The following is a 57,846-nucleotide window of genomic DNA, read 5'->3' as shown; positions in this document are numbered from 1 at the left end:
AAAGATATAAGCGACATTTTATATCAGTATATCAGAGAATCAGATCAAAATGTTTTGACAACATTTTTGATTCGTATAATTAATACAAAACTGGCAAGAAATTATATATGAATTTCACAGCCAACACTATTTGTATATCCCTGTTTTCATATTCTTAGCAAAGAAAAAAGATTTTAATTTAGTGTTTAATACATAATGCATTTGACTCAAATCAGACTCTCTCAATCAGTCGCTCATTCAACTCATCACTCGCTCGCGAGTGAGTGATGAGTTGATGAGCGATGAGTGTGACGCGGATATAAAGATATAATTCAAAATCGTCGGAGTTGATGAGTGATTAGCTCTTTGGTGAAGATATATATCTTTTATATCACTCACTCGCGAGCTACTCAATTCTACTATAAATGTAAAAAATCCCACAAGCTATTAACGCCCGGATTAGTTAAAAAATGACGAAATTAATAGAACTACAAAATATAAAAAGTACTACAAGCTATCGGCTTTCAGTTTGTCTACAAACAGGACCGAACTAAAACACAGAGAACCTTGGGACATGTATTAATATGTTTTTCTTGTATTCACGCTTAAAATTGGATCCTATAAGTTAGTTATAAATATAATGCTTTGCTTATTCTCAAGGCACCCTGAGGCTACTCTAAGCCAAGTTGGTAATTATGGTGGTTATGTGAAACTTTAGACAATAAATAATTTAAATGTTAAATTCTGTTACGTTGTATACATATGTAAGTAGCGCAAATATGTTTTTAAAATATTTATGACACAATATGTATTGTATTTTGTTGCTAAATTTGAAAATTGACGGATAATAAAATTCCTGTCAAGTAAAACATCAAATGCCAATATTTTTGGAAATGTGTCCCCTCAGGGACTGTAAAACAGGTTAAATTTTTAGTAACGTGTGTTGTACACAATATTAAGCAGCTATAATTTATAATACAGAATATAATTCAATAAGGATACTTTTCATCATGTTTCTCGCTCTTATAGAAGCTTATAGCTCGTTCTTTGTTAAGAATAATTTAGATAACATAAATATATTATTCTACTAACATGGTAGTAGATATATGTTTTATGAGGACTGCTAATGTTAATGTTGTGTGTCTTAAGGAAAAGAGAAAAAAAATTGAAAATGTTATAATTATAATAGTAGTTGTTACCTTGCTCTGTTATAAACCCCTTAGGAGTCAAGATTCTTAAAAACAAATTATTTCCATTGATGTACACATGATGTGTAAGAACACAAAGATACACAGATATATAGAAAATTGGGTATTATCGATAATGTTCACGCTTAAATATCGATGCAGAACCGTAGGATATTATGATATCAGAAAAACCAATATCGAAGTAGTATATTTGAGGAAGTCCTCATATTTGATTTGAATGTTTGGGGAAGATATTGAATTATATTTTCGCTTCACGTTTTCGATATAAATATCGATATTTTATCAATTGCACTTGCAACCCTTCTTACATGCTTTAAGCCTCTTAGGGGTCGGCAAGGCTAAATAGTTATCTACTAATAAATAGATAAAAATATGCACTCCATTTTAATTTAGTTGTAATCTACAAATATTTTACTGATCAATTCTGAATGTATTATTGAAATGCTTGTTATATTTATTGCAATAAATGTATTTAATGTTCCTTAAACTGTGTTTTTATTTAATACTATAATAGACCAGTGCCGATACCTTTAAAAATGGTAAAAAATGAAAAAAAATTACAGTAGGATGAAACCCATTAGAAAAGGAGGGAAATATGATCAAAATGAAAGGAAAAATAAATTACAGACGATCCGAGTTCGGGAAGTGGAGGGGGTGAGTTTTTAAGGGTAAAAAATGGTTTATCTTGATTTCCGGCAAAACTACAAGTCCTATGGAAAAAAGTTAAATGGCAAAGTTGTAGGTAATAAAAAGATCTACAACTTTTGTATTTGCAATTTTTTCACATAACCTCAAAATTTTGGTGAAAAATTCAAAAAACCAAGTTTTTGGTTTTTTATTTATATCTTTTTCAAAAAAATTTTTTTTTCTACGAAATTTGGTGAAAACTTACCTTATTATGTCCCAAATACACTGTAATTTATTTGATTAAAAATATTTATTTTTTCGCCTTATTTTAACTTTATATCAAAAATGCACCCTAATTTTCAATCGAAAATTCTGACGTCAAAATATCAGCTTTTTTCAAAAAGTTTGGCGGCTTTTTGTTCGTTGAAATATCTACTTTCTGATGGTGTAAAAAAAAATATACATTACTATAGGAAATGTTCTCAGAAAATGCAAAAAATTGAAAAAAACTCAAATTCGAAAATTTTTTTTTAAATAATATTTGTAGATGCCTATTTATTGCTGTTTTAAGATAATTTATATACCTGAGTGACCTTCGGTAAATTTTAGCCCATTGTCAGTTATTTCATAGAGAAGTGGGGACGGACCTAGGAGGGTCTGGGCCTTACTACATACCTGCTATTTCGTAGCAGCTGTAAAAACCGTTAGCCAGTATTCGAGATACAGAGCAGTGTACAACATCGTTTTTAAAAATACACGTGCAGGCTGAGTTATTCTAAGTGAATTGTGAGAAATTTACTTTATTCAAAAAATCGTTTGGAATCTACATAGCAAGGTAAATAATATCTGTATTTTTATCTATATTAATCAACTTTAAAATAAAAATAGTAATATTTTCTTTCATAAATAGTATGTGTTCAGTATTTCGGACTGAACTGGCCGAAACACTGTTACAGAGCATATTATCAGCTTCAAACTTGGTTGGGTAACGAATTGACAGCAACAGATTGGGGCTGGAAGCAGCATCAGCGTGGCATTATGCCCAAATTTACAGAAAAGGATTTAATTCCGGAAGTATTGCTCAAAACTATTTGCTGCAGCTGTGAAACTGGATGTAACAGTTTAAAATGTGGCTGCCGAAAACATGGTTTAAAATGCACAAATTTATGCACTAATTGTCAGGGTTCTGAAAGTTGCTCCAATATGGAAGAAAAAATCTACGAGGAAGTAAATGATTCAGATGAAATTGTGGATGAAGAACCAATGCAGACTGGTAATAACATTCGAGACGAAGATGATGGTCTTGAAGATTTCGACGATCAACTAGAGTTGGAAAGGTTTGTCGAATCTAACGATGAAGAAATGCCTTCAAAGAGACAAAAACTAATGAATAACTGATTAGAAGTTCAGATAAGGTATTATAAATAACAAGATTAACGTTTTTGAAAAAAAAAATATAATGAATAACGTAATCAGAATTAAGTATCTAAATTCAATAGTACGATTTACATGTATATTTATATTGTATGAGATTTTCTATGACATGAATGTAATTCGAATGAAATTAATTAACTTTTTAACTTAAAAAAAATTGCAGCAATCACATTTTTTTGATGAAATTGTACATAATGATTAAAAAAATTTTTCGAATTTGAGTTTTTTTCAATTTTTTGCATTTTCTGAGAACATTTCCTATAGTAATGTATATTTTTTTTTACACCATCAGAAAGTAGATATTTCAACGAACAAAAAGCCGCCAAACTTTTTGAAAAAAGCTGATATTTTGACGTCAGAATTTTCGATTGAAAATTAGGGTGCATTTTTGATATAAAGTTAAAATAAGGCGAAAAAATAAATATTTTTAATCAAATAAATTACAGTGTATTTGGGACATAATAAGGTAAGTTTTCACCAAATTTCGTAGAAAAAAAAATTTTTTTGAAAAAGATATAAATAAAAAACCAAAAACTTGGTTTTTTGAATTTTTCACCAAAATTTTGAGGTTATGTGAAAAAATTGCAAATACAAAAGTTGTAGATCTTTTTATTACCTACAACTTTGCCATTTAACTTTTTTCCATAGGACTTGTAGTTTTGCCGGAAATCAAGATAAACCATTTTTTACCCTTAAAAACTCACCCCCTCCACTTCCCGAACTCGGATCGTCTGTAATTTATTTTTCCTTTCATTTTGATCATATTCCCCTCCTTTTCTAATGGGTTTCATCCTACTGTAATTTTTTTTGGTTTCAAAAATTATCGGCACTGGTCTATAAATGATAGAGGGTTTTCTTTATTATATATTCTTTATCCCTCGGGAATGGTACTTTTTTCGGGTTAAAAGGAATCCTTTGACCTATTCGAACCCCTGACGTGTTTGTACCCCTGATAACCCTAAAGACCCCCTGGTAAGTGGCTTCTGCCGAATGGACTTCTGCAATCAACCTCAGATAAGATTAGATTCCTACCCGAGGTCGGCCACAGATGCATCGCCACCCCTGAGGACTAAGTTGGAATGCGTCTTTACCACACTTCAAACCAGAACACAGCAGCGCTACACTGCTGTTATAACAGACATAGGTGTGGCGGTGGTGCCGCCGGAGTCGAACCATAAAGGGTTTTACGACCATCCAAAGTTCAAATAAAACAAAGTTTTGGTACAAATGGGCAGTATATTTAGCATCTTTATACATGATACATCATTTCTCATACTACTAAAGTTACAATATTTCGCTTTTACATTTTATAATTAGCTGCAAAACTATACAGATGTATTATACACTAAAGATACCTTTTTAATATTGTATTATAACTCCCATTATCAATAATCGATCTATGTAATATTGTGTTTACTAAAGATCGTCATTTGACACTTATTTTATGAAATTACGATCTTTCGTAGGTAAAAATTGAAAGATTGATTATTAATAAAGGGCGATAGGGATCATTTACTCCTACAGACATAGAGCGTGTCAGACACGTGTCGACTGTCGTGAAAGACAAAGAGTATACTCCTATAGAATGTGTAGTGTTGTATTTAAAACTACACACAACACAACACAGACACGAGCTGTGCCTGTCAAAATATTGTGTAGATTAATAAGCTTTTGTCTGAAACGGCCCGTGTCTGAGACGGTCACTGTCTGTTACAAAAGGGACATCCATTATATCAAATATTCAAGAGGTAAAGTTTAAATTATTTTATTTGAAACATTGTAATTATGAAATTTTTTTTCAATCACTTTGACTTAATTCAATCCGTATAAAGTTCTGTAAAAAATGTATTATGAAACTCTATTAATTCTTATTTTAACATCTCTTAATTCTTTATCAAGAGTATTTTTATCAATTTCCTACACAAAGCTCTGTCTAATAATACAATTATGTGTAATCAAAAGCTTTATATTTTTTATTAACTTGTAAAGAGTAAGAATTCTCTTAATTCGTGTCTATATTTTATTTGAGGGTTGGATCACTTCCCCTAAGGGTATATGGTATTAGAGTACGCCTCTGACATAAGAGGAGCCCCGAAAAGCTACGAATATTCGCTTACACAAGACTCTATAGCCCGATCCACATTCTCGCGAGAATCTCGCAAGAATCTCGCGAGAACGTGAGAACAACCCGATTCGTATCGGCTCCACATTGTCGTTTCTCATGCTTTTCTCGCGTTCTCGCGAGAATGAGGAGCGGGCTTAAGACACGTTCAACGTTTCTAAATTAAAATCTTGATCATTTTCTGTTTAGATTTTATTCTGTATTATTTCAATGCCCCTAATTATTATATAATTATTTTTTGTGTAATGACGGCCCTACTTTCTTTCTTGTTTCACGTTCAATTCATTTTTATTTTTCTTTCTGGATTCAACATAGATAAGTATAGATATCTCACCGCCTTGTAATTGAAGGAAGCCATTTAATGGTAAATGGCTGTCATGCCGACATGCGCAGTTAAGACGTGCAAAAACACGAAATCGAAAAAAGGTGTGGAGAAATATCGTTTCATTTGTAAATGATTTCAAAACTACATTTTTTAAATATTTTTCAAACACGAAATTAGACGACAGTGACAATTTCAATTGTCAAAACTGATTACATTTTCTTGTTAGTAGTGAGTAATCTTTACTAATCTATGGGATGCAATTTGCTTTTCGTCTCCTTCCTGACATCATCAGAGTACACAGAACTGATAAAGTTTTATCAGTCTTATACTTTAGCTTCTATTCTCCTTTCATTTCTTTGTTCTCTTGTTTCTCACTTTTCTCTTTACTTTCCCTCCTTCCGTCCTTCTTTTATGTTTTGTCCTTTGCATTTTACTTATTTTTACATTTTTCCATTTATCCTTTCCTCCCTACCCCCTCGCCTAGGCCCCACCCTTTTCTATATATATATCTTCTTTGTTTCTTCCCCCATCTTCTACCTGGTTACTTATTTTCATATTTTTCCATTTATCCTTTCCTCCCTACCCTCCTCGCCTAGACCCCACTGTCTTCTTTGTTTCTTTCTCCGTCTTCTACATTAGTTCTTCATCCCCCACTCCCCCCTTCCCCCCCACCTCGCCCCCCCCCCTCACCTCCTCACCGGGCGAGCCGCCCTCAGATGCCGTAGCGCACACCTTGCCGCGGTGCCCTTCGCAATGCGGTAGTTGCGGCCCACGCCCTTGAAGGCGCCCCGCCCGAACACCTCCACGCACACACGCACGCGCCGCCCGTCCGCGAGGCGCTCCGGCTTGCTGCACACACACAAACACGTTGCATTAAGAGAGTGAAATTTTATTATAATAGTATAATGAATTTAATTGAGTTGAGAGACTCAAGTATTATTATAATAGTACTAGCTGACCCGGCAAACTTTGTACCGCCTCAAAATCTATTTATCAAATATATATCATATAAAATATAGCCTATGTTACTCGTGGATAATGTAGCTTTCGAATGGTGAAATATTTTTTATAATCGGTCCAGTAGTTTTTGAGCCTATTCATTACAACCAAACAAACAAACAAAGTTTTCCTCTTTATAATATTATAATAATGTAGATTGAAAACGATGGTAAAAGTAAAAACTTTAATTGTCAAATGCGGGTATTAATTAAAAGTGGTCGTATAAAAGGGCATTGCAGATCGTCTACTGGGTAGTTATTTTCCGATCTTTGTAAAAAACGTAACTCTGCCAGTTTTGTTGCTCATTTGCATTTAATTGCTTTTCTGTTAATTAATTTGGATATTTAAGGTTCTCGGCTTATAAAAAGTTGGTTTTTAAATAATTTCCTGACAATATTTTTAACAATAGTATAATGAATTTAAATTGAAAAAGCTTCAATAAACAACCTTTATTAACGATATATTTACGTTTTCACATAATTAATAAAATAATAAATAAAATAAAAAAATAACTATTATAGTTATATTCTTATTCAAATAATAATAAATAAATAAGAAGACTGGCGTGGCGGCATGGTTATTATTTCGATCTGACTCGCAAAGAGTTCCGGGTTCAATCCTCGACCAAGCATTTAGCTATCTATTCTGAGTTTAGATGTTTGTGTACTCCTCTTTATGTGTGTTCATGGCATCCACGACACAGGAAATCGTAATATGAGATTGTGAGTATAAATAGCACTAAAAAAAGAAAACTTGGTTGTCTGTAAAGTCGGTTTACCGACGATAGTTGAACGTGACAACGTCAAAGAAAATACTGATGGAATGGTTGCATTTTTCAAAAGAAAATTTTAATTTTATTTCTTTGATAGATATTTTGTACGGATATAGAGAAGGAGGTAAATACGCGAACGCAGATTGTGCCTCTTTGTCGCTCGTTCCGCGCTCTCGCTCGCACTTCAAGCCTTAAATGGAACGCCTCAGAGCGAGGTAACGCCGCATGAGTCATGTTTTTTGGTGCGTGCGGCCGGCTCCATCGAATTGTAAGACATTGTCACGTCAAAAACATTTAAATGTAATAACGAGTTTCATCACAATAAATTATTTAAAATGTAAAGTAGTGTGCACATCACTCAATTTAATATAAATTTCCCATTTCCAGAGATTATCGCTTATGAGTGAATATGTGAGTGTGTACGTGTAAGTGTATGTACTCATTTGAGGATTTACGTTTGTGTGTGTGCATATGCACGCGCATATTTGTGCTTGTGCGTGTGAGTATGATCTTATATGTGTGCGTGCATATGTGCGTGTTTGTTTATGCTATGCACAGTGTATGTTCTCATGTTAGTATGCCTGAGCTCATGTTTGTGTTCTGTGCATGTGTGTGCTCTCTCTCTCTCTCTCTCTCTCTGTCTGTCTCTGTGCAATGTGTGTGTGTGTGTGTGTGTGTGTGTGTGAATGGATGTGTCTGTACGTCTCCCTCTGTGAGTGTGAGTGTGTGCGTGTGTGTGTCTGTGTGCGTGTGTGTGGTCACTCACCCGAACTTGGCGGTGTCGGGCTCGGCCTCGAGCAGCTCCCTGACGGGCGACTTGGGCGCGGCCGCGCTGAACGCCTCCAGCTCCGCGCCCATCAGCCGCACATATGATGCCCATACGGCGCCCAGAGACATGCCTACAGACAAACAGACATACGTGTGTTACATATGAAACCCAAATGGTAATGTGAAGTCTACCAATACGCACTTGGCCAGCGCGGTGGACTGTGGGCTAATCCTTCTCATTCTGAGAGGAGAGCCGTGCCCAGCAGTGGGTTAGTAATGGGTTGATGATGATGATGAATTTATCACTTATGATATCTTCCACAAACTTAATCACTATAAGTGTGTCATTTATATGATGTGTTTTTTCTTTAAAAAACCAACTAATTAAATTCCCGGCAAGGGATTATTTAAAACTAATAATGTAGTATTAATTTTCATCAAAATCAACATTGACAATCAATAAAATTTCAAATTTCACCATTCGAGCTTACCTGAAAAATGTATCCAGTAAATAATGATTTCAAAATGTACATATTTGCAGTTAATTAAGATTTATAATGGTTATGCTCACCGGAGTCGAGGAATATGGCCCCGGCGACGGACTCGAAGAGGTCCCCGAGCGCCTTCGGCACCTCCACGTCCTCCGCCTGCTCCATCTCGTCCTCCTGGATCAGGTAGTGCTGGAACGGAACACCGGGCTTAGTTCTACATTGAGGTTGAAGAAACCCTCTGTGGTTCGACTCCGGCGGCACCACCGCCACACCTATTTCTGTTATAACAGCATTGTAGCGCTGCTGTGTTCTGGTTTGATGTGTGGTAAGAGAGACATACTTATCCGAGGCGTTCCAGCTTAGTCCTCAGGGGTAGCGATGCATCTGTGGCCCACCTCAAGTCCTATCTGGGGTTGATTACAGATGTCCATGGGCGGCAGCAATCACTTACCATCAAGTGGACTACACGCTCGTCTGCTACTCCTATATTATAAAATAATATATATATCTGAAGCGTCCGACTTAGATCTCAGGGGTAGGAATGCTGCGGCCGAACTCAGATAAGTATCTAATCTTATCTTGGGTTGATTGCAGATATCCATAGACCGCAGTAGCCACTTACCATCACCTAAACTGTCTATTTATTACTTAAACTACAGTAATAAATCCTAAATAAATAAAATAAGTAAAAATATCTTAAGGAACATACCTCTTCACTAATAGAATGTCCATTCTCCTCTTGTATTTTCACATATTTAGTTAGCACTTCGTTCAAACCGGGCGACATGTGGCGGAAATATCTGAAAATACAAAAAAACAACATACATAATTATACTCATATGTACGCAATACAAAAGGAAAAAATGTATAAATTAAAAAAAATACTAATGTTCAGTATTTAGAACTGGTCGAAATACTGATTATGAATAAAAGGAGTAAATTCAAAATTTAAAAGGTTCTGTCATAACACACATTGTACGGACAGTCGGCATTCGGATTTCGTCACGGGACGTATATAATTATAATAGTATATTACGGGGGTCCATTTTTTTTTTTTTTTTTTTTGTCGAGGGGGAAACCTTCAAAAGGTACTCGACATCGTGGGAGCGACGCCGAGTTATGCGGTCCGAGCTCCCACTCTTGCCGCCCGTAACCCCGAAAGCCCCTTTTAGTCGCCTCTTACGACAGGCAGGAGATACCGTAGCCCTATTCTAGTCCCGGAACTACAGGGACAATATTACGGGGGTCCTGGGGATCTATTTGGGAGTCGCGAGTGTGTGTCACGGACGACCGGTCGCCGAAGGGAGCACCGCACCACTCTACGGTATTTATATATTTTATTCACCTACGCTATCGTCACTAGCACACAAGGATCCCCCCCCCCCCACAATTTTTTCCGAAAGTTCGCCTAACGGCGGAACATAGCACCGGGGGCAGTCGACCCCTTGAGAATTGCCCGGGTAAAGAGGGACACCTCGAGACCCGTACACCCCACTCCTGGAGGCCCCCCAGGCCACAGAGTAGGACGTCCACTATTGTATTGACACAAGGATTCCAAATTATATTTCGGATCAAACCAACGACCTAAAACTCTACAACTAATATTATTATTTTGCCATAAAAACTAATATTAAAATTATAATTATAATATTAATATATTTATTTATATTCAAACAATGTTTAATTGAGGTAACGACCAATAGACGAAAGTAAATGTAACACATAAATTATGTGTTCCATCCGAACAAGTCCAATTTAAAAAATAATTTTAATTACTTTATTAGACTCAATACATACAGCATTCTTTTTATTTTGTCATAAAATTAAGAAAAATACCTAATTAACAATTAGTTACTAATAAATAATTTATAAAACCTCAATAATCAAAATAATCGTAAAATCGCATAATCGCTATTTTTAAGTATTTTTACTCAAAGTCGAACCAAAACCAAATAAAATCCTTGTAATACCTAACAAATAGTAAAATCGCATAAAAATCGCAATCGCATCAAAAAGTCGCAAAATCGCAACTCACTTGTGAAAGCCGTGCCTCGCTGCTAACGTCGCGAATATCGTATTATTGACGAGCGCCGATCGCAAGTCTGTCAGCGCCCCGGGCGAGTGTCGCCTCGCGTCTTCGTATAGGTGACGGGTTATTAGATAATCTGGAAATACAATAACATATCAACAATAATAAAATAAATTTAACTAAATGCCTAGCCTAGTGGTTTGAAACTTGCTCCTTCAATCGAAAGGTTCAAATTTTTATGTCGAATCTTAGGTTTGTACCTAACTTGAATAACACTGATAGCCTAGTAGTGAAACTCGGCCTTTTGATTGAGAGGTCCGAAATTCAAATCCCAGGTACGCATTTCTGATTTTTCAAAGTTATGTGTGTATTATAAATTAATTATCACTTGCTTAAACAGCGAAGGAAAACATCGTGAGAATTATTAAAAAAAATATATAGGTATGGGATGTCTATCATTCCTCACATGAAAGTTTGAGACGTTAGAACCTTCTCTGGTTCGACTCCGGCGGCACCACCGCCCCACCTATGTCTGTTATAACAGCAATGTAGCGCTGCTGTGTTCTGGTCTTAAGAGTCGTAAGGAAGAGCTGAGGCGTTATAACTTAATTCTTAAGTCTCTCATATGTGGCCGACATCTAATCCTATCTGAAGTTGATTATAGATGTCCATACGGCACGCCACTTACCATCAGGTGGATTGCATGGTTGTCTGCTACTCCTATATTATAAAAAAGAGTCCCAGCGTAACACTTTCCATAACGCACCAACGTTTCATTCTACTTCTAGTGGAGGGTTCGCTCCGGGTCCTCGTTGTCTGACGTTCCATCCCCCGCCACTTCCCCCACCCCCCCACTCACCCAGGATGGCGTCCCCGAGGAACTCGAGGCGCTGGTAGCAGTCCGTGAGCCTGTTCTGCTGGTGCGAGGCGTGCGTCAGCGCCTGGAGCAGCAGCGAGCGGTCGCGGAAGCGGTAGTGCAGCGTGCGCTCCAGGGCCTCGTAACCTGGAACCAGAGGGAGAGGGTTGGAGAGTCACCATTAGAGATGTGTGAGGTAGCTAAGGCAGCACCTAGAATCAATAACATTGTACAATAGTTTTTATTGTACAACAAGGTGACGCGTAAACGGTCAACGATATTGTGCAATATTGTGAATTGTGCAATATTATTAACCGTTTAGGGTTAATATTGAAAATTGCGCAATGATTGAACGCAAGGTTTGAGTGAACTTAATTTTTATTGTATCATATTTTTTAGTTTTCTTCTATACGACAAACAAGAAATATACAACTTAATATCTCACCGGATAGCATCCTTTCCAGCTCTCCTTCGGGATCTTCCACGTACCGGAGTAGGGGAGACGGAGGTGCCCTCAGCTCCCCGAATATAGTCTGGAATTAAAAAAAAACGTTTATTAAAAAAACATTGAAAAGCATAACACATATGTGTTACATTCAAAGAGTTTAAAAGATGTGGTAAGGAAGATTCTTAAACTTAATACCAGTACCACTGTGACACCGATCTATCGTGAGGCAGTTCAACGTGTCGGTGTGCAGGTGTGATGACAGACTTACATATCGATTATCGATACCTTAATTCGCAAATCAGTCAACCCCACTTTATGTCAAAATGTTTTTTTATTTATTTTGATAATAAATGTTGTTGAACGAAATCAAAATAAAACAATGTGAGCCGTCACGGGACGCCTGGCAGATGTGAAACATCGACATTATTTTGTAAAAGTAATATGCAGAAAAGAACATATTGTGATAGGAACTAAATATGTCATAATGATAAAATAAAATATTACGATTTTTAGACTAAAATTATCGCGGAATTGAGACATTTTATTATGTAACGGGTACTCACGATATGCGTTTTTTATATTGCCGATATTTCGACCCAGTTGCATGGATCGTGGTCACGGCGAAACTGAGGTGGAGGGGAGAAACCGTTGACAAGTACTAGTGGTAGATTAATCTATCTACCCTACGTCTAGTTCGTTTTTCTTTTCTAGGTTTCATATCACGACACACAACACTGACAATATCCTTACGCTCCGTACTTTGCACTATTTGTGACTTGCATAAACTAACCACTGGATTCCACGTTTGGGCTAACTTAAAACCATCTTCTCTATTGAAGTTCCTAGGATGTTTCTTGATCTCTATTGCTTCTCTTACTAAACGAGGAAAGTAATGACGCTCAGTGGAGATCACCTGAGGTTTGTGTAATTCAATCCAGTGGTTACAACCTGAACTGAGGATGTGTTCGGCTACCGCAGATTTCTTAGGGTCATTATTTTTGACTGCGCTGATATGTTCCTTAATGCGTTGTGATATGGCTCGTTTTGTCTGCCCAATATACGAGCTACCACAACTACAGTCAACCTTATAGACCCCTGGGCACTGGTATGGAATAGTATCCTTGGGGGAACGAAGATAGGCCGCGAGCTTTTTAAAAGGCGTAAATATACTTTTTATGTTATATTTCCGATCTAAAATCCTCCCTATCTTATCCGTGACACCTTTCACATACGGGAAATATGCGGAATGCCTTTCTACTACGTTGGTGGTGTTATGATTCCGTTCAGTTCGTTTGGCTATAGTTACGTGGCCATTGAGACGCAGGACCTTCTCCAGGTGTTCCAACTCCTGCGCCAAATGATCATTGTCACATAATTCATAGGCCCGGTTCGTGAGGGACTTTGCAACCGAAGCTAAGTGTCTGGGGTGGTGGTGTGAAGTGCCGTGTAAGTATCTATCCGTGTGAGTAGGTTTCCGGTAAACTGCGTGACTAAATGTACCATCAGGGCGGGCCTCTAATGCGACATCCAAGAACGCCAACTTCCCATTGTCCTCCATTACGATTTTTTTCCAGATAACGATGACTATTTATTGAATTCGATTGCGCATGGCGACGCGTCGCCACACCGTACACACTACTGCATATAGACTGTATATATATATATACCATCGTATAGCGGCATGCGTCGCCACGCCAGAAATCGGTTTTACGTGCGGCTATAGATGTTTCACATCAATAAAAAAAAACATTTTGACAAAAAGTGGAGTTGGCTGATTTGCGAATTAAGGTATCGATATGAGGGACCGGCTTGGTGCTTATGGTGGATCTACTCAGACTTCATTCATGAAGTATTCCAACTTAATCCTTTAACAAATTATGACATTCCGATTTAGTCTCCATGAAAATTAAATAATGAATTTTATTATCTTAATCTAGCGTTTGCCGTCAGGTACACGAGACATTCCAACTTAGACAACGTCAATATCCTATAGAATGACCTTACTATGAGGTAGACAGCACACTTTCTTATATAAACACAGCGTTTCCTTTAGGTACCCGAGACATTCCTGTTCAGTCATCACCGACATCTTGTGGAATGACCTTACCATCAGGTGAACAACATGTTTCCTCATTGAAATCCAGCTCCTGTTTGCAGACACAAGATTCATTCCAAGTTGGTCTTCATCAATATTTAAAAAATAAACTTACCATCAACTAGACAGTATGCTTGCGCATTTGAACTAATGGTCTATTTGTAGGAACACAAGGCATTCCAGGTTAGTCATCAACAATATTCAAAAAATGTCCTTGCCATCAGGTAGACAGCATAATTTATCGTATTAATCCAGCGTTTACTTTCTGGAATATGAGGCATTCCAGTTTAGTTTTCATAAATATTAAAAAAAAATAACCTTATCATCAGGTAGACAGCGCGCATATGCATGGTGTTTGTTTGTAGAAACATAAGGCATTCCAACTTAGTCATCATCGATATCCTATAGAATGACCTTATCATCCGATATACAGCATGTCATCTCATCCAAACCCAGCATCTATCGCCAGGCACACGAGGCATTCCACCCTAGTCTCCACCCACCTGCGTCCAGCCGCGTTCCCCCCGCTGCGGCCTCAGCGAGCCGACAGGGCGGCCGCGCCAGCTGCACGAGGAATCCATGCTCGGCTCCGGCTCCGGCTCCGACTGCGATGACCAGGAACACTCCTCGGAGTCCGATGAGTCGGGGGTCGACGGCGGTGAGTACGACTTCTTTGGCGACGGGGTTGCTGGCGGCTTCTGTAAAGATAGATATAATATTAGGTAGATATAAATGAGGTCCCTGTATTTCCGGTACCAGAATAGGGCTACGGTATCCTCTGCCTGTCGTAATAGGCGACTAAAAGGGGGGGGCTTCGGGTGGCAAGAGCTCGGACCGCCCGGACAGCGACCCCGGGATCGACGGTGGTATGTGTGGTCGCATACCGTCGTTTACACCGGACGGTGTGGTGATAAAATCTCACCTGGGCCGAGCTTGACGGGCAGTGCGCTGTGAGGACTCCGGTTACGCTCCTTTGGAAATTCAGGAGTCCTGTACACAGTGCTGAGGATAGTCACCGGGGGAGTTTTAGTAAAAATAACCCCGTGTCGTTCCACGGCACCGGATACATATAATAGATATAAATGAAAATCCCTCCCGGATGGTGTGCCCTTGAGGCACCGCGATTCAGTGGACACGACATGAACAGCACCCCCCACTGTCCCCCCCCCTCCCCCTCACCTGCAGGTCCCCGGCGGCCGCGTGGGGGTGGTCGCGCGGCAGCGGCAGCTGGTGGCGCGGCAGCACGCTGATGCCCAGCCACGACATGAACAGCACCCCCCCACTGTCCCCCCTCCCCCTCACCTGCAGGTCCCCGGCGGCCGCGTGGGGGTGGTCGCGCGGCAGCGGCAGCTGGTGGCGCGGCAGCACGCTGATGCCCAGCCACGACATGAACAGCACCCCCCCACTGTCCCCCCTCCCCCTCACCTGCGGGTGCCCGGCGGCCGCGTGGGGGTGGTCGCGCGGCAGCGGCAGCTGGTGGCGCGGCAGCACGCTGATGCCCAGCCACGACATGAACAGCACCCCCCCACTGTCCCCCCTCCCCCTCACCTGCGGGTGCCCGGCGGCCGCGTGGGGGTGGTCGCGCGGCAGCGGCAGCTGGTGGCGCGGCAGCACGCTGATGCCCAGCCACGACATGAACAGCACCCCCCCACTGTCCCCCCTCCCCCTCACCTGCGGGTGCCCGGCGGCCGCGTGGGGGTGGTCGCGCGGCAGCGGCAGCTGGTGGCGCGGCAGCACGCTGATGCCCAGCCACGACATGAACAGCACCCCCCCACTGTCCCCCCTCCCCCTCACCTGCGGGTGCCCGGCGGCCGCGTGGGGGTGGTCGCGCGGCAGCGGCAGCTGGTGGCGCGGCAGCACGCTGATGCCCAGCCACGACATGAACAGCACCCCCCCACTGTCCCCCCTCCCCCTCACCTGCGGGTGCCCGGCGGCCGCGTGGGGGTGGTCGCGCGGCAGCGGCAGCTGGTGGCGCGGCAGCACGCTGATGCCCAGCCACGACATGAACAGCACCCCCCCACTGTCCCCCCTCCCCCTCACCTGCGGGTGCCCGGCGGCCGCGTGGGGGTGGTCGCGCGGCAGCGGCAGCTGGTGGCGCGGCAGCACGCTGATGCCCAGCCACGACATGAACAGCACCCCCCCACTGTCCCCCCTCCCCCTCACCTGCGGGTGCCCGGCGGCCGCGTGGGGGTGGTCGCGCGGCAGCGGCAGCTGGTGGCGCGGCAGCACGCTGATGCCCAGCCACGACATGAACAGCACCCCCCCACTGTCCCCCCTCCCCCTCACCTGCGGGTGCCCGGCGGCCGCGTGGGGGTGGTCGCGCGGCAGCGGCAGCTGGTGGCGCGGCAGCACGCTGATGCCCAGCCACGACATGAACAGCAGCGCCCCCCGGGGACCGCACTCGAGGAGGTACGCCCCTATGAGGGCCTCCACGCAGTCGGCGATTGACTTGTCTATGGATAAACACGTGTTTAGTTTTAGTGCAGTGGTTCTTGAAGTTTCTTAGGGCTTCTTGGTTAAAGTGGTTCTTAAGGCAAAAACTTGTTTTGAACAGTGGTTCTCAAAGTATGTTTTAAAGTAGCTAAATCGTACCGCTCGGTGCAAGACTCCAAACTTTTTTTTTAGAGAATATTGGAAAGTGTAGAATCAAGTGTAATTTTAAAAACATGTTTTCCAAACTCAACACAGTCATAACAAAAGTCCAAAAACCCTTAAAATTTGAACATAAATGAAAATAAAATTAAAAAATGAAAAAAATACTAAAAATGAAACAAACAAAAAGTACACATTTATTTGTCTAAAAATGTAAAAAGCTGACCTGGTATGCTATGTTGTGTGATCAGGTTGTACGGTATGAAGCAACCAGCGTTGTCAGTGGCGGCCTCTTTCTGCATCTGCATTTCTGCATCACCCTGTAAATATCGTGAGAATTCTTTCATAACATTTATCACTTGTAAATGTATTCTACCAGTCACATTACACATAATAAACCTGATTTTTTTAAGAATTTAATTCTCGAAAAGAGAATATTTTTTTCACATTTTCTTTATAGTAATCAAAAGATAACATTGATTGTCTATATTTTCTTTAAGAAAGCAAAAGATAACTCTGATTTTTTTATATTTTCTTCCAAAAAACTAAAAGATAACCCTGTTTTTTCTATTTTTATCAACGTAATTAAAAGATAACCATGATTCTTTTCATTTTCTACGAAGTAACAAAATGATAACGTTTCTACGTAATCAAAAAATCAACCTGATTTTATGTTAACATTTTTCGAAATAATCATAACCTCACCTAACCTAAACCTACCCACTTAAGTATTTAGGAAAACTTGGAATAATTTTTAAATCATTTTTAAATCATTTTTTAACCTTTTTTATATTTTTTAAATCTTTTTTAGAATCTTTATGAAATCTATATAAAACTCACCGAAGTAGGATGGTGTGTCGGCGGGGGCTTATGGCACGGTGGTAGCCAATTATCGTGCGGTTCGAACTTCGACGCTATCATGCGGGCTCCTAGACGCTTGTTGCGACCGAGACGGTAGAGGTTCAGATTCGATACCTGGGAAAATTTTAACAATATTCATTTTTTTCTTTATATAAGAATGAAGTAGCACTTTAGAAAAAAAATACTAATTCAATAAAACCTCGGGTTCAAACTGATTGTTTGTCACTAATGACCCACGGTTTGACCTTCATATATTGAAGCTTGAGAGTAACCCAACCCAATCCAATGTACGGGACAAAAGCAACTTAAATCATAGTGAGTCAAAAGGATATTAAATCAAATTACGGGTCATAAGTGACCTAACCGCAGGGACGGGTTAAAAATTACCCAATAATATACGGCATAATAGTGATCCAACCCAATTTACGGGTCAAAACTGACTCAAATCAAAGAGTGGGTCATAGGTACCCCAAATAAAATTACGGGTCGCAAGTGACCCAAGAGCATTGTACGGGTCAATAGTGCAACGCAACAGTCCCGGTGCCCCACCTGCTTGCTGCGCATGTGCGAGAGCTTCCCCTCGTGCACGGCGGGGTGCGCGCAGTACAGGTACGCCGTGATCGCGAACTTCAGGAAGCTGTCGCCGATCGTCTCCAAGCGCTCCAGGTTGATGCCGTCGTTCGCGTTCGACATCGTCAGCGCCTGTGGAGGAGGGGGGGGGTACGTGTCAATATGAAGTGAACGCTTCAATTTTTCTGCACATCCCTAACGCTGTTTGTCCACTGCACCGTCACCGAGCCGATGCCGATAATTAATGACGGCGCCGAAGTAGCGTACACATACATTTACTATGGGATGACGGTGCTCGGGTGACGGACGTGCGGTGGACAAGCTGCTATAGCAAATGTATGTACGCTACTTCGGCGCCGTCATTAATTATCGGTATCGGCTCGGTATCGTGGTTGGTGGACAAACAGCGTAAGGTTGACTGGGAGATAATGCTATTTAGCATTAAGTCCGCCTTTTGCACCACACTGTTTTTAACATGGTCAATAAAGAGTAAATAAAAATAAAAAACGCTGGGATTCTGACCATCTCCTGTCTCATCGTATCGACGAGACGCGCGTGTAGTGTACACACGTGTGACAAGAATAAACACATGAACTTAAAGCTATTTATTCTATTTATAATTTATATTTTAAAATTACTTTAGTTACATACATACATACAGATCAAACTAAAAAAATCTAAAAAAAAAAACGAAAAACTCACCTGCAAAATAACACTAGGACTCGGGCCCGGGTGTCCCTCCAAATCCGGCTGATAATCAAAATCGAAATCCTTCGCATTCTGCACTTTCTTATCTTGGTAGTACGGTGTATACTCCTTAGCTGTTCTGAACGCATTCACCTTATCCACATAACTATCCTTTGAATCAAAACCCACATTCACGACTTTCTCATTAATATAATCAGGAGAATCTATATCTATGTCTAACATTGAGAAGCAGTTCAATTTCTTAACATCATTATTTGGTAACGTTTCCTTCAAATACTTTAAAAGAATCCGCTTATTCTTTTCGACGCTCTCTAAGGTCACTTGCCCATCTTGTAATTCTAATTCGCCGTATGGGAATATTTCGTCCAGTAATCTAGCATTAAGATTTGCTTTATCTATTGCACTTGGTCTGTCAGTATCTTTTGCAAATTCGTTATCATTTGATACAGTTGGACTGCATGCAGTATGTTTTGTAGACGTTTCCTTATCTTTTTTATCGTTTGTTGTAGATAGACTGTCATGGCTGTTAGAATCTTTTATAGACGCTTTATCTTTTGTAGCATTTAATGCAGTTAGACTGCAAATGACAGTATGTTTTGTAGACGTCTCCATATCTTTTTTCTCATTTGATGTTCCACTGTCATGGCTGTCAGTATCTTTTATAGATGCTTTATCTTTTGTATCATTTGATGCAGTAGGACTGCCATTGTTAGTATCTTTTGTAGAAGCTTCCTTATCTTTCACTGCCCGCATTTCGTCTGATATTTTTATGTATTGGATATCTATTATATCTTTTGAAGGTGCTTGTATATCTTTTACTGTATTTAATTCATTAGATATTTTCAAAAGAGTATCTACTTCAATTTCACTATTGAAATCAATTTCAGTTGACAATTCTTTCGTTAGTACAGTATTATTTGATTCACTTATTACATCTTTATTATCATTTATAAAACCAAAATCTAGATTATTTAAATCAGTCTCACTTGCAATAAGATTCTCATTCTTACTTATATCAAAATCACTTGAACCTTCTTCAATGACTTCATTACTAATCGATTCTGGTTTCAGAACCACATCTTTTATTTTATCTATTTCTTTATCTTTTACATATCCAGCTATGTTATCTATCTTATAGTGTTTTATATTCAATTCTTTTCGTAATCTTTCAATTTCTTTTGTATTATCCGGTAATATATCTTTTATGGGTTTATCTTTTGTTATCAAATTGCCTGCTTTTATATTTTGTTTGTGTTTCATGATAGATTTCTTGTATTTTTCGATGTACTGTGAACAAAGGAGTATAATGTAGTCTTTGTATACAACGCTATGCATTATATATAAAAACATATATTTTTTAAATAAAGTTTAATACATAAACATTACATTACATTACATTTTATATAAAATTACGTTACTAGAATGCCAAGATTTGTTACTGATATGACCTAAGATTTCCCCAACCCCTCCCAACACAACCTTTTTTTTTTTTGTTTTCGAGCGGGAAACCTTCAAAAGGTACCCGACGACGTGGGAGCGACGCCGGATTATGTGGGATTTTTACCGCACTAAAACCCCCCCGGTGGCCGTCCTCAGCGCTTGTTGGAGAACTCCGGGATCTCCGATGGAACACAACCGCAGTCCTCCGAGCGCGATGCCCCGGTCGGACTCTGCTCTGGGGGAGCAGTTTACGCTCCTCCCGCACACCTGGTGTTTACGACGGTATGCGACCACACACACCGCCTTCCTTTCCAGCGTTGCTTGCCGGACGGTTCGAGCTCCCACTTTTGCCGCCCGCAACCCCGGAAGCACCCTTTTAGTAGGGGATACCGTAGCCATATTCTAGTCCCGGAACTTCACTCCCAACACAACCTACGACTAAATTTAACACACCCTCCCTTTACATGCCACCGTACTCACCTGGGCAGACGACCTTCCTCCATACAGAATGACATCCAAAATTAATTTGTCACTATTGTACATTACCAACAGATATTCCCCCGCCCTCCTCAATTAAGACCAATAGAATCTATAGTCATACAATCCCCTCTCATAAAACACTTCTATAGTGTACACCCCCCACTCATTAAACTAGTCCGGCGATCCCTCCTTAGACCCCAATGTCAAATCAAATCAAATTTTTTTTTTAATTCAAAATAGGTTCTTTACAGAGCACTTTTTGAATGTCAAACTACCACCACTTCACAAGGTGTTTCGTTATGGAGAAGAAGCGGCGAAACAAACTCCATAACACACATCTTTTTAAAAAAAATGGTTTTTACAATGTTAAACTTAACCTAATGGTACATGTGGAGCTGGAACTACTTCAGACCACACCGTTTTGTCAGTCAAATAATCACTTAGTTTATAGTACGCTTTCTTACATAGCGTTTGTTTAACGACATGTCCTCCTTAGACTCCTTAGCAAAGGAGCGGAACCGAAACGCTGCATGACGTGATTGTAATGTTCAACTCTCATTCATTCATAGCTGTCATTTTAAAAAATATTTTTAATCTGTTCTACTGTTTCGAATGAGATGCTTCTCTTGAGACCGGTATCAAATGATACGCACTTGATACTAATTTATTAATTAGCGACGCTCTCAAGTCGCTGATCGCAACTTAAGAGCTCAGACTCAGACTCAGTTGATACGAACTTAAGATTGATATTGAGATCCATCTATTAATACGGCCCTTAGACCCTTAGACTCTACCCCCGCCCTCCTCAATTAAGACCTATACAATCTATAGTCATACAATCCTCTCTCATAAAACACTTCTATAGACTACATCCCCCCACTTATTAAAGTAGTCCGGCGTTCCCTCCTTACACCCCAATGTTACTCCAGGGGCCCCCTCCCCCTCAGTCCGGCGATCCCTCCTTACACCCCAATGTTACTCCAGGGCCCCTCCCCCTCAGTCCGGCGATCCCTCCTTACACCCCAATGTTACTCCAGGGCCCCCTCCCCCTCAGTCCGGCGTTCCCTCCTTACACCCCAATGTTACTCCAGGGCCCCTCCCCCTCAGTCCGGCGATCCCTCCTTACACCCCAATGTTACTCCAGGGCCCCCTCCCCCTCAGTCCGGCGATCCCTCCTTACACCCCAATGTTACTCCAGGGCCCCCTCCCCCTCAGTCCGGCGATCCCTCCTTACACCCCAATTTTATTTATTTTTTTTTTTTTTTTGTATAGGCCAACGGCGGCACTTACAAATTGTCAGTTACAATATTTTCTTAAACTACTACCGGATCGGAACGCGACCTCTACTGAGAAGATCCGGTAAGAAACTCAGTGGGTTTGTCTTTTTTAATTTTAAAAATAATTATTCTCTTTTTAATTTTTTTTTAAATGCCATTATTTTTACATATAATTAATAAAGCATTAGCTCCAGTATCTTGCTTTACATTTATCTAAAAAAAAGAAGCTTGTTACTCCAGGGCCCCCTCCCCCTCAGTCCGGCGATCCCTCCTTACACCCCAATGCTACTACTCCAGGGCTCCAGGTGCCCCCTCACCTGCGGCGGCGGGGCGCCCCCGCGCAGCAGGCGGCGCTGCGCGCGCGCGTCGGCCGCGTCGTCGGCGGCGTCCGGCTGCGGCGCGCCGGGGCCGCTCGCCTTGCGCTCCAGGTCCACCGCCTCCGCCTCGTGGGCGGTCTTGTACTCGATGCGGACGCCCATTGCTGGTGATATATACAAATATAATACATTGCAAACTGTGGTGTATGATCAAAGAAGGTAAGAGAAAATAGAAGGGAATGCACGTCAAACAAACTCGCGAGTTGATTGCACACTGATTTATTCACTTCTACGTACGACTTGCGGGACGCAGCCCGCCACCTTTTCACGCACACATACATAACACAAACATATACAGGATGAATTTTTGTAATGGGCCTTCCGAGCCAAATGAATCTATAAGTAGACCACTACTTATAGATTCATTTGGCTCCAACTTATAGATTCAATAGTCCACCAGGACTAAGGTCGTCGGAGGCCCAAAAGTTAACTGGGGGTCCCATTGTAATAAGTTAATTAGATCTTACAAAATTAGTAAGTGTGTTTTATATATAGACCTATTCCTCGTAAAAAACGTATGATTCTGGTGGCCTTTTTATACAAATTTCACAGATTGTTTGGTTTTAACGAAATTTCTTGTGCAACTGTATTTGGGGGCCCCCAAAATCGGGGGCCCTGAGCGGCGCTAGAGTCTATAAGGATTAGTGAAAAATGCTGAAAGGAGTTACCGAAGCCGATTTTGATAAAAACTAGAACTGTATCATTCGTTTTTTAAAATATCTTTTTCCCTTCTAATGAGCACATTTTATAAAAATAACACACCCTATATTATTTCACTATCCGATAGTGTAGCTTATAAGGATCAAATTCTGTGAAGTAATGACAAATGACAAACTAAAAGAAAAGTCTCATTTTTAAGAAGTTACATATTTTTCATACATTATCATACTAATCCTTAACTAATTCTTCGATGTTATAACCAATACATAGAATATGTATTAGATTGACTCACCGTATGTGTTTTTCCCACAAAATCCATTAGAATCAGTGTCTTCGTCGCTAGCGTCGGAGTTGAGATCCGAATCGTCTGTATCAAAGTCACTGCAAGAAAAATCAACCACAAAACATATCTTACTAATTACATAGATAAATTGTTTATGGGTGGGTTGCATCATGTAACTTTAACATTTACAGAAGCCTAACCAACCGTCAAATCCATGGTTATAAAAATAATAAGTTGCACCATTTTAGTTGAGGTTGAAATAACATCATAACTAAAATTTAACCTGAACCGCTCGAATTGAATTTAATAATATTATATAAATTTATTGTAAGCCTGACATTATTATTATTGACATCTTTGATTATTATTGTATTAATTATTATTATTATTATTATTATGTAACTATTATTATTATGTAATTATTATTATTATTATTATGTAACACTAACGAATTAGGCTACAAACCTGTAATGTTAGATGTAAGAATTATGAATAAATAAAATAAATAAATAAAAATAAATAAATAAATAAATTGAATCGAATTGAACTGAATGAAATAGTATTTGTCAACTCCCTATCTGTCAGTTTCGACTAAAAATTACGGTGACAGCGACACAAATGACGTTAATGACAAGTCAATTGGTGCAACACAGAATTTTTACATTCCATCGCTACCGTTAAAGTTACTGTTATATTTAACTTTAACGCAAACTTTAACTGGGTGTTCGATGCAACCCACCCTATGGAAAATTAAAGTTTCAAGTTACTTGGTCCAAATTTTTACGGTGCTCATGTGCATGCCATTTGGATTGTGAGTGTGTAGGCCAGATACTTCCTATATGTATAGTATATACTATATGTGTAGTATGTATTAAAGTGTGGTCCGCGTAAAACTGCTAATCCGCTCTGAATATAGAAATGAATCTCGTCGCCATAGTAAATTGTATGACTACACCTACTCGCAACAACTTCATAGCGGACGAGAAGTTTGGCGCGGACTATACATGAATACTTGTTTGATAAGCATGCGCGCGTGCACATATACGTATATGAATGCATACGTGTATGTTATTCATGTATATTATACATATGTGTTTGCGTATGCGTATGCGTATGTGTGTGTGTGTGTGTGTGTGTGTGTGTGTGCGCGCGTGTCTGCGCACATGCATGTCTTCATATATTATACTTCATATAGGGCTCGAACACAAAACTGCGATGCGACGCGATGCGAATTCGCAACGCAGAAAATTGCGATGCGAATTGCTGCGATGCGATATCGTGCGGCGTAGCGTCTCTCAGGGTGACCAACAACAACAACCACTGTGCGATGCGAATCAATTCGCAAGTTCTTGCGATGCGTCGAGGGAGCTCGCAGATTTTTGCGATGCGACGTCGCATCGCAGTTTTGTGTACGAACCCATATTTCTATTTACCTGGACAAGTAAGAACAGTCGCTCTCCGCCATCGAGAACGCCTTGGACGCACCGAACGGCCCTTTCGGTTTATCGATAGGATCCGACCAATTCGCGCCACCTGGTGGAAACAAATTAAAATAGGGATGGGACAGATATATTTATTACAGATAGATATATTACGGATTTTGTTATTGTAATAGTACAGAAAATACACATAGGTAATATTTTAATTTTATTTATAAGGGAATGTTCTAGAATATTTATTTTAAATTTATAAAACCGAAAAGTACCCCTTTATACCGAAAACATTATATTTCATTCACTACCCGTGCCATGAAGATGGATAAAACATAGATGCGCCGCTACCCCTGATGACTAAGCTGGAACGCCTCAGAAAAGTATGTCTCCCTTACCACACCCTTCAAACCGGAACACAGCAGCGCCTAACACTGCTGTTATTAGGTAGAAATAAGTGTGGCGATGGTGTCGCGGAGTCGAACCACAAAGGGTTCTGCCACCTTCAAAAAAACTTGTAAAAAAAATGGGGTAATAATAGAACGCCATTTGTAAACATCAGTTCACTCACCTTTGATGAGAGCGGCAACAGCGCAGTGTTATGACGTAAAATCTTTTGCTAAGAGTGTGATCCTTATTTCTTAGGAATAAAGTGCAATATGCATTTCCTTAATATGACGAATTTGCAACATTTTAGTTTTATTACGTCTCGATTTATAATGTTTTTGCGATTACACAAAGCGTGTAGAAAATTTGAAAAATGCCAAAAAAAAATCTGTGCCTAAAGTATTAAAGATATTTGATTAAAATTTGTTTGGAGGCTTGGGAGGTGGATAGGTTCATGTGGTTAAATTTATTGTCGTATGAAGGTATCCACCCTTTATATATTATATACTAGCTGACCCGGCAAACGCTGTGTTGCCGTATAAATAAAAAAATGTTAAGGGTGAATGACCCTTATCACTTAGGGGTATGAAAAATATATAGTATCTCAGTTGTAGTAGTAGCCGATCTCAGAACTCAGACCTACTGAATATGCATATAAAATTTTGTGAAAATCGGTAAAGCCGTTTCGGAGGAGTACGGTAACTAACATTGTGACACGAGAATTTTATATATAAGACATACCTGATGCCGATGTGCAGAAGGTGAGGTTCGGTGGTAAGGGTTCCATAAACTCGTCGTACTCTTGTGGTATCGATGACGCCATATCGTTACTCCATGTACCTATTTCGAAGCCCTGCAAACATTTTAGGACCTTTAGTTGGCAAAACAAATCGAAAATATTTTATTTGAAATAGATTCCTTATACGGAACTCTTTTTTAACGTCTACCACTCTTTCTGTCTTTAAAAATTTGATCTTTAAAAAAGTTATCAAAGGTATATGAAGTCTACCAATACGCACTTGTCCAGCGCGGTGGACTATGATATTACACACACACCCACACCTATTTCTACCTAATAACAGCAGTGTTAGGCGCTGCTGTGTTCCGGTTTGAAGTGTGGTAAGGGAGACAGACTTATCCGAGGCGTTCCAGCTTAGTCCTCAGGGGTAGCGGCGCATCTGTGGCCGACCTCAGGTAGGAATATCTAATCCTATCTGGGGTTGATGTCCATGGGCGGCAGTAGCCACTTACCATCAGGTGGACTGCATGCTCGTCTGCTTCTCTTGTTATAAAAAAAAAAACCTCACTCTGAGAGGAGTCCCAGCAGTGGGACAGTAATGGGTTGATGACGACTTGCGTCTTTAGACATGTAATTTAGGGCTTCAAAAATATCAAAAAAATATTAATTTGCTTACAAATTTAACATTTTATAAAAGATATTGTTTTGTGTGTGTGCGTGCATGCGCGCGGGTGTGTGTGTCTGTGCGCATGTGTGCGTTCTTGTATGTGTACACGTAAGTATGATATATATGTGTGTATACGTATTTTTCCTATATAAAAGAACCTTGTATCAATTTTCCTACTACCTCACAAGTGAGACTTAATATCAATTATGTATATTCCTATATCTATCTCACTCACACTCTCAGCGTCCTCCTTCTCCTGCAGAATGTCGTTGATCGTCTTCTCTTTAACTTCTGCTGTCTTCTCGTGATCTTCTATTCCTTCCTTTTGTTCTTTATCTTCTTTTTGCCTGGAAAATAACGAGACATAGGTCTAAACATGATATTATTAAAGTTATACTTCAATGACAATTAAAAGTATTGGTGAAACGATTTTTGTTAAGGAAGCGGTTACGCTGGAACGTTACTTTACAATAATAACATTAATTTATTAACAATATATACAAATGATACGGTACATATATGACATGATAAGTAAAAATAATGTTGTAATATATTTTTTGTTATATATAAATAATTATTAATTAAAATAATTTTTATAAGTCAATTTACACAGAATATTTTAATTAACAATATTAAAGTGTTTACTTCTCTTTCTCCCCCTTTTTATCTTCTTCCTCTTTCTTCTTTTCACTCTTGTCTCCTTTCTCATCTGTGTTTAGTACCTGAAGTGAGAACAATTTTCATTTTACTTAAATACAATATCAATGAGAAAATAACCAAATGACGCTTTCTTCAGATTGAAGTACCAGACAAGCATGCAATCCACCTGATGGTAAGTGGTTACTGCCGCCCATGGACATCTATAATCAATCCCAGATAGGAATAGACCTTCCTATTTGATATCTGGTCGGCCACAGATGCGCTGCTATCTCTGAGGACTAAGCTGGAACGCCTCCGAAAAGTATGTCTCCCTTACTCCACCCTTCAAACCAGTACACAGCAGCGCTACACTGCTGTTATAACAGAAATAGGTGTGGCGGTGGTGCCGCCGGAGTCGAACCACAAAGGGTTCTATCACCTTCAATGGGTTAATTAAACATATCCATGGGCGGCAGTAGCGTATCATCAGGTGGACTGCATGCTCGTCTGCTACTCTTATATTATAAAAAAAATCTATCTAGCTGGGGTTCGAACCCAGGACTCTTTTGGGTCACACCGGTGAACGAGAAACAAACTTCATCATTTAGTTATCTATCCGAGGATCGAGCCCGGGACTCTTTTGGGTCACACGAACAAGCAACAAACTTCATCATTCAGCTATCTGTCACGTCCGTCCGCTCCTAGCTATCTGACCGGGGATGGAACCCGGGCCCCTCTGCCCGCTCACCTCGGCGAGGCTCCAGCCGAAGTCCAAGGGCGGCCACAGCGGCGGCGGAGCGCCGGCCGGAGCGCCCAGCGCCACGTCCTCGCTCACCGCGCGACGGATCTCGTCCGCTATTAGCAGCGCGTTGATTCTGAAACAAACATTTGTATACATAAATAATTATAGTTTAAAAACTAACAACCACGCTAAAATCGCACATGGAAACGTTAATCCTGATGCCTGACAATCCTGTTGAGGAGAATGGGATAAAATTATTAAAATCGTGTATTATCATCGGTTCTAGATAAGTATTGAACATTTTAAATTAATCGGAAGATTCAAAGTGGGTAATAATCGTGTTCAAAGATTCCGTTACATACATACATACATACAGGTCAAGCTAATATAAGCGTGGTAGAAATATACATAAATTTTGCACGCCAAATATAATAAAACGTTAAGATCGAACGTTATAAATTTAAAATCCTTGTAAAATACTATTTTCTACTATAGAAAGTATCTATCTATCAACAGTTCAAGAGATAGATCTCTGTGACAGACAGAGAGACTGCGGAAGTTTATTAATAGAGTTCTTTTCATTACGGTACCCTAAAAAAACATAAGAATGCCGAAACATCTTGACGACGAAAACCACGTGGCGAAGCACTATACCGGTCTGACGCGCAGAGGGTCCCGGATTCGATCCCCGGCCAGACAGAAATCTAAATGATGAATTTAGGTTTCTTATCTGGGTGTTTGTCTATTTGTCTTTGTGTGTGTCCATGGCATCCACGACACAGGGAATCCTAGTGTGGAGCTGTGAGTGTAGAAACTTAGAAAGCATTATATTTATATATTATTTATATTTATCTCGTATATAAGCTGTGAACTGAGACAAATTAACGGTTTCCCCTGGCGTGATCGCCTGGCGAACGTTGACTCTTATACTCCGGCACTAGGATCTGCTTCTGGTCTGGGTCTGGGTCTGGGTCTGGGTCTCACACACACACACCTGTACAGCACGCAGGGCAGCGCGACGGTGGCGAACCACAGCGGCGCGGCGAACGGGTGCACCGTGCACAGCTCCGGCACCAGGATCTGCTTCTGGTCGAGCCGGTCGCGCTTCGCCCTTCGCGTGCGCTCCGAGGAGACCGGCAGGGCTACGCCCTTCCTGTTCACGTATCTGGAAGAACACGGAATTTTATATCGTTAAATTTATAAACGAACGTGTAAGTGATTCTCTGTGTATTTCCCTGTCCGTCTGTGAGTCTACCTGCCCCTCTGTGTGTTCTCCTGTCCCTCTGTGCGTCTATCAGCCCCTCTGTGTGTTCTCCTGTCCCTCTGTCTGTCTCTCTATATGCCCCCCCCGTCTCCCTGTCTTTCCATCTGCCCCCCTGTGTTTTCTCTTAGTCCCTCTCTCCATCTATCTGCCCCTCTGTGTATTTCCCTAATTCTCTGTCCGTCTGTCTGTCTATCCACCCCTTTGAGTGTTCCCCTAGTCCCTCTGTCCGTCTATCTGCGCCTGCGTTCGTCTGTCTGTCTCTCTGTCTGTTCCCTCGTCACCCAGTCTATCTATCTTCCCCTCTGTGTTTTCCCTATATCCTCACCTGGGCGTGAGCAGGTTAAGCCTGGCGCTGGTGTGGTCCACGTCGAGCAGCGGCTGGTGCGGCTGTGTGAGCGTCACGCCGTATTTAGCGCTGTAGTAGTCCCTGAAGCTGCCGTGTGTGGACGACGGGAACGCCGAGTCCGGGGTGAGGTTCCAGCATATCTCCGCTACGAGGAAGTACTGGGGAAGAAGGCTTCAATTGAGGAATATTGTAGGTTTTATGGAGAACAATCGCAACGGCGAACGTCAATGTCGTCAGGCGACGCTGTTCGTCAAATGTAGTTACCGACTGCTAAGGATAGAAGAATATAGAAACGATTCGCGTCGACGTAGAGATATCAGCGGCTCTGCGACAGCTCACAAGCTGCTCTCCCCGCGGACACATAGCGCAGTTAGTATGCCCTTACTGTTGCAGAGTATATGCTTGTGGTTGTGTTCGACCCGCATTTGTTCTCTGACTGACACCTGCGCGCATTATTTCTGCCTTATAACAGCAGTGTAGCGCTGCTGTGTTCTGGTTTGAAGGGTGTAGTAAGGGAAACATACTTTTTCGAGGCGTTCCAGCTTAGTCCTCAGTGGTAGCCGCGGATCTGTGGCCGACATCAGGTAGGAATATCTAAACCTATCTGGGGTCGATTACAGATGTCCATACGGCGGTAGCCACTTACCATCACATGGACTGCATGCTCGTCTGCTAATCCCATATTATATAACAAAACTAAAAACGAAAATTCAGAGCGGACTACAAGTTTGGCGCGGTTGACACGTGACTAACCTGCGGTTGATCCTGATTCCTGTACCACGGCGTGACGACAGCGTCGCGGTACTTGTCCGCGTCGAACACGAACACCTCCCCGGGCGCGAGGAGCGGGTTCTCCATCCTCTTCACCTTGCCGTCCTTCTCGCGCTCGCGTCTCGACTGGGGGGTGGGAGCGAGATGCATTTATAATTTGGTTATACGTGTGCTTGAATGTGTGTATAAGTGGTTGCGTTAGTGAATGAACGAATGAATGAATGAGAAATTTAGTAAATTGAGATATTGTGTTTCTATGTAGGTCACTAACCTATGCGTGAGTGATTAAATGAATAAATGAGGGATTTAATTGTAAGGGATTTACTTATAATTGTATTATACACGTATCTGTCAATGTGTAGGTGTATGCACATGCGTGTGTATGAGTGAATGTATTAGCAATTTTAATAATTGAATGATTGACGGGATTATGTGTTCATTCGTGAGGATGTGTGTGTGCATGAGTGAATGAATGAGAGTGAATAGGTGAATAAATGAATGACTGAGTGAGCTAATATGCGTGAAGGAAGTGAGTGATTGGATTTAAGTAAGCTAATGGGTTTTATGTGTAAATGTACGAATATATTTATAATTGAATAAAATAAAATTATTATCTGCACAATAAGTTTATGGAAAGTGATTTTTTACCGACTTAGGAGTGTAATGTTTTACGAGCGTATGTATGCTTGTATGTATGTCTCATATATGCGCCTACGCCTTGCAGCTCAAAGGGCTTGACGGATTTTAATATATTAGGTGTCACTTGACTTGAGTAACAAAGACTAAATTTTAAGCTTTCAGATTGATTCTTTTTATTTTACAATATTTCTCAGTTATTTTTTTTCTACCAATGATTAATGTTGTTGTCATGTGTGAGTTCTGTGAATCTGTGTATGGTCGTGTATGTATACTCACAACTTTCTTCTCCACGACCTCGTCCTCGTCTTCCTCGTCTTGCTGGAGAAGAACCGGCTTCTCCACCGAGTTCTTCTTTTCCTCAGTGTGCCTGTATATCAGTTCTAGGAACGACCAGTCTATGTCTATGTGGGATGTGCCGTCTCCTGACATAACTGAGAAATAAATAAGAATAGAATTTCTTATAACAATCAATATACATTTTTACATACATGTATACAAGATACAGGATGAATTTTTCAAATAGGCCTTCAGGGCCAAATCCGCAACTATAAGGATTGGCAAAAAATACTAACAGGAATTAAGAGGCCTTGTCCTCTAATAAAGAATAAAATTGCATCATACCATTTTGTTTTATTTATTTCCCTAGCCGATAATCAAAAAATCAATTTGAAAAAAAAACACAACCTGTATTATTCCATTAACGGATAGCGTCGTTTATAAGGATCAAATTCTGGGAAGTAATGACAAACTAAAGAAAAAAGCGTATTTTGAATAAAATATAATTTATCACCCTGTATACGTCTGAAAAATATAAATAGACGACAAAGTAGACCACTTTATGGCATTGTACTGTGAGTCACGTCATTTCTTTGAATGTACATAAATATTCAAATCGCTTTTAATAGTTAATTTTTCAATAAAAAAAAAATTCAATAAAAAAATTAACTACTAAAACCGATCTTATTTGAGAATTGAAATTTGAATTGAAAGAAAGTTGGATGAAAAGGATACATACCTTTAACGGTGGGAACTATATAATAGTTGTTGTGTGTCGTTCCCTCCGTCTGTAGTCGCATACCGCGCCGTCGCACACGCAACACGTCCGAGAACACGAACCTCATGAATCTAGGGACGGCATTTTGAAGGTTTGATCATGTTTTTGATTCATGTCATTATTTTAAAGCTTCAATTATAAGGTAATTTGGGGGTAATTTTTTAGGATTTTTGTGGTTCCACTCCGGCGGCACCACCGCCACACCTATTTCTGTTATAACAGCAGTGTTAAGCGCTGCTATGTTCTGGTTGGAGGTGTGGTAAGGGAGACATACTTGTCCAAGGCGTTCCAGCTTAGTCCTCAGGGGTAGCGGCGCATCTGTGGCCGACCTCAGGTAGGACTGTAATCTGGAGTCACTTATCTTGGGGACCACTTACCATCAGGTGGGCTGCATGTTCATTTGCTACTTCTGTTCTACTTCTAAAAAAATACTCTAATTGACCTCCCCCCCCTCTTTCTTAACACACACCCCAGTGTCCCCCTCAATACACATTCAACTTTTACATAATACATTTATAACAACGTTTATCACATACAAAATCACATTTATTCATAATACAAGTATAAAGTACAAACCTTCTAACCAGCTTAGCCCTCCTAGGCGACAACCTGACGTCGGCCTCAGCAGCAGGTTCTATGGACACCCGCACCTCCCCGGAACGCGTGTACACGGGGAAAGCGGGGATATGCAACCTGTGAACACATTTGTTCAAATTTTTAATAATTGCCATGTATGTTTTTTTGTATACATATATTATTATAATCTATGTATGTGTGTGTTCTTATTTTAGGAGTGACACAAGGATCAATCAGACTACATGATCATTTTTTATCACAAAAAATTCTATTAGGAGGTCTTTAATTGAATACCTAGAATACTTTTTATTATGATTATTTTCAAGGCGGTTGAACTCAGATGTCCATGGACAGCAGTCGCTACTTACTATCAGGTAGACGGCATGCTCGTCTGCTATCCCATATTATATAAAACAATCGTATAAATAAAAGTATTAATTTAATTCAGTTCGAAAATTATCGTAACACAGTGAGTGTGTCTATATGTGTGTGCGTGCAAGCATGTGGGCGTGCGTGTGTGTATAATGTGTATGTGCATTAATTCGTGCGTACGTTCAGTATATACATGTACGTATGATTACCTCACATACGTGCCATATATATGTGTGTGTGTGTGTGTGTGCGTGTGTGTACGCGTGTGAGTGTGTGTGCGTGCGTTTGTGCGTGTGTGTGTGTGCGCAAGTGCTCGTATGCGTGCCGGCGCACGCCTATACGTACTGTGTGTATGCCTTCTAGTCCTTGCCAAACTGCTAGTCCGCTCTGAAGTCGTTGCTCACAGGCGTAGTCATACAATTAGCTATGGCGACGCGCTTCATTTTTATATTCGGAGCGGACTAGCAGTTCGGCGCACTCACCCCTGTCCCCGGCGCGCGGCCATGAGTGTCTCTCTGTGTGTGTGTATGTGTGTGTGTGTTTGTGTGTGTTTTGTACCGCTCCGGTAGTGCGGTGTGTGTGTGTGTCTGTGTGTGTGTGTGTGTGTGTTTGTGTGTATGTGTTGTACCGCTCCGGTAGTGCGGTGTGTGTGTGTGTGTGTGTGTGTGTGTGTACATGCACGCGCACTCACCCCTGTCCGCGGCGCGCGGCCATGAGCACGGCGACGGCGTGCGGCGCGTGCTGCGGCGCGTGCAGCCGCCGCCCGCGCGTGTTGTACCGCTCCGGCAGCGCGCACCACAGCCGCGAGGAGAGCGCGTACAGCGTGTTGCGCACCGCGTCTGCGGACACACGCGCGTCACGCTGTTAGAGCGTTTGTCCACCACCGCCATCACTGGATGACGGCGACGAAGTAGCGGTACATACATTTACTATAGCCGCGCGTCTACCACACGTCCGTCATGTTAAAGTCTGCCCGAAATTATCTCGTTCTCGGTGACGGCGGCGGTGGACATACGCCCTTACTGTCTTGATAAAAAAAAACCCCCGACTTCGACTACTTCGTCTGTCTATCATGATATCAACCAATATTAATTCGTTTCTTTGTTTGTTTGTATGTTTGATTGTTTGCTTATTACACTATCACGCCTTAACTACATAACAGGTTATCATGAAATTTTATACACACATTGTCAGAGAATCAGAAAAACACATAGGGTACCTTTTAACCTGAAAGAGATTCAATTCGCGAAGAATAGATAAAGACTTCTAACTACGAACGAAGGTGCGGCAAAACCTAGTTTGGTGCCACACTATTCAAAATAATGCGCACGATAACGCGCACGATAATGCGCACCACAAGCGGGTCGACAGCGCGTACAGCGTGTTGCGGACCGCGTCTGCGAACACACGCGCGTCACAGTCGTTACACGGTATCCGGTGTCGCACCGTAGACATGTGCCCACGCCCAGAGACTGAGAATTGGCTCTCACGGCGCACCGTTTGCGACACCGTGCGATGGCACGGTGCCTTGCCGTGTCTTGGCGACGGCGCCGTGGTGAGGGGCCAGGACCTATCCGTCTGTACCTACTCATCAGTATGTTTATCTTATTTGTCTGTCCATCAATATGTTTATCTGTCTATATCTACTCGTCCGCTGTTACTGTTTGACTATGTTGAAGATACATATATAATCATCATCATCATCATCAACAACCCATTACTGTCCCACTGCTGGGCACGAGTCTCCTCTCATAATGAGAAGGATTAGGCCATAGTCCACCGCGCTGGCCAAGTGCGTATTGGTAAACTTCACATACCTTTGAGATATTTTTTTTATAAATCTCTCTGGTATGCAGGTTTTTTCTTTCAGGTGTTTTCCTTCACCGTTTAGCAAGTGATAATTAATTTCTAATACGCACATAACTTTGAAAAATCAGAGGTGCTTGCCTGGGATTTGAACCTCGGATCCCTCGATCGAGAGGCCGAGTTTCTTAACCACTAGGCAATCACTGCTTATATGAACTCAATATAAATTAATTTACTTTTAAATATATCCATGTGTCACTCTTTGATTTGATCATTCTGTCTGTCAAGTGTATGTATAATGTAGGGTACAGATTCCAAGTAATATATCGTGATTAATCCTGCAAGTTCGTTTATATTATCCTATAACTCCTTCAGACTACTTTTTGCAGGTCTGTCTATTTGTTTGTCTATATGTTTGTATGTGCTGTCTTTTTGCCTGTTTGTCCATCTATCTATTTGTATAACTCTCTATCTGTCAATCCGTCTGTTTGTATTTCATCCGTCTCTTTGACTATTTGTATTTTTGTAAAACATTACCATTATCAATCAATTACTTAAACACTTAAAATACTGCAACAAGAAAAAAATAACGTCATTATTGATAATTATATTTAAAAACGTCAAACATCTAAAAACAACATAAATATCAATACTCAATGTACAAATATTAATTTGCATTTATTTACCCCAAAGTGGTAGATCCCTTTGTGGTTTCCTGCGGTACTTTCTGTTATAACAGCAGTGTAGCGCTGCTGTGTTCTGGTTTAAAGTGTGGTAAGAGACTATTTATCCGACGCAAATCTAACTTAATACTCATGTGTAGCGGCGTCTTGACTGACCTCAGATAGGTCTCCAATCTTATCTGGTGTTGATCCCAGATGTCCGTAATTTGTAATTTAAATTTGGAACGCAACCAATTTTAGTTCTTCGTCTCGCCGCTGTGTGGCGTCTACCTTTTCCTCTTCCGAAATTTGTAACGCGTGATTTTTAATCCTTACTAATATTATAAATCCGAAAGTAACTCTCTCTCTGTCTGGTTGTCTCTTCTTCACGCCCAAACCACTGAACCGATTTTAATGAAATTTTGTACAAAGATAGTCTGAGACCCGAAAAAGGACATAGGATAGTTTTTATCCCGGAAATCCCACAGGAATTCGGGATGGCGACTTAAGATCGATTAATCGGAGAATCGATCTGTTGGACCCAAAACATCGATTATTTTAATCGATATTAGTAAGGATTGAATCGTAAACTATGCATTTGATCAAGTGATGATCTTTAGCAAAGTTAAGGTATGAATTTTCAGTTTTATGTATGTTAGTATGTTATATTATTTTCTTTCAAACGCGGGCGAAGCCGCGGGCAAAATAGTAAAATATATTACATTTACAAGCTCTTTATTCGATAAGCACCACACACATACGGCAATAGCTCACCATCAGGTGGAGCAAGCTCGTCTGCTACTCCTATATTATATATTAAACCACTCACCTGCATCAAAGCGTGCCTTGTAGGACTCCTTCACGTCTCTCCACTTGTGTTTGTCTATGTCCGCGTCGGTGCTGTCTATTATCGGCTGGCAGTCCGTGAACGCTGAGGCTGTCTGCGAAAAGGATAGATCATCATTAATATCATCATCATCATCATCATCATCATCAATGTCACTGACGTCGCTATTATTAACATCATCATCACCATCATTATTGTCGTAACATAACTCACTCATAACAGATAGATGTTTGTTACTCGACAAAAAGATGGCGCCACGAGCATTCCAAATCACGCTATCGAAATTTTTCAAATATCCTGCATATATACAAGCTCCGAACTGAGACTGGCGGAGTACGGCTACTCCCCGGGCATCATCACCTAGACCACAGGTTTTCCCTTAGCCAATTTTTTTTTTAATATAATATAAGAGTAGCAGACGAGCATGATGGTAAGTGGCTACTGCCGCCCATGGACATCTGTAATCAACCCCAGATAGGATTAGATATTCTTACCTTAGGTCGGCCACAGATACGCCGCTACCCCTGAGGACTAAGCTGGAACGCCTCGGAAAAGTATGTCTCCCTTACCACACTTCAAACCGGAACACAGCAGCGCCTAACACTGCTGTTATTAGGTAGAAATAGGTGTGGCGGTGGTGCCGCCAGAGTCGAACCACAAAGGGTTCTACCACCTTCAACGGGTAAAAGTCATTGAATACTTACCCTTTTGTAGTAATACTGCCGCCGTTTAGTGGTACCGGGTCTGGCCGAGTCGTTGTTCTCGTTGTCCGACTGACCAACGGTCTCCAGTTCCGCTGCTTTGAAGTTTTCCTTACCTGAAACACAATATATATTATGTATGTTTTATTACATAAATATAGAAGCAGTAGACGATCATGCAGTCCACCTGATGGTAAGTGACTACTGCCGTATGAACATCTGTAATCAACCCCAGATAAGATTAGAGTCCTGCCTGATGTCGGCCACAGATGCGCCGGTACCCCTGAGGACTAAGCTGGAACGCCTCGTATGTCATATGCAACATGTTGACAAAACTGTAATAGCGCGATTCGGAAACGCGTGGCGCCATCTCTCGACGAGTTGCGGGAACTGATCACACTACTCTTGGATCGAACATGACCTCAAGTAACACTTACAACTTATTCTTAAACAATTTTTGCCAACTACAACTCTGAATTAGAAGCAGCTTAGAAATTAATTATCACTTGCTTAACGGTGAAGGAAAACATCGTGAGGAAACCTGCATACCTGAAAGACTTATATTAAAAAAAATCTCAAAGGTATGTGAAGTCTACCAATACGCACTTGTCCAGCGCGGTGGACTATGGCCTAATCCTTCTCATTCTGAGAGGAGACCCGTGCCCAGCAGTGGGACAGTAATGGGTTGACGCTGATGATGATGAGAGCTCTGAATTTGACAATTTTTGCTAACGGGCATGGAATTTAAAGATGGTGCACATGAAAAGGGGATCTTATCTTATACCTCTTTTGTGGCAATAAACCATCTCATGTACCACATTTTACGCAATAAATAAGTGCATATTTCACACGAAACATGGTCATAGTAAGAAATAGAAGGTGTATGTGCTAACTCACCGATGGGCATCAGCTGATTGTCCAGCTCCCCGCTCCTGTGCAGAATCCGGCAGGCTTGCAAGGCGACCATACGTCTAGCTAGGACCTTAGTCGGCATCGGGTGACCCTGAAAACCAAATATATAAAATGAACATCAAACAATATATTTGATTTATATAATTATAAATCCATACGAGGCGTGAATATGTTGATAATTCGACCTACATATACAAATATGTTTATGTATGTTTAAAGACATTTATTTCTCATAAGATTTACAAATAAAAAAATTTATATCCATCGATACGGTTCACGGGGGCGCTATATGAGTAAATACGTAAACGTAGAACGTTTTCTATCAAACTAGAGGTGGCTAGATCTTTCATGGGTAACTGTATTCGCTACTACAATAAAATACCTGATCACATTTTGAATCTCACAGAAAAAAAGTTCAAACATGTCGTTAAACAAACGCTATGTAAAAAAGCGTACTATAAACTAAGTGATTATTTGACTGACAAAACGGTGTGGTCTGAAGTAGTTCCAGCTCCACATGTACTATTAGGTTAAGTTTAACATTGTAAAATCCATTTTTTTTAAAAAGATGTGTGTTATGGAGTTTCTTTCGCCGCTTCTTCTCCATAACGAAACACCTTGTGAAGTGGTGGTAGTTTGACATTCAAAAAGTGCTCTGTAAAGAACCTATTTTGAATAAAAAAAAATGATTTGATTTGATTTGATTTGAACGTAAAAACTCATGCAGATACAGTTGAACTTACAACAATGTTATATTTCACGGGACAGTTGAGCGGCAGTCTCAGTGTACATATATAGGCGGTGCGAAGCCCCCCTGTCCGCCGCTCCGGCAGCTGCACTGCCTCCATCCAGTACTGCGGCGCTAGACGGGTGAAGGTGTCAGATGGGAGCTTGCCGCAGTATCTGCATCAGATATTAATATGTGGTCTAGTATACTAACCAAATCAAATGAAATCAAATTTATTGTGGAACATGGGTACATGGTACATGGTACAAACATAGTATTTTGAGTCCAACATATTCCCGCCACAGGTGGGCATACAATAATTGTGCAATAAAATATAAGTAGCAAATCAATAAAAAATATTAATTAAAACAATAGAAATATAATAATTATTATTAGTCATTTGAATTAAATTATAATGGAAAAATAATTAATATTGGATAAATATGTTTATTATATAGATTTGTCATTTAAAAAGTCATTTAATGAGTAAAAACACTTGCCAATTAAAAACATATAATTTAAACTAAATATATACTATAAAAAAGTATGTGTTACATCGGCCCGCAACTCCGACCTATGCTAAAAATAAAAGAAGTATACGGCTTTGTAGATAGCCTCACACTTATAACCCCAGAGTCTATGTCTAGTGTACCATGAAAACAAACCAAGACGAATACACGATTATAAGGTGGTAGAGCCCTTCGTGGTTCAACTCCGGCGGCACCACCGCCACACCTATTTCTGTTATAACAGCAGTGTAGCGCTGCTGTATTCTGGTTTGACGTGTGGTAAGAGACACACTTCTCCTAGGCGTTCTAACTTAGTCCTCAGGGGTAGCCGCGGATCTGTGACCGACCTCAGGTAGGAATATCTAATCTTATCTGGGGTTGTTTACAGATGTCCATACGGCAGTAGCTTACCATCAGGCGGACTGCATACTCATCTGCTATATTATAAAAAAGTTAAAAAAAAAATAAATCAGAATTAAAATCAAAAACTCACCGATTAATAAGAGCTATAGCGGTACTCAGATCAACGCTACAGCATCCGTCCTCCTTCTTATCAGCTTTATTCACTTCACTCTTATTCATACTATTACACTTACACACACTTTTGCACACACACACACTTTTCTTCGACAGATTGTATGTTATATTAAAATCGTTACCACAATCATTATTTTTCTCAAATGGAATGTCTGTTTCATTATTTTCTTGTATAATTAATGATTCATTATCAATATTATTTTTATCATTAATTTTATTATCTAGTCCATTCATATCAATTTTATCATTACTGCCTGTCTCTTTATAAATATATTCAGTACGAATAACTTCTTTGGTGATACCATTGACCGTTTCCCTCAAAACTACACTTCCTTTATCATTTTTATCATCAGAACACGTGACCTTAACTTTATCATTATCACTTTCATCTTTAGAACACGTGACCTTAACTTTATCATTATCACGTTTATCATCAGAACACGTGACCTTAACTTTATCATTATCACTTTTATCATCAGAACACGTGACCTTAACTTTAACATTATCACTTTTATCATCAGAACACGTGACCTTAACTTTATCATTATCTCCTTTATCATTAGAACACGTCTCATTAACTTTAACATTATCACTTTTATCATTAGAACACGTGATATTAACATTATCAGTATCACTTTTATCTTTAGAACACGTGACCTTAACTTTATCATTATCATTGAATTCCATAGCTGTTAAATCACTGACATTAGCTGCGTCATTAATATTTTCACTATTATCATTAGTTTTATCACTGTTTATCTGTAGCTTGTCTATATTATTACTAACTTCTGAATTACTCATAGAAAAATCTTTATTTTCAATTACATTTCCATTATTTTCGATGATATTACCACCAATTTCTGTATTAAGTATAGAAGAATCCTTCTTTATCAGTAGATTTCCACTATTTTCTTCCACAATACCAACATCTGTATTATTTATAGAAGATTCTTTATTTTCAATTACATTTCCATCAATATCTTTGATAGTTTCACCATCTTCTGTCTTAAATATAGAAGAATCTTCATTTTCCTTATTTTCTTGGTCACTTCCACCAATTTCTGCATTACTTATAGAAGAATCTTTATTTATAAAATCAACTTTTTCTTTCATAGTATCACCTTCTTTAATATGTATAGAACAATATTTAGTTTCAAGTATATTTCCATCATTTTCTTTCATACTATCATCTTCTGCATTACTCATATCGGAATCTTTATTTTCAAGTACATTATCATCATTTTCCTTAACATTTAGCTCGACAGGCGTGTAAGCTTTTACAATAGGTGTGAAGATATCCGCGTGCACCTCCTCAGCGGCCGGCGGTTCGTTCTGTATGCCACAGCCGCACTTTCTGCTTATAATCTGAAAAATAATAAATGTGAATTAGTCTCTTTTAGTTAACTTTTTATAAATGTTGTCAATTGATTATTGTTCTGCTGTTGAATACAGGTCTCGTTCATACAATAGGTAAGATATAGATGTTTGGAACGTAGATTACAGTTATCTTTAAAACCAATTGAAATAATATTGAAAGATAAGTTATAAGAATTTAAGAAAAAAATGTATTTTAAAATGGCTATTTTCTTTAGTATAATTATTTATCATTGATTTCCAAAAATTTGCAATTTATAGGCAGCTCTACAGCCTAGTGCAAAAGTAGGTTTTTTCCAAAACAAAAAAAGTCTCTTCAAATTCCCAGCTAGAAAGAATATTTCTTAACATACACAATTTTAAACCTTAAACTAAGGGTTACAGCCCTTTTTAACCCTTAGTTTAAGGTGTACAAAAATAAATAAATAAATAAATAATTAAATTTTAGTTAACACCCAAAAATTACCCAAACCCAAACCCAAAACAACAAACATATGTCACTACTCCCTATATTTTCATATTTTACCATTTTAGCCCACTAGACAAATTCACCGTACAAAACTGACCTGATCCAACTCCTTATAAACGGAGAGGTTGTCGAGCAGGGCTTCGCTGGGGGCCTCGGCCTCCGCTAGCAGCGTGACCGCCGAGCGCGGGGCCCGAGCCCGAGACCTACAGAGCCCGTGGGACCGGTAGCTGCAACAAATATCATATACTTTCGCTTTCGAATGATTTGAAAATTACGCCACAAAAAATTGTTGATACGCGAAATGTATAAATTAATTAATGGCGGGAACTTAACTGCCAAATGAATATGGAAAAAATGAGTTTTCTTAAAATTGAGGCTTTTCCTTTAGTTTGTCATTTATCATTACTTCGCAGAATTTGATCCTTATAAGCAACCCTATCGGATAGAGGAATAATATAGAGGGTGTATATTTTTTCAAAATGAACTCGTTCGATTCCCGGCTAGGGAAAAAGTTATTTTAAAAAAGTAATGATGCAGTTTTAGTTTTTATCAAAATCGGCCTCGTAACTCCTTTCAGCATTTTTCGCTAATCCTTATAGTTTCGGATTTGGCCCTGAAGGCCCGTATGAAAAATTCACCCTGTATATATCGTATATAACATGTTCATTGTTGAACATAACAGTACTTACGATGGTGGCAAATCCCATCTAACCACCAAGTTGCACCGCGGCAGATCTATCCCCTCTTCCAGCGCAGATGTCGCTAGTAGCAAGTTGCATTCGTGCATACGGAACCTGGAGAAAAATAAAAATAATGAGTTTAAGTAATAATTAGTGACTAACTTAGGTTTCTCGGAAGACAATATTTCTGAGCCACAATTGTTAAATTCTGAAGTTTAGTAGGCAGAAATTGTTGAAGATTAATGGTTGTTAGATATCTGCTTGGCTGGGATTCAAACCTGGAACCCTCTACGTGTCATAGTATTACTTGCTTTAACGCTGAAGGGACATCGTGAGGATACCTGCATACTTGAAAGATTTATAAATGCAAAAAATCTTAAAAGCGTGTTAAGTCTACCAATCCGCATTTGTCCAGCGCTGTGGAATATGGCCTTCTCATTCTGAAAGGAGACCCGTGCCCAGCAGTGGGACAGTAATGAGTTGATCCCCCCTGCCGTGCGACAGCGACGCTCGGCACCGGGACATGTCCTGCGACACATGTGCTACACTACCCCCCAGTACCCCCCACACTCACTTCTTAAGCACGTCCTCGTGTTTCTTGCCCTGCGGCCGGTCGCCCCCCTCGCCGGCGCAGTACTGCGCGCACAGGTGCGATAGCGACGCTCGGCACCGGGACATGTCCTGCGACACATGTGCTACACTACCCCCCAGTACCCCCCACACTCACTTCTTAAGCACGTCCTCGTGTTTCTTGCCCTGCGGCCGGTCGCCCCCCTCGCCGGCGCAGTACTGCGCGCACAGGTGCGACAGCGACGCCCGGCACCGGGACATGTCCTGGAATATAATTATATTAAAATTATATATATAAAAAATAAAAAAATAGGAGTTACACAGTAGTGTGGACATCTGTCATCAACACCAGATAGAATTTGATTCCTACCTGAGGTCAGTCAAAGATGCACCGCTCCCCCGAGGACTCAGATGGAACGGTACGGATAAGTATGTCTCCCTTACCACATCCTTCAATCGGAACACAGCAGCGCTACATTGCTGGTATATCGGAGGTTCCACCACCACACCTATTTCTGTTATTCAGCGCTGCTGTGTTCTGGTTTGAAGTGTGGTAAGGAAAACATACTTACTCGACGCGTTCCAATTTAGTCCTCACGGGTAGAAACACCGATATCAGATAGGACTGCATCCTATCTGGGGTTGATGAGAGGGGTTGACGACCCCTTAGGATCGAAATCGGTTTTCCAGGGATAGACATAAACTAAAACTCATTTTGGGGGTCGTCAAAATTTAAAAATCGCCCTAATAATTAAATCTTCTTTTTCTTTCTTGCTCACCACAAAGTGTGTGTTTTTTGTTGTGTGTGTGTGTGTGTGTGTGTGTGTGTGTGTGTGTGTGTGTGTGTGTGTGTGTGCGTGTGTGTGCGTGCGTGCGTGTGTGTGTGTGTGTACGTGCGTGCGTGCGTGTGTGTGTGTGTGTGTGTACTGTGACTCATTTACTTTGTACGACAACACATACCGCCGTCCTTTCCGAGAAAGACAGGTCTTTTAAAATAATTTGGGTGTGAGAAATAAATCTTTTTTTTGCGGTATCGGCTCTAGCGGACTATGGAGCGCGCGGAAGGTGCGGTCCGCCCCGGGCCCTGTTTTAAGTATTTAAGTGTATGTCTAAGTGTATGTCGACAGAACCAAACAATGCGTTTCGGCGAATAAGTCTATGACACATTTGTAATTTTGTAAAATCAGAACAATCGGATATATTATCTGTATGTATTTATATAATAAATATTTATTGTAGTATATATACAGGGTGAATTTTTAAAACGGGCCTTCAGGGCCAAATCCGAAACTATAAGGATTAGCGAAAAATGCTGAAAGGAGTTACGAGGCCGATTTTGATAAAAACTAAAACTGCATCATTAGTTTTTTAAAATATTTTTTTCCTTAGCCGGGAATCGAACGAGTTCATTTTGAAAAAAATGACACCTCTATATTATTCCACTATCTGATAGTGTCGCTTATAAGGATCAAATTCTGGGAAGTAATGTTATGTGACAAATTAAAGGAAAAGAAAAATTTTGAAGAAAATACGTATTTTTCCATACATTGGCATACTAATCCTTAAGGATTATACATAACAAATTATTTATGTATAATTCTTTAGAAACAGACATAAGTCATACCGACTTATGTCTGTTTCTAAAGAATTATACATATTGAAGAATTTGTTGGTTAATCAACTAATTATTCGATGTTATGACTATGACATACGGCTTAGTATGAGAAAGTAATAGTTTGGCAAATAAGTTACCGCCTTTTTTAGGATTGATTTTTTAATGAAAATAAATAACTGATTAAATAGTAAATTCTTATTGTTTTTTTTATTACAACTTCGTTTCAACGTTAAATATGATTTTCTATATCTCTTTTTTTATTAATTACTCGGATTTGACTCTAAAAAGTAATTCTCGCAAATTGTCAACTTTACATCTGTATTAAACGATACTCCGCCCATAGCAAGTAAATCTATTTTAATGGTCCTAAAAATAACCTTAGCTAAGTCGGACATAAAAATATAAATTATTGTGAAACAAAACGTCCATTTCGAATGATTAGAAACATTGAGCCAAAAAAATGTAAATATACACAATATGTTTAAATTGATGAATGGCGGGAACTTAACTGCCAAATTAATATGAAAAAATATGTATTTTCTTAAAATTGAGGCTTTTCTTTTAATTTGTCATTTATCATTACTTCCCAGATTTTGATCCTTATAAGCAACACTATCAGATAGTGGAATAATATAGAGGGTGCATTTTAAAAATTCACCCTGTATATATATATATATATATATATATATATATATATATATATATATATATATATATATATATATATATATATATATATATATATATATATATATATTAAATAAATAAATAAATATCGGACAACTCACCACAACCATCATAAACATGATCTTCGCGAGCAGCGGCTCCTTCACGAACACGATGCCGCACAGTGCGTCGGGGTTCATTTGCATCTGTTGCAGCCTCGCCGCGTGGCTCCGGTGACTCCGGCCCCGACCGCGGACCCTGTGCGGCCGTCTGAACCCTGCAAATTAAAAATAAATCAAATTAAAAAAATATATTCAAAATAGGTTCTTTACAGAGCACTTTTTGAATGTCTATACAACTACCACCACTTCACATTATGACTTACTGAACATATACTTACTAATTGGACTGGAAAACGAAAAAACAACTTTTTTTAGTTTTTTTTTTGTTACATAATGTAAGAGTAGTAGACAAGCATGCAGTCTACTTAATTGCCGCGCCGCTATACTTGAGGACTAAGCTGGAACGCCTCGAAAAAGTCTGTCTCCCTTACCACACTTCAAACCAGAACACAGCAGCGGTACACTGCTGTTATAACAGAAATAGATGTGACGTTGGTGCCGCCCGAGTCGAACCTCTACGACGCCTGTAACTGTGGCCAACCTCAAGTAGGAATTAAATCCTATCTGAGATCGATTACAGATGTCCTTGGGCGGCAGTGGCTCTACCACCAGGTGACTGCATGCTCGTCTGCTACTCCTATATTCTAAAAATGTCAATTACAATATTTTTAAACTACCTTGTTTCCTCAACTCTAGCAATCTTTCATCCATCTTCAGTTTAGATACCCTGGGATCTGGCTTGTCTATCAATTTAGATTTTGATTCCACTCCATTAGTATTTTTTGAATCCACCAATTTTGATTCATCCTTTTGTATTTTACTTTCGATGTCTAAATCTTCATCTTCATCTTTGGTTTTTTGATTATTGATAGTATTTGTGTCTTTTAAGTCTTTTGAAATTTGATTATTGTCATTATCAATTCTATCAACTTCTGTTTTATCACCCTTATCAATCACATCAACTTCAGTTTTTTCACCTTTATCAACTTCAACTTTCGTTTTATCAACATTATCAATCTCATTACGTTCAGTTTTATCAACTGTACCACTATTATCAGTTCCAACAACTTCATTTTTATCAACTATACCACGACTATCAGTCCTATCAACTTCAGTTTTATCAACTTTATCAATCATTTTATCACAATCACCTTCACTTTTGAGTAATTTATCACCAATATCATTATCCAGATCTTTCAAGTTACCTTCATAAGTGTTAACTCTATCTTCAATTTTGTTACTAAGTGTTACAAAGTCACATTTATCCAATTCATCCAATAATTCCATTGTTTTAGATCTTTTTAGTTTAGTTTCTATTTCGGAATGTGTTGAAACAGCATTTTCCGTACTTTTATTTTCATTTCTATCATTTTGGTTTTCTTCTTGATAATTTTCGAGTGCATTTTCATTAGAATTTTCATTTAAATTTTCAACTTTAGTGCCAATCTGATTTTTTGTATCAGAATGAGTACAATTTTCCAAAATGTCACCCATATTATTATTATCTTTCGTTTTTGAAGTATCCAATATAAGTTCTTTATTTTTACTATTATTTTTCGAGTCATGTTCAATTATCTCTGTTTTGATATTAAGTGCAATATCATCATTACAAAGGTTATTATGTGAAGATACATTATTATCATTCCTAAGAGTTTCGTCATCATTTTTATCAGTACTAACGCCATTTCCTTTTAAATTATCATCAACATTAGCAACTGTAGGTTCATTCGCATCTTTATTTTCTACACAAAGCTCACTTGAAACCGTATCATTCGCATTTTTAACACATTCATCATTTCTATCCCTAACACCATTTCCTTTATCAACACTAGCAACTGAATCATCCTTTATATCTTTATTTTCTACATTTGCATTTCTTTCTCTAGCTTTAGCAATCTGTTCAGAAGTCTGAAACTGTTCTAGAATTTCGGCAAATCTGAGTACTTTTGGCGTTGAAAATAGACTTATTTTCTCCCAATCATCATACTTAGATAGGATCAGGTCCGCTTGGCATCTAATTTTGATGAAAACTGAGGTACAGAGGCATAGGAGTAGGAAATGTCTTTCGTAGGGTACTTTTATTTTTAGTTTCTCCAGCTTCACTAGGAGACAGAAGGCTGCTTTGTCCGCGGCGTATGGTCCTGTAATCATATACAAAAAACATAAATTAAATTATTCTGTCCGTCATAAAAATATATTTTAATCCACGGTCATATACAGGGTGAATTTTTAAAACGGGCCTTCAGGGCCAAATCCGAAACTATAAGGATTAGCGAAAAATGATGAAAGGAGTTACGAGGCCGATTTGAATACAAACTAAAACTGCATCATTAGTTTTTTAAAATATTTTTTTCCTTAGCCGGGAATCGAACGAGTTCATTTTGAAAAAAATGCCACCTCTGTATTATTCCACTATCTGATAGTGTCGCTTATAAGGATCAAATTCTGGGAAGTAATGTTATGTGACAAATTAAAGGAAAAGGAAAATTTTAAAGAAAATACGTATTTTTCCATACATTGGCATACTAATCCTTAAGGATTATACATAACAAATGATTTATGTACAATTCTTTAGAAACAGACTTAAGTCATACCATTGAAGAATTTGTTGGTTAATGAACTAATTATTCGATCTTATGACTATGACATACGGCTTAGTATGAGAAAGTAATAGTTTGGCAAATAAGTTACCGCCGTTTTTGGTATTTATTTTTTAATGAAATTAGATAACTGATTAAATAGTAAATTCTTATTGTTTGTTGTTTTTCAACTTCGTTTCAACGTTAAATATGATATTCTATATCTCTTTTTTTAGTAATCACTCGGATTTGACTCTAAAAAGTAATTCTCGCAAATTGTCAACTTTACATCTGTATTAAACGAAACTCCGCCCATAGCAAGTAAATCTATTTTAATGGTCCTAAAAATAACCTTAGCTAAGTCGGACATAAAAATATAAATTATTGGGAAACAAAACGTCCATTTCGAATGATTAGAAACATTGAGCCAAAAAAATGTTAATACACGAAATGTTTAAATTGATGAATGGCGGGAACTTAACTGCCAAATTAATATGAAAAAATATGTATTTTCTTAAAATTGAGGCTTTTCCTCTAGTTTGTCATTTATCATTACTTTCCAGATTTTGATCCTTATAAGCAACATCATCACATAGTGGAATAATATAGAGGGTGCATTTTTTTTCAAAATGAACTCGTTCGATTCCCGGCTAGGGAAAAAGTTATTTTAAAAAAGTAATGATGCAGTTTTAGTTTTTATCAAAATCGGCCTCGTAACTCCTTTCAGCATTTTTCGCTAATCCTTATAGTTTCAGATTTGGCCCTGAAGGCCCGTTTTAAAAATTCACCCTGTATATAAAATTAATGGTTTCATAGCACAAGAATTAAAAAAATGAGTGTGTGTTAACAGAGTCAACAAAGTAATATTTGAAATGGCTAAACCGATTTAAATGTAACTTTCATGTAAATAAAAAATACATAAGTATGTATGATTTAATTAGAAACGCTTTCTACGCTTACAGACCCCCACACTAGGATTCCCTGTGTCATGGGTACCATGGACACACACAAACACCCAGACCCAGAAACAGAAATCTAAATTCATCATTTAGATATCTGTCTGGTCGCGGATCGAACCTGGGAACCTCTACGCATCAGTCTATGGTCGCCGCTTCACCACGCGGGTCGTCACTTACGTCTGACATTTAAATTTTCTTTCAATTTTTGCTTAAACATCACCACAATCAAAAAATATAACTCAGTTTGCAAATTTTTTTTACAAATTTACGTTACAAATTTAACGTTTAAATTACGTTTGCAAATTTTCGTGTTACACTAGTTGCGTGTAACACATACAAAATTTGAGAACCATTTGAATGGGCCAAAGTTACTGATACGTTTTCATTACAAAAATTAAATTTCGCAAACAAAATTTGAAGCTTAAAAATAAAAAAAAATACAATTTAAACATCCTTACCGAGTTGATCCAGAACATATAAGAACTGATTGAACATGAGTTTAGGTTCTATGGTAGGGTCCGGTATGCTCATAAACTCTTCGTATAGCTCATCCCCATAAATCTCTGTAGGGTCGTATCTGTGGACAAAGATTTCGACCTAGAAAATGTAAACTTGACTATTTTTTTCTTAATATAGGAATAGCTGTCGAGTATGCAGTCTACCTGACGGTATGCTACCGCCGCCCATGGACATCTGTAATCAACCCCAGATAAGATTAGATTCTTACCTGAGGTCGGCCACAGAGGCGCCGCTACCCCTGAGGACTAAGCTGGAACGCCTCGAATAAGTATGTCTCTTACCACACTTCAAACCAGAACACAGCAGCGCTACACTGCTGTTATAACAGAAATAGGTGTGGCGGTGGTGCCGCCGGAGTCGACCACAAAGGGTTTTACCACCTTCAAATAAATAATGAAGCTTTTCAATAACAGACAGACAGACCGTCAGAGGGACAGACATAGAAGGCTCCGTATTTACCCTTTGGGTACGGAACCCTAAAAAGTAACAAACCACATACCTGTGCTCGTCGATGAAGGCCTTAGCACTGGCCACTGCGTCCCGCATGAACCTCTCCAACTCCACATAAGCCTCCGGCATCGCCTCCAGCCTCCCTCGCGGTTTATACTCTACTAAGATCTCTTTTGGTTTCGCCACTGTGTTCGCTAGTCTGAAAACGGCAAAAAAGTAAGATTATTTTTTGACAGATGTCATTTATTTTTTATGACAGATGTCATGGACATCATTATAATAGGCTTCGATTATGCGTACAGAAATTTGCATGGGGTTGTGACGAGTTCTAGCTACTGCTGTATATACATCTGTGATTAATAAGTCTGTGATACTATTTCTGTTATAACAGCAGTGTAGCGCTGCTGTGTTCTGGTTTGAAGTGCGGTAAGAGACATACTTATCCGAGGCGTTCCAGATTAGTCCTCAGGGGTATCGGCGCATCTGTGACCGACCCGGGTTTGGGTTTAGATATTTATTTCTCACTAGTTTTTGCCCGCGGCTTCGCCCGCGTTTAAAAGAAATTAATATAACATACTAACATACATAAAAATGAAAATTCATACCTTAACTTTGCTAAACCTTAACTTGATCAAATGCATAGTTTACGATTCAATCCCTACTAATATCGATTAAAATAATCGACGTTTTGGGTCCAAAAGATCGATTCTCCGATTAATCGATTTTAGATCGCCATCCCTAGTTCCCGTGGGATTTCCGGGATAAAATCTATCCTATGTCCTTTCTCGGGTCTCAGACTATCTTTGTACAAAATTTCATTAAAATCGGTTCAGTGGTTTGGGCGTGAAGAAGAGACAACCAGATAGACAGACAGACAAAGTTACTTTCGGATTTATAATATTAGTAAAGATTAATAATTAATGACATTCACTTACATGAGAAAGTTTACAAAAATGTACTATGGATATTGCAATTCATTAGAGAACGCACAAACAAACAAAAGCGATAGTAATAAAAACACATACCGGGTACCCACAAAGTTTGCACAAGGGTAGATGGTAACCCCAGGTAGGAATCTCATCCTATCTGGGGTTGATTACAGATGTCCAAACGGCAGTAGCCTACCATCAGGTATGCTCGTCTGCTACTCCTATATTATAAAACAAATACAGAAGAATCTAGTTCAAAACTTCACCCACCTTTTCCCCCCATCAATATCTTCAGCCAGATCCATCTGGCAGCACAGAGCTTGCTCCAACTCCTCAATCTTCCACTCCAACTTCTGGTACATGTCGAAGTCATCCAAATTATCATCATCATCATTCTTTTCTTTACCTACCTTTTCATCTTTACACTCATTGAGACAATCTGTTTCTGATTCACTAACTTGTTTATCTTTTGTATCTTTTATCTCATCGACTGATTTCTTATCTTTTGTCTCATCTATCTTTTCATCACTTATTTCTTTTTGATTATCTATTTCCGAATTTGTAGCTGTTACTAAATTTTTTTCAGTGCTAGCAGTTTCTACAGACTTATCTTTTTCCTCATCTTTATCTTTTATCTTATCTATATCTTTTTTACTATCATCCTCATCATAAACCTCGACTATCCGGTACCCATCATCATCTTTAACATTCTTATCACTTATATCTACCACTGCATCACTTTCATCTTTATCAATATGTTTGTCTGTATGTCCGTTTGTATCAAGATTACCCGTTTCATTACTAGTAGCTGTCTTTTTCGTATTGTCTTGTGGACTATTAATATTATTGTCATTGCCTTCAGAATCCTTTCCGGAGGTGAAGAGAGGGTATGTTAAAGCTAATATTCTCGGCTGCTCCGATTCTTTGCATTGTTTGTAGCGTTGCATTATCTAGAAAATGTAATAAGCCCCCATAAGCAGGACAAACATTCTAAAACATTCCCCACTTGCTCGTATCTGCTTTGAATACAACAAAATCTGCTCTAAAGTAGCAGATATTGACATAAATCACGACCGAACAACAACACTCAAAAAAAAAATAATTGAACACCTTCGATCAACAAATTAGCATTCTCTACTTGTATCAATCACTCTCATTTTATTTCTAAATGTACTTGTTTGCTATTAAATTTATATTGTATGTCTGTTGCAAAAACTGTAAAAGTTGCGCACGCCTATAATTGGCATGCACACGTGTCTAATACAAATAGTGTAATACTTATAAAAAGAATTGTGTGTACTGCTGTTGTCGTGCTAATAAATAAATAAATAAATAAATAAAAAAATGATAATAATATGTCATTCACATATACTTAAAATACGTATAATAATAATAATAAATAATAAGCGCTTTCTACACTCACAGCCACACATTAGGATTCCTTGTGAGTGCCATGGACACACACAAAGACAAATACACAAACACCCAGACCCCGAACAGATATCTAAATTCATCATTCAGCCGGGGATCGAACCCGGAACTTCATCGCGTCAGACCGGTACAGTGACCGCTCTGCCACGCAGGTCGTCCTATATTTCTTATCTTAAAAGAACCCTCCTGCAGCACCACCGCCACACCTACTTCTGTTACAACAGCAGTGTGGGGCTGCTGTGTTCTGGTTTGAAGTGTGGTAAGGGAGACATACTTTTTCGAGGAGATCCAGCTTAGTTCCAGGGGTAGCAATGCATCTGTGGCCTTCTTCAGGTTGATTATAGATGCCAATGAGCGGCAGTTGACACTTACTATCACCCAGGATCCAGATGATCAGCACAGTCCGTGCCAAACTGCTAGTCCGCTCTGAAGCTTTTGCGAGCAAGTGTAGTCATACAATTTGCTATGGCGAGGCGATTCATTTACGCGGACTATACATCCACACCCGCACACACAGAATTGCTTCACGATAAACAGGTGTGGCAGTGGTACCTCCCAACTCAAACCAAAATAATTTCTGACACTACTTACATATTGCAAGTTCTGATCTTCAAATATTAGATGGCAGCTGTCAATGATGAGCACGTTGACCTGGGGTATCGTCAGGATACCCTCCTGGAGTATCCATTGGAACACCTGGGACGTGCATACCAAGACCTGGAAGAAATTCTGGAGTTAGCATTCACTCTAAGGGGAGAGGAAGGGCCATTTTTTAAGGGTTCCATTACTCAAAAGGTAAAAATAGAACCTTATTACTAATCCTCCGCTGTCTGTCCGTCTGTCACAGGGCTCTATCTCCTGAACCATAATAGATAGACACTTGAAATTTCTACAGAGTATACATATCAGTGGCCGCTATAACTTTACTGTCCCTTACTTAGTTTTCGTCCCTTTCTCAAGTGTGAGATAGAACATATCGTCATAGTCGTAGAACTAAGTCGGATTTAACAAATACCAAACTTTACAGGGCAGCCATTTCAAGTTATTCACAAACGTCATTTTACTTTTTTTTTTATAATATAAGAGTAGCAGACGAGCATGCAGTCCACCTGATGGTAAGTGGCTACTGCCGCCCATGGACATCTGTAATAAACCCCAGATAGGATTAGATATTCCTACCTGAGGTCGGCCTCGGATGCGCCGCTACCCCTGAGGACTAAGCTGGAACGCCTCGGAAAAGTCTTTCTCCCTTACCACACCCTTCAAACCGGAACACAGCAGCGCCTAACACTGCTGTTATTAGGTAGAAATAGGTGTGGCGGTGGTGCCGCCCGAGTCGAACCACAAAGGGTTCTACCACCTTCTATGAGCGCATTTCAAATCCGACGATATACCGACTGATTTATTGGAAAACTAAAATACATATATTTTTTTCTGTAATGCAGTAATAATATTAAGACAATATGTTATCCAAATATGATAAAAAGTTAATTTTCACATTTTTTTCAAACCCGTCTTTGTTCTACGACTAAGAGGATATTATCACATTGCAAAGTGATGATAGATTTATTGATATACACAAATAATTATCTTTTGGCAACGGGAGATCTCCCTGTGCGTTAGGTGATAATATCCGGACAGCGGCCGTGCTCCGACAGTCTCAGTTCCCAGCGCGTATATATACAACATCTTGAGAAAACTTCGATAGCGTGATTCAGAATACTCGTGGCGCCATCTTTTGACGAGTAGCGGGATGTCGCCACAATCTTAAAGTTCTTTGCAAAGCTTTTTTGTATTGATTTTGTATTTCTTATATAAAAAGTTCCCTCACCTGCGTCTCCTCGAGCTCCAGAGGCCAGTCCTCGACCTCACAGGGCTCCAAGGCCTTCACAGCGCTCAAGTCGGTGAGGATGTGGAGCTCGTAGGCCACGCACGCGACCTTCGACGCCCTTGTCACGTACACCGAGCGCTGGTAGCCCTTCGAGAGTAACCTGGAGTAAAAGAATTTTTATTATGAATATCAGTAGAACGCTTTCTCAATCATTTTTCCTTTTCTTTCTTCCTAATTCGAATATGTTGACAAAAATTAGGTTTGCTTTTGTTACTTTTAAAAATAAATAGTCATTTTATCATCATCATATAATATATTTATTATTGAAGTTATATTTCTTTTGGGTCATTTGGAAAAATTATATATGAATATGTTAAATTTTTTCATGTCTGTATGCAAATATATTGGCTTCCAGAACCCCGGGGTCCGGGGGGATTTTTTTATTTCATTTACACCCAACGATAAGGCAGACGGGCTACCTGGTGGAAAGCAGTCACCGTCGCCTATGGACAATTGCAACACCAGAGGAGTCGCAATACATCGCTCGCTTTGAAGGAGAGAGCTCTTTTTGCACCCCTCTTGAAGAGCCCCATATCATAGCTCTTAGGGAATACCTCAGGAGGAAGTTCATTCCACATTTTGCACGCCACACACACATCCGCGGCACACATCCACACACACAAACATTCCACATATGCGGCATAAATGAACGTATAAAACGAACCGTGGAGAACCTTTAAAGTAAAGACGGTATAACAACTATCATCACTCATGAGATATGCCAATCCTTACTAATATTATAAATCCGAAAGTAACTCTGTCTGTCTGTCTGGTTGTCTCTTCTTCAAGCCTAAACCACTGAACCGATTTTAATGAAATTTTGCACAAAGATAGTCTGAGACCAGTGAAAGTACATAGGATAGTTTTTATCCCGGAAATCCCACGGGAACTAGGGATGGCGATCTATGATCGATTAATCGGAGAATCAATCTTTTGGACCAAAATAATTGATTATTTTAATCGATATTAGTAAGGATTGAATCATAAACTATGAATTTGATCAAGTGATGATCTTTAGATTTTTTGATTTTTTTTTTTGGTACGAATTTTCAGTTTTATGTAGTTTATTAGTATGTTATATTATTTTCTTTTAAACGCGAGCGAAGCCGCGGGCAAAAACTAGTGAGGTCATAAAACGTACCCTCGGATCTTATAAGCGTCCTCATGCAGCAGCCTCGTAGCTATGAAAGCGGAGTATTCCACCGCCAGGGTGTTCTTCTCAGCCGCTACCGCCGCCAGCCGGGCTCCGCCCTCCGCTGCTGTGAACCTTGAGCAACAGGCTTCCATGGTCTGTAAAATGGAACATACATTTCTTGAGGAAACATGCGTTAAGTGAAATTTTAGAAGTGTTCAGTATTTTGGACTGGCTCAAATACTAATATGATTGACGTAAATTCGAAATTTGTAAATTGATGTTTCTGTCATCATTGTCATCATCATCATCATCAACAACAACCCTTTAATGTCCCATTGCTGGGCACGGGTCTCCTCTCAGAATGAGAAGGATTAGGCCATAGTCCACCGCTCTGGCCAAGTGCGTATAGGTAGACTTCACATACCATTGAGATTTTTTTTTATAAATCTCTCCAGTATGCCGGTTTCCTCACGATGTTTTCCTTCACCGTTTAGCAAATGATAATTAATTTCTAATATGCACATAACTTTGAAAAATCAGAGGTGCGTTCCTGGGATTTGAACCTCGGACCCCTCGATCGAGAGGCCTGGTTTCTTAACCACTAGGCTAACGCTGTTTCTGTCATAATACACATAAATCACGCAGTCATTACTCGGATCTCGTTACGGGACGAAATATTTTTATTATGAAGGGTCTCAGGAGGACCCAGTTGGAGGATATGAGTGTGTGTGTGATGCATCACAGTCGATAGGTTTTCAAGGGAAGGAAATAGCAACGGTATTCATATACTTTTTCTGCATCATCACTAGTGCACAAGAGTTCAAAATTCCATTTTTGATAAACACAAAAATGACCTAAAAGCATTCAAGTAGTCATGGTTTAATGGTTAAGGAACTCGATTGCAGAACTTGATCTAAGTTTGCAAGCTTTTAGAAATGTCTGTAAGGGAACTTGTGGACATTTGGACGCCCCCAGGACCAAAGGCACACCGCCCTTATTGCCCCTTAGTCCGCCAGTTTTAGACATAGCTGAGAGTAGTAAGGGATAGTTAGTTAATAATATCACTTATTTAAGGAGGATTAAGGAGGATTGAAAATATTACTAGGCATTCTAAATTACTCCTTTGGGGTAGCAACGCACCTGTTGCCGACCTCAGATAGGACTTTAATCCTAGTCAGGGTAGATAATAGGGTAGGGTATAAAGGTCATAGAACCCTTTGTGGTACAACTCCGGTGGCACCACCTCCACACCTATTTCTGCGTCATGACAGCAGTATTAAGTGCTGCTGTATTCTGGTTTGAAGGGTGTGGAAAGGGAGACATACTTTTCCGAGGCGTTCCAGCTTAATCCTCAGGGGTAGCGAGGCATCTATGGCTGACTTCAGGTAGGAATATCTAATCATATCTGGGGTTGATTACAGATGTCCATGGGCGGCAGTAGCGACTTACTTTCGTGTGGACTGCATGCTCGTCTGCTCCTCTATTATATAAAAAAATAATAGTAATAATAGTCGATTACCGGCGGCAGTTGCCATTTACCATCAGGTGGACTGCATGCTTTGGTATATATAGTACATAAAGTTTATAATATTTCTGTGCATTTGAACTTACCGCAAAAGGCTTCTTCCTATCGATGTGTGAGACACCAACACACCGACACGATACATACATTACTCACTTAGAACCAATTTTTCAAGATTATTATAGAAAATACCAATCATATTCACCATAACATACACGTAAACTACGCCCTTATGTAAAATATTTCAACTTATTCTCGATATATATGCAAAAAATACTTATGCGCGGCTCTACTACAATTTAAATATCGAATATTTTTACCAATTTTCGAGTAAATGCGCTACAAGCAAAACCGAAAGCCCATTATGCCTAATGTAATCTGTGCAAAGCCGTGCCTGGCTGCAGTTCGATGACATTAGCGTTTCGTTTTTGCATTTTCTTTGTAAAATTCAAAATACCCGTAATGATACATTACTATTTCTTTTCATTTTTTATTATATTATGTATTTTCATTAATTGTAATAGATATATACAGAAAAATAAGTAATAAAGATATTAAAAGAAAAAATATCTGTGTGGCTGTGACTTAAGCACGCCATAACGGTCTTCCCATACAACTTATAAAGTCGTACGGTAAAACGTTTCTGTATAAATTACTATACTCTTTGGTACAACTGACACAATGCACGTTTGCTAGTTTCTACTTAAAGCATTTATTTTTATTTTTCTTTACTTTGTACGAGCAAAGCGTATACGGACGTGTTTCTCTAAGAGCGTCGCCGCTACGTATCCCTAATCGCACGCGGTAGAGGTTGGCGCGTCCCAGATAAGTTCCTTTGGAGTGGACGCTCGCTGTGCATCGCATTGTTGTGCTCGTGCATTCGCAGAAGATTTAGCATACATTCTAAATTTTCTAATACGTGAACTAAAAATCGCCATCAAAGCCATAGTTTGGATCCGAGATGGACGGGACGGGATTTTTCATGTGTATACGATTGTCGCATGAAGTAGAAATACCGGTTATATTTAAATTAACTAAATAGCTGACTCACTGAAATAGGCAATGAACTAAAAATCTCAGTCTTCGATAATAAAAGACACCAGAGCCCGTCCCGCCACATCTCCAGCCAGTTTCCCATTTGAAGTAAGCGCAAATTTTGCGAGACTTCATCTTTCCAGTAATACCTGGGACGGCCGCCTTGGCATCT

The 57,846-nt window shown here is 39.6% G+C and overlaps 1 protein-coding gene across 1 annotated transcript; it reads right to left on the bottom strand.

Annotated features, from left to right (window-relative positions):
• Positions 1 to 6,381: 6,381 nt before the first annotated feature.
• Positions 6,382 to 56,996, bottom strand: Dcr-1 (Endoribonuclease Dcr-1). Its single transcript, XM_073090531.1, is given in 44 exon segments — positions 6,382 to 6,544; positions 8,233 to 8,365; positions 8,806 to 8,914; positions 9,435 to 9,525; positions 10,761 to 10,890; positions 11,614 to 11,757; positions 12,056 to 12,143; positions 14,657 to 14,851; positions 15,579 to 16,606; positions 16,972 to 17,065; positions 17,586 to 17,720; positions 18,156 to 18,308; positions 18,879 to 20,171; positions 22,399 to 22,562; positions 23,411 to 23,499; positions 24,835 to 24,934; positions 25,960 to 26,071; positions 26,860 to 26,971; positions 27,270 to 27,346; positions 28,012 to 28,138; positions 29,000 to 29,170; positions 29,595 to 29,773; positions 30,369 to 30,512; positions 31,302 to 31,456; positions 32,041 to 32,150; positions 32,656 to 32,772; positions 33,719 to 33,866; positions 36,325 to 36,436; positions 37,047 to 37,159; positions 37,941 to 38,046; positions 38,699 to 38,858; positions 39,685 to 41,093; positions 41,669 to 41,798; positions 42,261 to 42,365; positions 42,826 to 43,085; positions 45,225 to 45,379; positions 45,902 to 47,365; positions 49,221 to 49,339; positions 49,781 to 49,930; positions 50,931 to 51,610; positions 52,683 to 52,808; positions 53,923 to 54,082; positions 55,124 to 55,272; positions 56,729 to 56,996. Coding segments are annotated over 44 exon segments (11,019 nt in total). The 5' UTR covers positions 56,789 to 56,996.
• Positions 56,997 to 57,846: the final 850 nt, after the last annotated feature.

This window comes from Epargyreus clarus, unplaced genomic scaffold (genome assembly GCF_041222505.1).
Source record: "Epargyreus clarus isolate Ecla_fem2 unplaced genomic scaffold, WU_Ecla_fem_2.2 ptg000033l, whole genome shotgun sequence".
Lineage (NCBI taxonomy): Eukaryota > Metazoa > Arthropoda > Insecta > Lepidoptera > Hesperiidae > Epargyreus > Epargyreus clarus.
This window is presented reverse-complemented; position numbering and strand designations above follow the sequence as displayed.